This window comes from Primulina tabacum, chromosome 2, assembly GCF_025594145.1.
Source record: "Primulina tabacum isolate GXHZ01 chromosome 2, ASM2559414v2, whole genome shotgun sequence".
NCBI lineage: Eukaryota > Viridiplantae > Streptophyta > Magnoliopsida > Lamiales > Gesneriaceae > Primulina > Primulina tabacum.
The window spans coordinates 43651372-43723460 of NC_134551.1; the positions used below are offsets into that span (position 1 = coordinate 43651372).

At 36.7% G+C, this 72089-nt stretch overlaps 2 protein-coding genes and 1 long non-coding RNA gene across 7 annotated transcripts; 2 read left to right on the forward strand and 1 right to left on the reverse strand.

The window, feature by feature from the left end:
- The first annotated feature begins 22120 nt into the window (after window positions 1–22120).
- On the forward strand, window positions 22121–38180 carry LOC142532299 (proteasome activator subunit 4-like). Of its 3 annotated transcripts, XM_075638622.1 has the most exons (35): window positions 22121–22432; window positions 23471–23573; window positions 23674–23786; window positions 24277–24399; window positions 25352–25453; window positions 25544–25709; window positions 26233–26349; window positions 26442–26509; window positions 26607–26708; window positions 26781–26997; window positions 27175–27408; window positions 27485–27612; window positions 27750–27867; window positions 27953–28171; window positions 28250–28405; window positions 29267–29343; window positions 29458–29666; window positions 30043–30259; window positions 30356–30435; window positions 30521–30638; window positions 30709–30879; window positions 31132–31297; window positions 31381–31424; window positions 31516–31558; window positions 31687–31832; window positions 32052–32146; window positions 32317–33215; window positions 34206–34484; window positions 34585–34680; window positions 35333–35511; window positions 35967–36048; window positions 36198–36322; window positions 37066–37158; window positions 37718–37871; window positions 37971–38180. In XM_075638622.1, exons 1-35 carry the CDS (start codon window positions 22272–22274, stop codon window positions 38010–38012), a joined length of 5442 nt encoding a protein of 1813 aa, XP_075494737.1. In that variant the 5' UTR covers window positions 22121–22271; the 3' UTR covers window positions 38013–38180. The 3 variants fall into 3 exon arrangements, with proteins under 3 accessions (XP_075494737.1, XP_075494742.1, XP_075494746.1); XM_075638627.1 differs by lacking the exon at window positions 22121–22432 and having other exon boundaries at window positions 23679–23786; XM_075638631.1 differs by lacking the exons at window positions 22121–22432; window positions 23471–23573; window positions 23674–23786; window positions 24277–24399 and having other exon boundaries at window positions 25353–25453; window positions 25544–25648.
- A 15-nt stretch (window positions 38181–38195) lies between these two features.
- LOC142532314 (transcription factor MYB80-like) lies at window positions 38196–39411 on the reverse strand. The gene is made up of 3 exons (XM_075638636.1): window positions 39279–39411; window positions 39055–39184; window positions 38196–38911 (listed from the first exon to the last, which is right to left on the reverse strand). Exons 1-3 carry the CDS (start codon window positions 39409–39411, stop codon window positions 38206–38208), a joined length of 969 nt encoding a protein of 322 aa, XP_075494751.1. The 3' UTR covers window positions 38196–38205.
- Window positions 38410–49411, forward strand: LOC142532319 (uncharacterized). Of its 3 annotated transcripts, none has more exons than XR_012816546.1 (4): window positions 38410–38541; window positions 38637–38781; window positions 38890–39700; window positions 49319–49411. It is a non-coding gene; the product is annotated as an uncharacterized LOC142532319 (long non-coding RNA). The 3 variants fall into 3 exon arrangements; XR_012816547.1 differs by lacking the exon at window positions 49319–49411 and having other exon boundaries at window positions 38890–39417; window positions 39520–40119; XR_012816545.1 differs by lacking the exon at window positions 49319–49411 and having other exon boundaries at window positions 38890–40119.
- The last annotated feature ends 22678 nt before the right edge of the window (window positions 49412–72089 follow it).

A 72089-nucleotide genomic window follows, 5' to 3' on the forward strand; every position in this document is an offset into this window, starting at 1 on the left:
AAGACTTACTCAGATATTCAATAAGCTCAACTCTCTGTATATGTGAGTGATTGTGCGTGTGCGTGTGTGAAAACTGATATATAAATACAACACGAAATTATTCTCACACACTGAGAATTTTGCTTCTAGACTAATCAGTTGGCATGCCCTTTTTCTCTTTTTTTCTGTTCTTCACACACTTGTGTGTTTTTCCACACTCTTGTAATTGATGATCTTGGTCTGTTATTTATAAAGGCAATGAAACCATACACCAAGACTCGTCGAAAATGAACGTTGCAGTTTGAATCCATTCTTCGATATTTGTCTTGTAATTTCTGACAGCCATTCTGGAACGTTTTGGCTTCACGCACTGCTGCAACGTCTATTCTTGTCCTTTGACTGGACAAAATCTTTTCCTTAGTGCGCACAACTAGATTCTATTGAATAAACATGTCGTGTTCTGCAAACTGATTGATTCCTAACTGATGTTCTGAGCTGGTCAATTGAACTGATCTTGAACTGGTTCGGTGAAATCAGTTGGCTCATCAGGGGAACTGATTTCGCTGATTTAGTTGAACTGGTCAGCTGGACAGTTCATCAATTGAGCTCTTCATCAGCTGGCCGGACTTCTGAAGGTCTTCTACTGAACTGCGTATCAGCTAGACAGTCAGTTGAACTGGTCTTTGATATATCAGTTGAACTGATTCAGTTTGGATGATCAGTTGGCGCTTTCAGTTTGCATCTCGCTAGCTTCAGTTTTGGCTCAATAACTGATCAGTTCGAATCCTGATCAGTTCCAGTTTCTGCACACTTAGGTAAAATCACTAGAAACAAAATAACAAGTTTTGTGAACATCAAAATCAAGATTGTGAACATGAAATGTTCCAACAATAATATTATTTATTTTGATTTTTCATTTATTATTTTTATTTTTTATGATTTATTTTTCCTTTTCATTTAGTTTGAATGTTAGTTATTTACTAGTTGAATGTTAGTTATTGCGTTGACCTATTCTTTTGATATTGTGAAAGTCATCGTTATCAAGCGAAGGCATTGGAATAGATTGTCTCATTCTGAACTGTAGCATCACTCGATTGGAGCGATGAATCTCCACAATCTCGAAGGAGAACAAAGGTCGAACATATCACCAAGTATTATTATTGTATGAATCATTAATGGTTTTTACATAAATTTCATTTTTGTTGTACATGATCTAATTAAACCGCACAAAAGAAAAAAGTTAAAAATATTAAAAATAATACAAATTTTAAAGAAATTAATAATTAATAATTTTAGAAATACCTAATCATAGTTCATACAATCAAAACAATCTCTTATAATTCTTACAATATGCGTCGTTTCGTTGATTGGTGTAACTAAACTCAAATTTCCACATAATACATTAAAAAATATAATACATATTCGGATATTTTAAAAAGTTTATAATAACATCAATTTTCAAATATTATTGTTCATCTGTCAGAGCAACTGGAGATATCTGGGGGCCACCAGCAAGCGCAATAATAGATACACCTTGTCTATCATGGTTATCACATTTAATCATACTCGAGACCCATACCTGTCAATAATAATAAATAAAGTTTAAAAAAATCAAATGATGTAATAAATAGTCAAAATACTTTACATATATATGCAGGATATGTAAAGGCTCAGTTATAATCAAGGTTCTAAAAAGCGTGAAGCGTCCCGAAGCGCGGATGTCGAGCTCCAAGTTTTTCAAGCTTAAGCGAGATTAGTACATGCTTAAGCGTGAAAAAGCATTTTTTATTTTTAGTGTAATTGTAATTATCTCAAACCAATAAATAGATAAAATAATACATATATCTGATAAATTTAAGTCTGATGTATTAATTCTCATATTTATAAAAGCATAAAAATCTCTAATTTACAATTTTTATTTGTTTTTGCAACTAGATCACATTAAAAAAATGTTAAATATTTGTCAAATCATTATCAGACATGCTTAATCATAATTAAAACTAAAGAATAAACATCTAAATTATAAACATAATTTATTATTTTAAATTAAAAATACATACCTTCAAAATAAAAAAAATTAAAATAAATAGATGCGAGTAATTGTGCTTAAGTACACTTAATTAAACGTCTTAATTACGCTTAATTCAGTCAAACTACAGTTTAACCGCTTTTTTCTGTTTTTCTCCGAAGTGGGGCATTTTTGTCGAGCTTCAAGCTTAAGCGGGTTTTTAGAACCATGGTTATAATAAACTTTTCCTATATGTGTTACACTGCATAACACGCGCTATAGAAATGTTAAAATCGCACTCTCCAGTTGTAAGATTGCACTTAGTTGATATCCCGGAGTAAATGTGTAACGTCCCGAAAATTTGAAGGTGTGGGTAAACCACATGCATGCAAATTATTAAATTTCTTTTGTATTTTAATTAAATTATTTTAAATGCCTTTAATGCATGATTATTGCATGGATGAGTGTTATTTCATGGTTATTTTAAAGTTTCATCAATTAGGGTTTAAGTTGCATTTCGCACTCGAACGAAGAACGGAGACCGGTGATATTGAGGAAAAATATTTTTATTGAATAATTATTTTAAATTATTTAATATGAGGTGTTTTTAAGTATTATTTTTGAAAATGGGCCTTGGTTGGGTATTTTCATCTGTCGGGTTATATTTTTAGCCGGTACAAAAATATTAACGATTAGGAGGACTTTTTGAGGGTTCGGGCAATATTTTCAAAAATGTACCTAAACGAAATATTTTTCGGGAGTGTTACTGGGCTTGTTGGGTTTGTTTTATTGCATAATAGGCTCAAAATCCTTTTTTATCCCTTAATTTTTTGTTAGGGCTCATTCATTAGTGTTTAATTAAATTATTTAATTACCCTTGTTAGCAAACCCTAAACCTATCCCCCACATAGCAGCCACCCACTCTGAAACGACCTCAATTTTTTTTATTTTTTTCCTAATCAAAAATCATAAAATAAAAATACTAACTAAATAAAATAACTTAACATTTCTAACAATCATAATAATTAACATATGAAATCTCAAGTGCATAAAATAAATCCTAAATTATCAACTAACCAAAATTCCTAAATCAACATTTGAAAAGATCATTAACAATAAAACAAAGCATAAAAATATCTCTACTATATTATTAACATAAATCTTTAAATTATTAATCTATCTAGCTAGTGCGGAAACATAAACGGCCCTCGGGTGTGTACTGCTGCACTCGATCCATTCAATCGTCAGCACCTCTCATAAATCATCACATCATGCATCATACAAACCTAGTGAGTCTAATGACTCAGTACGTTCTAAACATGGATTGCAAATAATACATATACAATCACATGCATTAAAAATCATACCTTTATTTAAAATAACTTTTGAACATAAATAAATCGTTTAAAATCATTTAAGCATAATTAAATCATAAATCGTAAAATTATTTAAAACTAACTTTAAGCATAAATAAATCATTTAAAAATAGATTTAGATCGTAAGTAAATCATATATCATAAAATCTTTTTTATCGTAAAGCTTTCAATCATATATAATTTTGAGTGAAGTTTGATATTTGAAAGTGACTAGCTTTTATCATTCAGTCGACTGCAGTCTTAGCTCCACATGGTCCATGGTGGGCACTAGGCTCCACTATGAAAATACGATCGTCGGGGTCCTCCTGGGCCTTTTCCCATAGACAGGGTCCCTCTGGGGCCTTGGCCCGAATATGGGCTCCCTTTGGGGCCTTGGCTCTGACGCAATCTCCACAAAACATATATCATTTGTCACAGTCAATACACATCCCTCAACATAATTTTTCTTTTCTTTTAAAATGATAAATCATCATAACTTTCCAAAAATATCATTTTACACATTGAAAATTGCCCATCTTTTACCATAAATCATAAAATATCCATAAATCATAAAATATTGTATTTCCATAAAAATCATCATTTTAAATCATAAAATATCATTTAACATGCATTATGATCCTTCGGGATGCTGCCAAGCTTTTACGTATTTTTCAAGTATAAAATTACTGTTTTGCCCCTAGAGGTAAAAATTATCGATTTTATCTTTTTCTTACTTTTAATGACATGGGCTTATCCCAAATAATTATTTAAGCTAAAAAATAAATTTTCATAATTTTATTCGGCTTAATTTGAGACTTTTCAATTAATTATTTAATTAACGTTTCGTGAGGCGTTTAATTCCGAATAAATTCAAAACTCCATATTTTCTTCCCAAACTGTAAACATAGACTTTTTATTGCTTAATCTACCCATGTGAGCCATGAACCACACCCGTGGACCCATGGTTCCAATTTTCCTTACTAATTCGAAATAATTTCCCTTAACCGAACCCACCGAGCCATCTCCCTATTTACTCGAGCCATGGTCAAGCCACCTCAAGCCAAACACAAGACAAATCATCTAGGCACCCTACTGACCATCCCTAACCCATAGAACCTAACCCTAGTTCGCTCACCAACCCAGCAACCAAGCTGCAAAATTCTGTGCGTGACTCATCCTTTCCCAAGACTCCTAGCCAACTAGGACACCTCCAGCCATCTAACCATAGACCACCCATGGCCTTTACTGACCCTAGACCAGCCCCAGACTTGAGACACCCCCAGCACGAGCCCCCAAGCCATGCAGCAAGACACCACATCAAGCAGCGCCGCGGGAGCCCTTCTTGCATCCACCAGTTCCTTCGCGTGGGCTCTTGCTGGATCCACCACGAGCCCTGAATGCACCAGCCCATGTTCCGAACCATACCCCTCTACCCTGGACCCTACTTGACAATCTTGGCCCGTCGTTAGCCCCGCTGCACCCCTCTCCCGAAGCAAACCAGTGCACAACGCATGGGGGAGAGTCCTAGTTCACTAGGACTCTTCCCTAGCCACTCCCTTAACCCCTAGCCACCCTAGGACCCGACCCAGCCCTAGACCGAGATCAAACTTGACCCTGACCCTGACCCTAACCCAGCCCTAGCTGAGCCCCAACATCCCATGCACAGTAGTCGCCCCCTAAACCAAGCCATGAATGAAATTGCACCCAAAAACCCCTCGGTCCTCTCCTCTTGATAACCCACGGTTTCCAACCTGTTTTCTCTTCAATTTATCTTGTTTTGTTCATATTTCATCCGTGTTTAATCATATATTGGCAGCTTAACCCTCTGGAATCATGACGTTACATCAACAAGCGTAAAATCGCAAAAACGTTGAAAATACGTACCATACCATAAAATAATCGAACACCCATAACTTTTTCATGAATAATCAATTAAAACACACATATTATGATTTGTATGATATTTAAAAGAGTTTAGAAACGTGCCTTCGCGTTTATAATGCTTGAATATACGATTGTTGGCGAGGGTGCGACGTTGGACGACCGGACGACGAAGAACACAAGCCTTTTCTTTACTCCAAAATCTCGAAATAATGAAGTGTGTGTGTGGTGTGTTTCGTATGCTACTAGGTATAAATATTGTAAAGGGCCAAATACTCCTTGCTTGATAATTTGCGGAAAATTAAAAATTTTTCTTTTTAAAAGAACTTAAATGGCCTCATTCATAAAATCGACTGATGAATCAAGTTCAATGTTTAAAATAATAGCAGCGGAAGAAAATAAAGTTTTGCCAACAATAACAATTTAAAAATTATCCAACGACTGATAAAAATTGTTTGCGGAATAAAATAACAACTGCTGCACTGAGGTCCTCGGGTGCCACTACTGCCGACCCAAGCTGGCTCACTGGTCGCCGCCCTCGGCCCTGGCCTCATCAGTACCTACAACAATCAAGTCTAGTGAGCCTAAAGACTCAGCATGCATATATCGCATCTAACGAGTAAAAATCGGAATTAAAATATGCATGTGATAAAATATCATGTCCTGAGGCATGCTGAAAATAATCTGTACTGAGCAATTATAATACGTGCATAACTGAACTGATAATCACAGTAAAAATGTTTGCTCCTTGGAGCCTGTACTGAAATAACTGGTAAAATTTTCTGTTGAGATTATGTTTTACGCCTGTGGCCACTGCACTAAGCTGAACTGATCGGTAACTGGCTACCGGGGAGGATGAAACTGAACTGAGCTGGCCGGTCACTGGCGACCGGGTGGTACCATACTGAACTGATCGGTCACTGGCGACCGTATAAAATAACACTCCCACATAGTGAATGAACCACAAGCCATATCGCATAAATCTCAAAAATAATCATTTTCTATTTAATGCACGTAAAATAATTAACTGGCATAATGAAAATGTCCTGTAATTTTACCAACTGGATTGGATTGGATCGTCCCCAGGCTCGCTGCAACCTAACTGTGCCATGAAAAATATGCAATAGCTTAAACTTAACCAACTATGCAATTTACGTTCAAAAGATGCGACTATGACGCCTATTGACTTCGCATTTAATCATGACTCCGAGCCAACCTGAACCGACACCGAACCGACGTATAGTCATGATTAAAATACGCTGAAAAATCATAAAATAATGCTCCTAAAATGATAGGGTCGAAATCTAGGTGGAATGGAGGCCAAAACACGAAACGCTCTTTCGAGAGTCAATTTGGCACATCGCACCGTAAATTCTCGTACGACCTCAAAAATGATCCGAATCACGAACGGTCAAAAACATGATCTTCCCAACTCAATGAGGCACTGTCCAGTCCAAGGCCATGGGCTAAAAGCCAAACCAAGAACTCAAACGAGCCTTCTAAACGACACAACAACTTGCTGTAAATTTCCAGCAGCTGCATTCCCGTGTAACTTGTGTTGTTTTCGAGACTACCGGCCATTGGGGCGTGAACCACCGACCAGAGACTCTTACCAACATCCCAAGGAATGATTTGAACCATGGCTAAGGGCCCTAGGCCAGCCACAATCCGCATCACACCATAACTCAACCGAAGGGTCCAACCGAGAGCCAACGTGCATGCGTGTGTTGTGTTTTGCTTAGATCGATGTCTTGCGTCGTTCCAGTGGCCATTTGATTGACCATGGCACAATCTAGACATCTAGGAGCATGATATGAACTGTGGCTAAGGGTCATAGGCCAACCAAGATCCATACCAAGCAACCAAAAGAAACGAACCGAAAGCTGTCCAACCGAAGTAGCCGAAGGGGTATAGGGGCTGTTGTGATGTTTTTATTAAAAACTGATGAACCATGGACCAAGCCACAAAAAGGGCGACTTAGTCACGTCTTATACATGTTAGGGAAGTGATCCAACCATGGATAAGAGCCCTTAGGGCAGCCAAGATCAGATCCAACCCCTTGGCAACCAAACTGAAAATTTCGAACTCAAAAAGGGACACAAATGGTGTTGCTGTCATTTCTTGCTTTCCAGCAAACATGGGCTGAAACCGATGGACAAATGTAGTCCTAATGCATCCTATTACATGTATATAAGTCGCCTTGGGAGCCTGGAGTCGAACCAATCACCTGAAACTCACAAACCAAGAAAAACGTGAAGCTTGCCAAGGAAAAACGAAAATTCTGCATGTGTTGTTCCAAAATGTTTTGACATGTATCTCGGTTTTTGCTTGAATAAACATGATCATGTACTGAAATATAAATGATAATATGACTTGATTGAGGTTTGAAAGAAATCTAGACATGCCTGGTTTCGTTTCGAAAGAAAACGAACGAAACGACGACGACGCGGCACGGAGGAGATGGAGCGCTTCTCTTGTTCTTTCTAGTTCTCGATTTTTCTCCCTTTCTCCCTAGCTATTATTCACGTTTTTTCTACTGAAAAGGGGTCTGATTTCGGTGGGGAGGGAGTGTGATGGAGTGGTTATGAGGGGTGAGGAGGATGGTGCAAGATATAAGGATCATATCAAGACCAAGTCTTCATGCATTTGAATTTTGAATTTTGAATTGCTATCAAATGATCTCTTGGGTGATTCTAGAGTATAGTGGCCGATTTTATCATGCCAAACAAGGGTTAGGATAGTGGTCTAGTATTAATTAATTAAGGTGGAAAAATAGCTAAAAGAATTAGCATGCTAATCAACCAAGAATGGGTCAAAGGTGAGTTGGCAAGTCCTAGTTTGTTCTTCTAGGGGTGTGGCCGAAAATGCATGATAAATGGTAGGGGAAATTGATTATCTAGTAATTTAATAACCCTTAAAAGCCTTACTAATCCTTTTATTAATTTAGTGAGCTAACCCCTTAATTAAATAACTTAAATGAGTTCATTTCTTAATCACCACAAATAATTAAATTAAATCCTCAAACCTCCCTTACTAACTTAAATGAACTTACTTGCTAGCTAAATTAACTTCTGGAAATATTTTCTGGATCTTAAATTCTATCTCAAAACTCCAACTCCGGTCCGGCCTCACTGAAATAACTGAAATGCTAAGAAATCAAACTACTGAACTGAAATAATAAATAATTAACTTCAAACAAATGCATTTAAAATAATTATGCAATGAAGTCAATTAAATTTAAAAATCTAGAATTATGAATGGCTTATACGTCTACTGATTTACGGGTTCTACAATCATTCCCCCCTTAAAATAAATTTCGTCATCGAAATTAGAACTCATCGAATAACTCAGGGTATCGACTTCTCATCTCCGGCTCAGACTCCCACGTAGCTTCCTCCTCTGAATGGTTGAGCCATTTGACTTTGACTCGCTTAACAAGTTTGTTCCGAAGTTTCTTTTCCTGTCTGTCTAGGATCTGCACGGGTCTCTCCTCATAAGATAAGTTCGGAGTAAGCTGCAACGGCTCGAAATTCAGCACATGCGAAGGGTTCGCCATGTACTTTCTCAGCATGGAGACGTGGAACACATTGTGTACTCCGGCCAGATTCGGCGGAAGAGCCACACGATACGCTAGCGTCCCAATTCTGTCGAGGATCTCAAACGGTCCAATGAATCTCGGACTGAGCTTCCCTTTCTTCCCAAATCTCATGACACCCTTCATAGGTGCCACTTTCACGAAGACATGATCGCCCACTGCAAACTCTAACTCTCTCCTCCGCTGATCGGCATAACTCTTCTGTCGGCTCTGAGCAGTCCTCATCCTATCACGGATCTTGACTACTACATCTGCTGCCTGCTGAACAATCTCTGGACCCAACTCTGCTCTCTCTCCTACTTCATCCCAATGAACAGGAGATCTACACTTGCAGCCATACAGTGCTTCATACGGAGCCATACCTATAGACGACAGGAAACTGTTGTTATAGGTGAACTCTACCAATGGTAAGTTCGACTCCCAACTCCCTGAGAAATCGATGACGCAAGCGCGAAGAAGATCCTCCAAAATCTGAATAACTCGCTCCGACTACCCATCCGTCTGCGGATGGAAAGCTGTGCTAAACAGCAACTTCGTACCCATAGTCGAATGCAAACTCTTCCAAAACGAGGAAGTGAATCTGGGATCTCTGTCGGATACGATAGAAACTGGAATACCATGGAGTCGGACTATCTCTCGGATATACAGCTCTGCATACTGAACCATGGTGAAAGTTGTCTTAATAGGCAAGAAGTGCGCTGATTTGGTAAGACGATCTACAATCACCCAGATGGAATTCGATCCTCTGGCTGACCTCGGCAATCCGGTCACAAAGTCCATGGTAACATTCTCCTACTTCCACTCGGGAATAGGGAGAGGCTTGAGCAAACCTGCTGGTCTCTGATGCTCGGCCTTCACTAACTGGCAAGTCAGACACTCGGACACAAATCGCCTGATGTCCTTCTTCATCACTGGCCACCAATACAATAGCTGCAGATCCTTGTACATCTTCGTACTCCCAGGGTGAATGGAGTACGGGGACATGTGAGCCTCTGATAGAATATCTGCTCGGATAGAACCACTGCTAGGAACCCACATCCTGTCTCGGTATCTCACAATACCGTCGCTGACTGTATACAAGACACTGCCCTTGGCTTCATCTCTCTTCTTCCACTGTGCCAACTGCTCATCTGCTGACTGACCATTGCGAATACGATCAAGAAGGGAAGACTGAATGGTCAAGGTAGATAGACGAGGAACTCTACCTCGAGGATTAGTCTCAAGATCAAACCTCTGCATCTCAATCTGAAGAGGTTTCTGCATCGTCAAGTGAGCCATCACTGCGACTTTCCTGCTCAAAGCATCCGCAACTACATTAGCTTTACCCGGGTGGTAGCTAATGTCACAATCGTAATCTTTCACAAGCTCCAACCAACGCCTCTGACGCATGTTCAGCTCCTTCTGCGTAAAGAAATACTTGAGGCTCTTGTGGTCGGTAAAGATCTGGCACTTCTCCCCATACAAATAGTGCCTCCAAATCTTCAAGGCAAAAACTACTGCGGCCAACTCTAGATCATGGGCGGGGTAGTTCTTCTCGTGGATTTTCAGCTGTCGAGAAGCATACGCTATCACTCTCCCATGCTGCATCAAAACTGCACCTAAACCAAGCTTCGAAGCATCGGTATAAAGGACAAACTCACCGGATCCTGACGGTACAGCCAAAACGGGTGCTGAGATAAGAGCTTGCTTCAAAGTATCGAAGCTCTTCTGACACTCCTCGCTCCACACAAACTTCACATTTTTCTTTGTCAGTGCTGTGAGTGGAACGGCAATGGATGAGAATCCCTGAATGAACTTCCTGTAATATCCTGCTAGCCCAAGAAAACTGCGGATCTCGGATGCATTCTGAGGCACAACCCAATCTCTGACTGCAGCGACTTTCGCCGGGTCTACCTCAATGCCACTGCTAGAAAAAATGTGGCCCAAGAACGCCACCTTCTCTAACCAGAATTCGCACTTACTGAACTTTGCGAATAGTTTGTGCTTCTGCAATGTCTGCAACACTGTGGTCAGATGCCTGCTGTGCTCCTCCCGACTCTTGGAGTAGACAAGAATGTCATCTATGAACACTATCACAAACTGGTCGAGGTACGGTTGAAATACGCGATTCATTAGATCCATGAAGATCGCTGGCGCATTGGTCAAACCGAACGGCATCACAAGGAACTCGTAGTGGCCATAACGAGTCTCGAAAGCTGTCTTCGAGACATCAGCATCTCTCACCCTCAACTGGTGATAACCGGAACGCAGATCTATCTTGGAGAAAATCGAAGCTCCCTGCAACTAGTCAAACAGATCCTCAATCCTCGGCAGTGGGTATTTATTCTTCACTGTAACCCTGTTCAACTCCCGGTAGTCAATGCAAAGCCTCATCGAGCCATCCTTCTTTTTCACAAATAAGACCGGCGCGCCCCATGGAGAAAAGCTCGGGCGAATGAACTCCTTGTCGAGAAGTTCCTGAATCTGTTTCTTAAGCTCTGCCATCTCTGTCGGTGTTAGTCGGTACGGCGCTTGGATATCGGAGCCGTACCTGGCATAAGCTCAATGGAAAACTCCACCTCTCTCTCGGGTGGCATACCAGAGACGTCTTCGGGAAAAACGTCTAAGAAATCTCTGGCAATCGGAACATCTGAAGCTGCCTGGCTGGGTTCCTCGGGGACAGATAAAAAGGTCGCTAGAAATGCCCGACACCCTCTATGCATGAGCTTCCTAGCTTGAACATATGGAATAATGCGCGGTAAAGGAAAGTACCTGTCCGGCTCAAATAAGAACTGCTCCATTCCAGGCGGTCGGACAAGAACGGATCTCCGCTGGAAGTCTATCAACACTCTGTTCCTCAATAGCCAGTCCATCCCTAGGATGATGTCGAATTCCGGCATCGGTAGCACAATCAGATCCGCATAAACAAGATTACCGTGCAGCTCAAGGTCTATATCTCGGATAACATTGGTAGCTGCCATCTCCTCGCCTGACGACAACACTACTGAAAAGGCTGTATCTAGCCCAATGGTCTGGATCTTGAGAAAGTTTGCAAAGACCTCCGAAATAAACGAGTGTGTGGCCCCTGAATCTATCAAGGCCTTGGTAGCGGAACCAGATATAAAAATTCTCCCTGAAAGATCGGAACTCTAAGTTGAATCCCACTACAAGAACTAAACTTATAGACATGCAAAGGTCAAGGTTCTTCTAGCTTAATTCCCCTGAAATAAATCTGAGTAGAGCATGCAATCCTATAACAGTTCTAAGTTCAAAAATCTAAATCCCGATTCCCAAAATGCTGAAATTCGAATAATAACTTAAAGTTTAAAGGTACCTGTCAACAACATAGTCTCCGGGTTGGTTTCCGCGGCATGGAGAGCAAAAACTCTGCCATGGGTAGGCAGATTCCTCTGAGGGCACTGCAGCAACATGTGGTCTGGACTGCCACACTTAAAACACTTTCCTGAGCCAGCCATACATGCTCCAGGATGGCGACGTGAGCACCTGGGACAAACTGGGTGCTCCTGTGTCCTCGGGGCTGGGCGTCCCCGCTGCTGCTGCTGCTGGCCTCGGTTCCTGGGCGGTCCATGAAAAGGCCTCTTATTATGCTGCTGATGCTGATGAGGAGGAGGGTGGTGCGGTGCCTGGACTGGGCGCTTGCCCTGGCGATCCCTCTCGATATCCCGCAGATCCTGCTCTGCGGCTAAGTCCTTGGAGACGGCAATCTCATAAGTAGCAGGGTCAGATACCCTAACATCCCGGCGCAAGATCGGCTGTAAACCCACCAGGAAGTGCATCAGCTTGGCTCTGGCATCATTCGCGATCAGGGGCACAAAGTGATAGCCCCTCTCGAACTTACGGATAAACTCCGTAACCATCATATCCCCCTGTCTCAGGCTCATGAACTCGGTGGTCAGCCTGGTGCGAACCTCCTCAGCAAAATACTTGGAGTAGAAAACCTCCGTAAAGCGGGTCCAAGAAAGTGTAGTCAAGGTCAGGGCTACCGAAGCTCCTTCCCACCATAAGCGGGCGTCTCCAGTGAACAGGTAGGTGGCACACCGGACTCGATCTGCGTCTCCCAGCTCCATAAAATCGAAGATAACCTCAAGGGATTTGATCCATCCCTCGGCAACCATGGGGTCAGATGTCCCAGAGAATTCCTTCGGGCGCATCTTCACGAATCGCTCATAAACAGCCTCGGGCCCTGTCGGCCTGGCTGCGGCTGCGGCTACGGCTGCGGCATTGCCCCCCGCAAACTGTGCGAAGAACTGTGCCATCCCAGCTAACATCTGGGCACTCATGTCCGGTGGGGGCGGTGGAGGAGGTGGTAGGTCTCCCTCCGGTCTACGCTCCTCCCTGTCCTCTCGGCGAGGCTCCTCCTCTCTGTTGCGCTCTAAAATGCGTCTAGGGGGCATACTGTTCCAACATAACCCATACGTAACTAACATGCATAATTCCATAATTTATTTTAAATGAACCCTGAAATACTGAAAATCTGGAAGCATGCTGACAAAATAATTCATGCTTTAACTAAAATGCTGAACAAAATGCTGAACTGAAAAACTTACAGACCGAAGACGTGGCTTCGTGAGCTTCTCGCGGTCAGTAGTAGTGAAACCCTATACAGAACCACCGCTCTGATACCAACTGTAAAAGGGCCAAATACTCCTTGCTTGATAATTTGCGGAAAATTAAAAATTTTTCTTTTTAAAAGAACTTAAATGGCCTCATTCATAAAATCGACTGATGAATCAAGTTCAATGTTTAAAATAATAGCAGCGGAAGAAAATAAAGTTTTGCCAACAATAACAATTTAAAAATTATCCAACGACTGATAAAAATTGTTTGCGGAATAAAATAACAACTGCTGCACTGAGGTCCTCGGGTGCCACTACTGCCGACCCAAGCTGGCTCACTGGTCCCCGCCCTCGGCCCTGGCCTCATCAGTACCTACAACAATCAAGTCTAGTGAGCCTAAAGACTCAGCATGCATATATCGCATCTAACGAGTAAAAATCGGAATTAAAATATGCATGGGATAAAATATCATGTCCTGAGGCATGCTGAAAATAATCTGTACTGAGCAATTATAATACGTGCATAACTGAACTGATAATCACAGTAAAAATGTTTGCTCCTTGGAGCCTGTACTGAAATAACTGGTAAAATTTTCTGTTGAGATTATGTTTTACGCCTGTGGCCACTGCACTAAGCTGAACTGATCGGTAACTGGCTACCGGGGAGGATGAAACTGAACTGAGCTGGCCGGTCACTGGCGACCGGGTGGTACCATACTGAACTGATCGGTCACTGGCGACCGTATAAAACAACACTCCCACATAGTGAATGAACCACAAGCCATATCGCATAAATCTAAAAAATAATCATTTTCTATTTAATGCACGTAAAATAATTAACTGGCATAATGAAAATGTCCTGTAATTTTACCAACTGGATTGGATTGGATCGTCCCCAGGCTCGCTGCAACCTAAGTGTGCCATGAAAAATATGCAATAGCTTAAACTTGACAAACTATGCAATTTACGTTCAAAAGATGCGACTATGACGCCTATTGACTTCGCATTTAATCATGACTCCGAGCCAACCTGAACCGACACCGAACCGACGTATAGTCATGATTAAAATACGCTAAAAAATCATAAAATAATGCTCCTAAAATGATAGGGTCGAAATCTAGGTGGAATGGAGGCCAAAACACGAAACGCTCTTTCGAGAGTCAATTTGGCACATCGCACCGTAAATTCTCGTACGACCTCAAAAATGATCCGAATCACGAACGGTCGAAAACATGATCTTCATAACTCAATGAGGCACTGTCCAGTCCAAGTCCATGGGCTAAAAGCCAAACCAAGAACTCAAACGAGCCTTCTAAACGACACAACAACTTGCTGTAAATTTCCAGCAGCTGCATTCCCGTGTAACTTGTGTTGTTTTCGAGACTACCGGCCATTGGGGCGTGAACCACCGACCAGAGACTCTTACCAACATCCCAAGGAATGATTTGAACCATGGCTAAGGGCCCTAGGCCAGCCACAATCCGCATCACACCATAACTCAACCGAAGGGTCCAACCGAGAGCCAACGTGCATGCGTGTGTAGTGTTTCGCTTAGATCGATGTCTTGCGTCGTTCCAGTGGCCATTTGATTGACCATGGCACAATCTAGACATCTAGGAGCATGATATGAACTGTGGCTAAGGGCCATAGGCCAAGCAAGATCCATACCAAGCAACCAAAAGAAACGAACCGAAAACTGTCCAACCGAAGTAGCCGAAGGGGTATAGGGGCTGTTGTGATGTTTTTATTAAAAACCGATGAACCATGGACCAAGCCACCAAAAGGGCGACTTAGTCACGTCTTATACATGTTAGGGAAGTGATCCAACCATGGATAAGAGCCCTTAGGGCAGCCAAGATCAGATCCAACCCCTTGGCAACCAAACTGAAAATTTCGAACTCAAAAAGGGACACAAATGGTGTTGCTGTCATTTCTTGCTTTCCAGAGAACATGGGCTGAAAACGATGGACAAATGTGGTCCTAATGCATCCTATTACATGTATATAAGTCGCCTTGGGAGCCTGGAGTCGAACCAATCACCTGAAACTCACAAACCAAGAAAAACGTGAAGCTTGCCAAGGAAAAACGAAAATTCTGCATGTGTTGTTCCAAAATGTTTTGACATGTATCTCGGTTTTTGCTTGAATAAACATGATCATGTACTGAAATATAAATGATAATATGACTTGATTGAGGTTTGAAAGAAATCTAGACATGCCTGGTTTCGTTTCGAAAGAAAACGAACGAAACGACGACGACGCGGCACGGAGGAGATGGAGCGCTTCTCTTGTTCTTTCTAGTTCTCGATTTTTCTCCCTTTCTCCCTAGCTATTATTCACGTTTTTTCTACTGAAAAGGGGTCTGATTTCGGTGGGGAGGGAGTGTGATGGAGTGGTTATGAGGGGTGAGGAGGATGGTGCAAGATATAAGGATCATATCAAGACCAAGTCTTCATGCATTTGAATTTTGAATTTTGAATTGCTATCAAATGATCTCTTGGGTGATTCTAGAGTATAGTGGCCGATTTTATCATGCCAAACAAGGGTTAGGATAGTGGTCTAGTATTAATTAATTAAGGTGGAAAAATAGCTAAAAGAATTAGCATGCTAATCAACCAAGAATGGGTCAAAGGTGAGTTGGCAAGTCCTAGTTTGTTCTTCTAAGGGTGTGGCCGAAAATGCATGATAAATGGTAGGAGGAAATTGATTATCTAGTAATTTAATAACCCTTAAAAGCCTTACTAATCCTTTAATTAATTTAGTGAGCTAACCCCTTAATTAAATAACTTAAATGAGTTCATTTCTTAATCACCTCAAATAATTAAATTAAATCCTCAAACCTCCCTTACTAACTTAAATGAACTTACTTGCTAGCTAAATTAACTTCTGAAAATATTTTCTGGATCTTAAATTCTATCTCAAAACTCCAACTCCGGTCCGGCCTCACTGAAATAACTGAAATGCTAAGAAATCAAACTACTGAACTGAAATAATAAATAATTAACATCAAAAAAATGCATTTAAAATAATTATGCAATGAAGTCAATTAAATTTAAAAATCTAGAATTATGCATGGCTTATACGTCTACTGATTTACGGGTTCTACAAATATAGTGTTTAAAAGACCTAGGTAGCTTATTTATAGATTTACACAACATGCTAATGGGCTTTGGTTTTGAGCTTGCAAGCTTAATGACAATTGAGCCTACTTTAAATAATTAAATTGGACCCAAAAATATTTATTTATTTAAAACATAAAATTATATAAAATTAGTTTCTCAAAAATAATATTTTTGATCTTTTAAAACTCCTTGTTTGCCCAAAACCGGCTTCCCGTGAAAAATTGAGCTCAACTCGTAAAATAATTCGAACTCCAACATTTTTAGGAAAATTAAATCAATTTAAATCATATTAGGAAGCCTTGCAATTATTTAATGAAGAATAAATATTCTTGTCTTGGTCGTCTCCGGTCTCCTTTTCCCTACTTATTATCGAATATTCGGGTAAAATCTTTCAATTTCATGTAATCATGTCATATCATCATTTAATCATGGAATCATACATTTAATCATATAATAAATATCATGCTAGCATTTAAAATCAATCAATTAAAATAATTTGCATGCATGTGGTTTACGTAGGTTTCGTTTTTCGGACGTTATAAACTCCACCCAATGGCAGCATTCTCGCGTTATTTTCAGCAGCAAGCTTCACCATCCATTGGCCCCTTATTTTCTTCGAGAAAGCTCCTACCCCGCCTATCCGTTTCACGTCCCACGCGTGTATTTTCAAGCTTTTGATCATATAAACTCTAAGGCACACCATATATCTCATTTCTCATCATTTATACCATGATTATATGATGATGTTTACATTTTTGCATGAATTTTTGTTGGTCCCTCTTTTAGCATCGTTCTCGTAAAGGTTTGACACGTAAATGTGTTTATCTTGTGTGCAACTCACGTTTTCTTGATCTTGTGCGAGGGGCTGCCAATTCCAAGTTTCTAAGGACTGATAACGTCATGTACTAAGGTATCAAGGGACTGGAGTTGGCTAAGGGTCGAAATCATTGAGGGCGGGTCGATGCTTAGTGTATGAGGGCCCGGGTTTGGTGAGATCGGAGGTTTGGGGTTGCGTGGTTGTGCATGGCTTGTTTCCAGCCAAGGATCTGACCCTCTAGGGTCGTGACAAGGCTGGAAGGGGGCCAGGAATGGTTGGTCGTAGTCTAGGAGTCGGCCAAAGGGATTAGCTCGAGAGAGGGTTCGATAGCTTGTGCGGCGCTGCTTCTTGGGTAGTGCACAAGGCTGACGTTTTGGGTAGTAGGGTCAGCTAGGGTCGGTCCAGGGGAGTCTATTGGGTTCGAGGATGGTCCCAGTATAGCTGGTTAGGTGCTGGTCCTTGTGGTTTTGAGGCAGGATTGAAAGTATAGTACGTTTTGTGCACTAGGATCTTGAGTTAGCTCGTGCAGCGAAATTCCAGCAACGTTTCGAGGTAGTTTCGTGGTTTATAAGCAGGCTGGAATAAGTGATTTTTAGGCTGGACATGTAGGTTTAAGTCTTATTTCATGTTGGGAAAAGTTTGGTTGAAATTCGGGTTGATACGGGTTAAAACGGGACCCGTTCCGAGTTTTAAAACGAATCGATTAAGTTTTGAAACGGGCTCGAGGTTATGTGTAAGAAATACTTTTAATCATGTTTTGGAATGTTTTAAGGAGTCTAGTAAGTTTCGGGTCGAAATTTTGAGGTCTAGTGATAAAACAATCATTTTGGGTTTCTAGGGGAAAAATGATCATTTTGCATCCGAGTCGAATTAGAAGTCCTGGCAGTGCCCTAAACACGATTTTACATGTTTTTAAATGTTTATGATATCATGAATATGACCTTATTATGTAAATATGAAAATACATTGCATGCTTGATTTAAGAAAAAATTATGTATATGCGTGATTTTTATTAAGTGATGATATGATGACATGTTTTGAATGATGGGAGTTGGTTGTGACTAATAAGATGACACGATGATACGATGACATGTAAGGCAAAAGCTCAGGACGGGTAATGTGTCGCTGTTGTCTCCGCCGCCTGGTACCACGATTAAACGTAGATGGATCCATCGATTGACATGATAATACGAAAGTCACAACTGACGAAATGTATGTTGAATATGGTATTGTTCACTGCTGCATGATATGTATATGTATTTGATATCACGGTACAGGTGTGTTGAGTCTTTAGACTCACTAGGTGTGAATGATGCAGGTGAGCATGTCGATGAGGGGACATGAGGTGCCGAATTCTGAGTAGGCAGGGCTGGATGTGCGCACACGACCCGAGGACCACACCTTTCCGCACATCACGTTTTTATGAGTTTGAGTAGACGTGAACATTTTGATACGTTGATTTTGTTATGGTGATGATCATCAGGTTATTTACTTGAGTTATGTTTTTCGTACACATATTATGGCCGTGTCGGCAATTTTAAACTGCAGTATTTTTAGTTGTCAAAAAAATTTACGTTTATTTTTAAAAGGCATATTTTTTTAGTAGGGTTGTGTTGGAACTTTTCAAGTTCGCAATCTTGATTTTGATGTTAACAAAACTTGTTAATTTGTGTTACTAATAATCTACCTTAGTGTGCAGAAGTTAGGATCAGTCACGAGCTGTTTACATCGCAAACTGAGGACTCAACCGATCGCACAAACTAAATCAGTCTAACTATTACGTCAATGGAGCAGTCCAGCTGATTGTCCAGTTGATTAAAAGCTTTAAAAATTTTCAGTGTTTCTTAACGAAGGATTATTTCGAGTGTTTTTCGCTTGATTTTTATTTCAAACTCGATCTAATTCATCGGTGTAAACATTCTTAGAACACGAGCTATTGCAGCTCTTGGAGAATATTTTGTTTGAAGCATCACAAGGTGCTAGGCAGACGATCCTTCAATTGGTATCAGGGCGGGGTGTTCTAAGAAGGATATTTGAAAACTGATATTTTTAAAACATATTTTAAAATGCTATTTAAAATGGATTTCAAAATCCTCTTAAATATTTTATGCGTTTGTTATGAGAAGAGAGAAGGTTCTTAACTCTGGAACTAACATCGTAGCTGCTTCTCTCGACTCATTAACATTGTTGTTTTAAGTAACTTGCAGCATTTTGAGTTCAGTTAACAGCAGTTCACCTAAACTGCTCTTCAGACAAGATTTCAGTTGCAAATCTACCAGCTCAACTGATCACCAAAGGCCAGTGGGTTCGGGAAGAAATAGGGGGCTTAGCCCGCCCCGCCCGCCTACCAATCAAATAGGCTGAGAGTGAGTGTAACTGAAACTGATGAGTTAAGTGGAGCTTAATCATCATCAGCACCGCCGCTTAATTGCCATATCAGATCAAATATAGATGATCAATGCATTTCAGCACTAGTTGAGTCCAGTTTGAGTCAGCTCGACCAGTTAGACATCACAGAGATCAAGTCCAAAGGCAAATTAGCTGATCTTCTGGAAGAAGAAACTCACAATTTTTGCAACAGTCAAAGCATTCAAGGCGACCAATTGTTAGTATATTCAGTTATATTATGTGTAAACTAACTGATGTTTGATGTTATTTAAAGTCTGCTAGTGAAGTAGCAATTTCCCTTACATTGGTTGATATGCGCAGATGTATAATACAAGGGACACTTATTTGATTAAATAAACATCTTGTTCGTCCAGTTAGCCTTTACATAACTGAACTTCTATCTTAAGATTTGTTGCCTAAAGTGCTTGATTGATACTAAAACTTCATTAATCACGTAAATGATTATATTTTTAAAGGGAAGTTTTTCATTCAGTTTCTGAGGGGGAGTTTTGTTTAGAATTATCTCTCCAACTGAAAAACTATTTTCAAATTATTTCATTCAGTTGTTGAGGGGGAGCATTTCTTTCTGCTATTCCTCGAACTGAAAAACTTTTCTTTATTTCATTTATTCTCTTTTGGGTGAACTTTTTTTAGCTTTAATTGCTCAAGTTTTGTGATCATCAAAATGGAGAGATTGTTGGAACATTTCATGTTCACAATCTTAATTTTGATGTTAACAAAACTTGTTTGTTAGTTTTTAATAATCTACCTTAGTGCACAGATAGCTGAAACTGAAATAATCAGTTTGCGAGCCAAAACTGAAGCTGTCGAAGATGTCAACTGAAAGCATCAACTTATCAACCAAACTAGACCAGTTCAACTGATGTATCGTAAATGAGTTTAACTGATTGTTCAGTTGATAGGTAGTTCAGCAGAAGAACCTCAGAAGCCCGGCCAGTCGAAGGAGTGTTCAACTGATGAAGAGCCCAACTGAGATCAGTTCAACTGAACAAGAGTGAAATCAGTTCAACTAACGAGTCAACTGATTTCACCAGCCCAACTGAAGACCAGTTCAACTGATCAGTTCAGAACATCAGTTAGGAGCAATCAATTGCAGATCAAGACAAGCTGAACTAAGTGGAATACAGCTGTGCGCAAAGGTACAATAACTTTTGTCCAGTAAAAGGACAATAATAGACGTTGCATCAGAGCTTAAAGACAAAAGTGTTCCAGAAAGGACAAGGCAAATTTCGAGGAACATATTCAAAATGCAACGGATACAATAATTGATTCTCACTGTACGATCAAACTTCGTGCCTATATATAGAGGGTGAAGATCAGTGAAGATATATACAACACAAGAGAGAAAAGAGTAGGGCACGCTTCAAAGTCATATCAGCTTAAGAAATAAGCATTCAGCCAGTCGAGGGAACACTTCAACGTGTTATCAGCTTAGATTAGAAGCATATTTCCCTCAGTGTGTGAGAACACTTTCGGATAGTGTTCAGAGATCAGTTCTCACACACACACACACACACCACCACTCAAATACAGTCATGCAGAAAGACGTTAAACTTGTGTATGTGGTCTTTCTCACATAGCCATTAAAGAAGTGTTGACTGGAAGGTGCTGCCTTCAGTCCAGTCTAGGAGTTCAGTTTAGGCAGTAGTGTAAGTCTTATCTGGGTGGGTCTGTACAAAGTGTTGTATCGATCAAAGTCTTCTAGTGAATCCTACCCGAGGTGGTAGAAGAGGTGACGTAGGAGCAGTTGATGTCTCCGAACATCCATAAGCATATCTTGTGTACTTTAACTATTAACCCCTTGTTTTAAACTGACTTGATCAGTTCAAGTATCTATCAGTTCAGTTCTCACCATAACTGAACTGATACATGCGAGAACTGATCCCCCTTATCTTCAGTTAATCAGTTACACGAGATTAAAAGCTTTAAAACTTTTCAGTGTTTCTAAACGAAAGATTAGAAACTACTCACGGTGTCACCATTCAACAATCCCTTAAGATTTAAATACGTCACCACATGATTGTATATATTATTTTCAATATATAATACTCAGATAAGATTATTTCGTGCTGCACTCGTATAATATTATCAACATTTTCAAAAGAAACTACTGATGAGATATGCATCGCTTATAAATACAGGACACCGAAATCGACTTGAACCTCAATTTGCAGTCATCCTATGATTCAAATATTCAAATATGAAGTTTACGTAAATATTAGTAGTATGTTGCTGAATGTAAGTGAACAAAGGACCTGCATTGTTTACTGGTCGTGGACCATCTGCACCGTCAGGCACGAACCTGACATGTAAATTATTTATAAGAAAAACCAGTTCAAACCGCCATCCGGTCCGGTTGCTCGTTGTCTTCTCCTCATCCTTACATTTCATTTCTTGTGGGAAAAGAAATAAAAAAAGGAAGACCGACTGAAACAATCGCATATAAACACAAACTAACCCCGGGCTTAAGCAAGTTTCCATTCTTCACATCACCGCCCAGATTTTATCCCGATTCGGAATTTTATCGCAATAACGATTTAACTGCGGAGTATGCATCTCTACAATGCATGGTTGCCACCCCCGGTGGCTGAGGAATCGAAGCGAGAGAAGCTGGCTTTTGCTGGAATCGTTCAGTCTGTTAAGGAGTCATTCAATCCGGACGATCCAGAATCTGTTTATGCTTCTCTTAAATGGGTCTCCGTTCTTGACCTGTAAAGTATTATCACCCTTAATTCTTTATCTTTCTCAGCTTAACCGCATTTCAGTTAATAATTGTTTCTGTGATAGCTTGAATCTGCAATTTTGTGATGTATTGAGTTTTGGCACCCGTCCTCAATTTGGTATTCTGGCTTGAATTTCGGTAGAATTAATCATTTTGGTACTTTTGGCTTCCATTTTCCAGTAGACAAGTGTATTGTGGTCATCCCACTTCAGTTTTAGCATATGGTTCTTTGACTGGAACAGGAATCTTTTCCTGGGAACAATAGAGTTTTGGTTGAGATACTATCTACTGATATAACATACTAAGGTTCAACAAAAAAATTGAAGTGCTCAGTTTTGTTTAACAACACAGGTGAAAGACGAACTTTCTCAACGAAAGTTCTGGTGCGTTCTTCTTTGTTTAGCAACACAATAAAAAGACGAACAAGTTCTGACCCCATTTCTGCCTGTGCCACTTGGGATACATAATTAATAACATTCTCTTTCATTCACAAACTGGGGAAGTGGAGGGGAAATATTAGAATTTAAGGCCACTTTCGTAGTTTGTAGTGTAATAAGGTGTTGAGGAGAGAATGACAATGTGAATTGGCTTTGTATTTGCCGAGCAGAGTAAAAACTGTAAATTGGCCAGCCTTATGGACCCATGTGGTTATGCTTACAATCTATCAATGTCCACACAAATTGAAATGATAATGAACCAGGATGGATCAGCTTTGATTTGTTTACTGGGAGGCCTTAATTCAGAGACGTAGGTGCCTGGTGGCGGGATGCCTTGGGCCAAGGTTTTTGTCTTATGTTTTTATATTTTAAACATTGTTTCCTCTTTCACTCTCTGCCGCCCTCCCTCTTCTTATAGTTTTGTTTATTTGTCATGTTATTCCTATTTTTTATGCACTTTGTGTTAATTAGTTTATTTTTAGTTTTTCTTGATGGATCTCAAGGTTTTCTTTATCAGATGCAGATATTATCTTGTCGTGCACAGTATGTCTGTTTGATTGATCAAGTTTTACTCTTCATCCATTGAGCAGTTTTATAAAGGCCAAAAGTGAGCTATCTCTCGAAGATGTGTCTGCCATGGTAGAAATTGGAATGAAACTATTTCAAATATCAGAGAACAAGCTTCATAGTCAGGTTGAGGATTTATGTTATGCGGGTTCCTGCTGGAGGTCTTGTTCACATATTTTTAATACATGCTCTGATTTTTATTTTTTTTATATGATTTCTTTATTAGGTTAGATGGGGAAACCTTCTAGTAAGATTGTTGAACAAATACAGGAAAAAACTGTCCTTGAAAGTTCAGTGGAGGCCTCTATATGAAATTTTGGTTCACACACATTTCTCAAGGTGAGCTCATAATTGGGACAGCTATTTGGTGTTAGTGATTCTATGAAGACATGATTTCACTGGGTTGAATAAACATTTTTGTTACATTAGAACGTAACATTAAATTAAGCAGTTCTTTTATATACATACGAATTTCTTTTCATTCACTTAAGCACAGTGGTTTCTTTCCCTTGTTTGCCATGTTGCATGGACTGATCATGGTATGGTTGTGGGCACATTTATGCTATCAACCTCGGGGTTCATTTAACATTGTAAACCTTACATTGCACTTGTCTGAATGTCTAGTGTTGATAGAGGTACTTGAGCTTTACCAGATGATTCGTGTAAATAATTATTTTGTGGTTAAAATTTTTTTAGTTCTCTATAATTGTCGCATATATATTACAATCAAAAGGTTGTCAGAGTCCAGTGTTTTATGGTATTCTTTGGTGTCTTCTACTTTTGTTTGAAAATAGTACACATACAAATTAGGTCTCACTTTCTGATACAGGAATACTGGCCCAGAAGGATGGAGATTGAGACAACGACATTTTGAGACAGTAATTTCTCTTGTTCGATCTAGTCGGAGATTTTTTCCTTCAGGTTCCGCCTTAGAGATATGGTCTGAATTCAGGTATTTTTGTCGTTTATCTTCTTTGAAATTTATTTTTTAATGTCTGAAATATAAATCACGAGTTTTGCCTTATCAATATCAGGAGGATAATGAGTTGAAGTAATCTGTATCATTAAAAATGTATACATTTCTTGCATACTTAAAATTGTGCGACTCATTTGACCAGATCATGGGATGTGTGACACATAGATTATAGTGTGTGTGTGGGGTGGGGGACAATTTTAGTGACTCAACTTCTGATTACTTGACGAAAAACAAGATGAGCTATGCCACTATCAGATAAAAAGAAGATTTTATATAACAGGGCCGAGTTATTTTTTGCTTAGATGCAGCGTCTCACACAAATATGATATAGGATTTTTTGTGTCTTGAGTTATGCTCACGAATTTTTTTTCAGGGAAGGATGCTATTACCTCTGTAGTATTTCCTGGTGTATTATATCATATACTCTCTAAGAATGGGAATCTATAGCATCATAACAAGTTACCTTATTACATACTCAGTGGAGATTACTTCTCAGATTTATTTGCTGTTTTTTATTTGTTTTCTTTCTTCTTCGAATGGCTGTAGGTGAAATAGTTAGTTAAGTTTTTTGATTTCTTGCTTCATCATTACTCATTTTGACTTTAGTTACCTATTTATTGTGTTATTTCTTACGAGTGCATGCAACTTTTTAAATTTTGGTTTGACATGACTTCAAGAAACTGCATCTTTTAATTTATAGCCAATTGTTCATGTCTTCTGTTGATTTGACTGTTCAATATTTTTTTCTTTATTTTAGTCCTGACTTGTGGTTCTGATCTAGTGAATCGTTGTTATTCATTGTTTGATATTATTTCTTGGAAAAAAGAGCAACTTTTGCCTATCAATTACATTCTTCCGATGTGTTCAGTGATTTTTATCTCAAATGTTAATTTTAACGCATGCTTTATTGGATGGAATACATTTTCAGATCTCTAATGGAAAATCCATGGCATAATGCTTCTTTTGAAGGTGCTGGATTTTTGCGTCTTTTCCTCCCTACAAACTTTGAAAATAAGGATTTCTTTCTGCGGTAAACGACTACTTTGTTCTTGTAAATTATTTTCTGATGACTTAGACGTTACTTCATCATCATCTTGATTTTTTTCCCCTTTCATTACAGGGAATGGGTGGGAATATGTTTAGATAATTGGGGTTCAATACCAAACTGCCAATTTTGGAATAGCCAATGGGCCTCTGTGACAGCTCGTGTCATAAAGAGCTACAGGTTCATTAACTGGGAGGATTTCACACCAGTTTTATTCAATATATATTTGAATATGTTTGAGGTAGAATTTGTTTAGTTAACAGTTTTAGCTGGTGTATTGTCATTTTTTAACTGTTAATAATAATATATACGTTACTGGGGATTTTCTACTTCATTAATGGTTACCACAAGAATCATCAATAAGTCCCCTGAGAACTAGGTGCTGCCATAGAAGTCAGCTGAGCCCCAGTTAGTATGTGCTCGGTAGGTTTTAGCAGGAAGTTTGGCAGACTGGCTTGACCTCTAGAGTTCAGATTTGTTTATACTTATTTAATATACATTTGATGCTATGTTCGTTAATTGAGATTCAACTCATACTTTGCTTTCTATCTCTTATTTTCCTAAGATCTGTTTCGAGTTTTGAGGAATAGCGAGTATTTCATTTGTCAGATTGTATTCTTCATTTACAAACCAGTCATTCATTTGGTATAAAAGAATCAAAGAATCATTTATGGTTGAGTATACTGTTGGAATCAATACAAAATCATGAAACATTTGTCCAAGAAACTTATGTTCTGAAATGTGTGCATGCATGATATGTGTAGGTGCCTGTGGCAAATGGGAGTGGTTCATGTCCTTTTTCTGTAGATGTTCCCAGGAACACGATATTTCTATTTGCAAATCGAACTGGCATACCATCAAAGGCAGTTGCTAAATCAATTGTAAGGCTTGTGTTTACTACCTAAGCAATCTAGCAATGCTCCACTGAACTCGAAGTAATGGTTTTAATTACTTTATCTGATTGCTAATGCAGGTGTATCTGTTGAAACCTGGTAGCTTGGCACAAAAGCACTTTGACGATTTAGTCAACCTTTTAGAGCAGTTTGTTTTCTAGAATTTTATTTACATTTTTTTCTTTTTATAAAAAATCTTGGTTTTACACGTCGTAATTTATGTGTTTTGTTTTTCGATTTTTTAGATATTACCATCCTTCAAATGGTGGTCGTTGGACTTATTCATTAGAACGGTTTTTGTTTCATTTGGTGAATTTATTCCAGAAGCGGTTGCATCAGGAGCAATTGTAAGTTTTATTCAATACAAGAATACTATTATGCAATGTGTTGGTATACTTTTTGATAAGTCATTGTTCCAGGAGTAAAGATGCCGGTGAGAAATCTGAACTATTCATCACCCAGGTTGATAAGGTTTCTTTTGTTAACACCGTGCTGAAGTTGATCGACCGGGGTCAGTATAGCAAAAACGAGCAGCTTTCTGAAACAGTTTCCACCGCAACTTCTATTTTGTCATACATAGAGCCATCATTGGTTCTGCCGTTTTTGGTGTCTAGGTTTCACATGGCTTTGGAAACTGTAAGTTGCATATATGAGTTAACAGTTCCACATTTTGGAAAGATAACTGATTTTGCTCTATTTCTTCACTTCTAAATTTCAAATCAATATATGTCGGTGACAGCAGCATAAAGTTAACCTACTTTTTTGTAGTCATGCTGACAACTTTATTCATTATCAATTTAATGGTATTATCAGATGACAGCCACCCACCAGTTGAAGAGTGCCGTGACATCTATAGCTTTTGCCGGGCGGGCACTGTTTTTAAATGCTTTATCTCCCTTGGATGTGAATTCAACTAGTGTCAATGGACCTGATCCATATGCTGATCTGCTGATGGTTGCTTTGTCCAACGCATTACTTGGAATGGATGCCAATGATCCTCCTAAAACCCTAGCAACCATGCAACTGATCGGTTCCTTATTTTCCAGCGTGAGGGATCTTTTCACTACACATATCCTTAAAGCATGAGCTGTTCGGACTGAGCTCGATCATCTTTTGTTTGCAGATGTCTACCTTGGAAGATAATATGAATGGAGCTTCAGTAATTCCTTCAATTCGCTTCTCGGAGTGGCTTGATGAGTTCTTATGTCGACTATTTTCCTTACTTCAACACTTGGAACCTAGTGGTGTCCTGTAAGTAATTATATGAAATCTTGCTTTTTTATCTAGTTGCCTATACACTCGTTTACATATGCACGTACAGTCTGTAGCAATATGTAACAGCTTCTCTCAGACATTGCCGTCGGTCTAAGTAGCCATTCTTGCTGCAGGAATGAAGGCATTTATTCACCAGCAAGTTCAGGGACTTTCCTGGTTGAGGATGGTCCCTACTACTTTTGCATGCTTGAAATAATGCTTGGGAGGCTCTCAGATTCGCTCTACAAGCAGGTGATTTCGATATCAATACGAGTTTCTTTGTATTTCAATTTTTGTTTGAAAATATTGTTGTGAAATTGTACGTAATATCCAACAGGCACTTAAAAAAATTTCCAAGTTTGTTGCTACAAATATTCTTCCTGGAGCAATTGCAGAGGTTGGACTGCTTTGTTGTGCTTGTATTCATTCAAATCCACAAGAAGCTGTTGTTCAACTCGTTAAACCAATTTTAGAGTCAGTTATGTCCTCATTGAAGGCAACACCAGGCACTGGTTTTGGAAGTGGCGCAACTTCAAAAGCGTCATCATCTAGCAAGGTTATTCTTCTCTAAATGACTCCGATAAGTTTAACTCCCACCAGGATATTTTATCAGCTTATACTTGTGTTTCTTTAGGTAAGAGGCACTCTGTCACCAGCTCTTGAGACATCAATTGTTTATCAGTTGAAAGTTCTGTCAGCTGCAATATGTTATGGTGGTCCGGTGCTTCTACATTATGGGAAACAATTCAAAGAAGTTATTGTTTCTGCATTTGATTCAACATCTTGGAAGGTTTTTCTTCTATCTTATTGACATAAATCTTAGAGAGTTCTGCACACACATCTGGTCTAAGTAGTTTGTTTAACACTTGAAAGGTAGTTGAGGGAAACTTTCAAGCATGAATTTTAGAGGCTAACGGGATTCATTAATTACATATTTCTCTAGTATCCGGAATCTCCAATGCTATGCCCCTGAGTTCTACACGTTTAAATGAGTTAATGATTTAATTTTGAAAAGAGACATGCAACTATTTCTGAAGGTGTGGTAGAAATGATTGTTCCCAATATTATGTTACTCTTGATCCAAGGCACAAAGATATTAGATCACCTGTGTATTCTTGTTGTTTGAAAATGCTAGATTTATTTTTGCCCATCATGATGGATCACAAGCTGATTTGAATAGCATTTTTTTTATTGTAGTAGTTTTTTATGGTTAATTTGAGGTTGGTTTCTTGCTAACTATACAATATGGAGTAACACAGTTGGAATCTACTGAGTGGAGAAAGTGTGTCATCTGTTTGACAGCACACATGAAGTCCTATTCTTATTCTGGTTAATTGTGACTTCATGCATTTGGTATCCATGCTAACTGTATTTGTATGCCTTAGTCGAGTCACGGAAATGTTATTAGAAAGTGTATGATATGGAACTTAACTCAAGCAGAATTTAGTGGGCGAAGAAAATATTCGTTTGTTTATGATTAGACACAAGTATTAAGCCTTATTCTTATCTAGATGTATAATTCCTTCATTCACTTGGGATGGTAATTGGATTAGTATGCCTTGGTGGAGTTGTGGGCATGTTATCTATTCTTTTGGGTAACTGTTCTTGGAATTCGAAATTGAATGTTTATAAAGTTTTGAATAAATTGCAGGTCAATGGGGCTGGTGATCACGTCCTCCGTTCTCTTCTAGGGAGCCTTGTTCACTATTATCCCATGGATCAGTACAAGTATGCCAACTCTTGTCACATTTGGTTCAGATACTTTATGCGACATTTGGGCAAGCTATATGTCAATTTAGCACGCTTGTTTTTGACTTGTGTTGTAATATCATGTCTTTTTAGGTGTGTTTCGTCTTACTCTTTTGCTACTACACTGGAAGAATGGATTGATGCAAAAGATTTTTCCCTTGATAAGCCACTGAAGTCACCAAAGTGGCATGTACCTACTAAGGAAGAAATTCAATTTGCAAATGAGCTACTGAAAATGCACTTTGAAAATGCCATGGATGACCTGTTAACAATATGTCAGACCAAAATCCACTCCGATGCAGGTAGTACCTGGTTGCTCATCTTAAATAAGTTTATCTGAGCATGTAGCTTCCATAAATGTTCTTTTACCAGACTGCTTGGTACTGCTGTGGAGCTTTATACCATAAAGTTATATATACGACAATTTAGTGAGATACACACGCGTGCATAATTGTGTTTATGAGTGTGATCTAAGGCTCTATTGATGGCTGTAAGTTGTCATTGTGGAATGTATTTCGGAAATGATTTCGTGACAACCTTGATATCTAGTTTGCATTTATGTACCAAGAAGATAAACACAAGTTTTCTTTCTTTTTTCCTGTCCTAGAATCATCAGTAAAAGATTCTATAGTTTCTTTGCTATCTTATTGACTGACTATTATGTACTTTAACTGCCAGGAGAAGAGAAAGATCACTTGAAAGTGATGCTTCTGCGTGTTGACTCTTCGTTGCAAGGTGTTCTATCATGTTTGCCTGATTTCGCACCATCGTATCGGAATGGAATGGGCAATGATGCAAGCTCTGTTCAGTTTTTGATTGCTGGAGCCACAGGTTCATGTATTGGTAGCTCAGAATTACGACAAAAAGCTGCTGATGTCATCCACGAAACTTGCACGTATGTTATGTTCCTTTCTTTCTCTGCTAGTGTTGTCTCCTTGCAATCACGTTGATGCTAACTTATCTGAAACTCATCATTGTTGCAATCTTGCAGATATTTGCTGAAGGAGAAGTCTGATGATAGCATTTTATTTCTACTTGTCATTCGTATAATGGACACATTAGGAAATTATGGTTGGGAGACCTCTTAGACAGTTCTCATTTTTGTTTATTCTTGGTGTTTGATATCATGCGAATTATTTGTTGGTAAATCCTCCAGGAAGTGCTGAATATGAGGAGTGGTCGAATCACAAGCAAACCTGGAAACTGGAATCAACTGCCATTGTAGAACCACCAATCAATTTTATTTTGTCATCTCACTCTAAAGGAAAAAGAAGGTAATGAATCCACTGTTATATCCTGTTGCTATGTCAAGGTATGTGTATTTTGATTCTGTGTGTTATATAGGCCTCGGTGGGCAATTATAGACAAAGCTTATATGCACAACACGTGGAGATCATCGCAGTCATCATATCATTTATACCGGGCTTCTGGAAACATCTTTCCATCAGACCATTTGACTCTGCTAATGGACGATCTTCTTAAGCTCGCTTTGCACAATTACGAAACAGTTAGAGGGTAAGTGTATTACTTCTTTTTTTTTGCCTTTGTTTTTCTGCTTGAATGATATGGGAATTGAGAGATTAAGAAGGTTATCCTTTAATTTCGTTGTGTACTATTATATGTGGAATTCTAGTTTCAGCATTTTTGAGTGGTAGTCAAACTCTCTCCTCTCTCGTCATGTCAATGTACATGTAATTCCAACCAAAAGTTCTCCACTTCCTTTTCATTTATTATTATTTATTTCTAAATTTTTTGTAATGTCCTCAGAATGGCAACAAAGTGTGTCCTCAAAATGATGAAAAGATGGCCATCAACAATTTCAAATTGTGTGCTCACTCTTTCTGAAAACTTGAGAAATCCTACCTCGCCTGAAAATGCGGTCTTAGGCTCTTGTGCAATACTGTCATCCCAAACGGTTCTCAAGCGTTTGATGGTACCACTTTTTTTTAGGTAATTTACGTCAAACACTGTAAAGTAACTACTGCTAATTCTTCTCTTCTTCTCCCTTAAATCCAGGACATAAAGGCTCTTTCTTCATTTCTTTGCGGAATTTTGTTCAGGTAACATTTTATGATGTTTACATAGTTTTATCCCAAAAAATCGCTTTTCAATGAATGACAAGTATTTTATTTAACATCTTGTTGCTTGTAGTTCCCACCATGAATCACTGAAGGCTCAGAAAGCAATTACTGAGGTGAGATTGTTTGATTCATCCCACCTTTCCCTGTGTTTAAGCCGGTTTAAATTTTCAAGATTACTCCTCAAGGAGTTCTTAGATAACCATATCCTATATGTGAATAACATTAGATGTGATGATAACAGCTTTTCGTCAAGTATAATATTCATTTTTCTGGAGTATCAAGAAGCTTTTCCCGGGCAACTGGCAGTCATGCGGATGGGACTGATTTTACAGATCTCATTACTGAGATTGGTTCTATGAGTTTTGAAAGCTCCAACTTGCATTGGCGGTACATATTGTTCTCGCTATGTTTATTGGAATTACTGTTACTTCTATTTTCTTGAATGGGTTATTGATACTGTTGCTGCAATATCGCCAGCCTTAGGTTATAGAATGTACAATGTCAGGCATTATGCATATCCGCTGCTGTGACTTCCAGATGTGGTTACTTTCCTTTTGTGGTGTGCATACCTACAAATTTGATTAAATTATTTTGTTTTAATTTCAGGTATAATTTAATGGCTAACAGAGTTCTGCTGTTGCTGGCTATGGCTTCTAGAAATGATCCAAATTCATCTAGAGAAGTTTTGAGTGAAATTGCTGGTTTGTAATTAATATCTTTTGATGCCTTCTATATCTGAGTGTGCTTAGCTGAAGATTGGTTTCTTATTGTTTGATTGCTTTATTATCCATTGCATTTTCTATCCAATGTTTAATTAGTAAAATTCAAAATTTTCTCTGATTCTATAATGTTCAAATCCTACCCATTTCAGGTCACTTTTTGAAGAATCTGAAAAGTCAACTGCCACAAACCCGGATACTGGCAATTTCTGCTCTAAACACGCTTTTGAAAGAGTCACCGTACAAGCTTCCTGAACAGAGTTTAAATGTTAGCAGTGAATTGCAGAGAGATGCCAAGTCATCCCTTGAAGGAGCTTTGACTGATATTTTTCAGGAAGAAGGATTTTTTAACGAGACTTTGAATAGCCTTTCTCATGTTCATATTTTCACAGATGCAGATGGTGTCAGTTCTAGAGGGCATCATGGGATCACTTCCTTGCAAAGTTTTGCTGACAAGTCAATAACTCGTTTCTACTTTGATTTTTCTGCTTCCTGGCCTCGTACCCCTAGTTGGATTTCTTTATTCGGAAGTGATACCTTTTACTCAAGCTTTGCACGAATTTTTAAACGGCTTATTCAAGAATGTGGCATGCCTGTTTTACTTGAACTAAAAAGTTCGTTAGTGGATTTTGCGGATGCTAAGGAGAGGTCAAAGCAATGTGTTGCTGCTGAGGCTTTTGCTGGAGTTTTGCATGCTGATGTTTCTGGCGTCTTAGAAGCATGGGATAGCTGGATGGAAGTCAAATTGAAGAACATTATCCATGCGCCCTCTCTGGAATCTATTCCAGAGTGGGCGGCTAGTATTCGCTATGCAGTCACTGGGAAGGGAAAATCTGGAACCAGGGTTCCTCATTTGAGGCATCAAGTGATTGGCTGTCTGATGAAACCTTTACCTCAGATAGTTGCTACTTCTGTAGTCGCCAAACGCTATACTTTTCTTTCAGCAGCTTTCATTGAAGTATCTCCACCACGAATGCCTGAACTTGAAATTCAGATGCATTATGAACTTGTAAATGAACTGCTGAGTAATATGAGTCACTCATCTGCACAAGTAAGCAAAATTATTCCCTTTACACATCCTTAAGAGTGTGTGATGTTGATTTCTACTTGTCGAACTAAGTGCTTTATTATCTTCCAGGCCTATGGTTATTGGTTTTTTCTGAAACTAGAATTTTTTAAAAATGGATTATTCTTTTATTAATTTCCATAAGCAATTATCTTCTACTTGGGGATTACAAATAGGGTTTTGGTATGACTGTGTCTTTCCGTCTAGGCTTGAAAATTGATGGCCAGAGATTGTTGTGATTTACTTGTGCTTTAAAGCTGTGCTTGTGGGGAAGAGATATATATTCGGATGGTAGGTGTTATTCCAGCAACCTAGAAAGGAAATTTAGTCAAACCCTGAGCGGAAGCAAATTTTTACAGTTCTCTAGTCTTCGTCGTATATTGTGCTCATGTGTTCGACCATCCGGTCAATTATTTTATTTTCGCAATTTTTTAATACTTTTAGAGAATTATTTTGATTGTATAATAACAATCAGGAATTGAGAATCCAGCCACAGTAATCTCACATTTCGATTTGAACCTGTTTGCTACTTTGTTTCCATAATTTTAAGTTTCCTTTTCTCTTTTTTTTTCCCTATATAATTGAAGTTCTTCTCTTCCCTTCTATTTTTAAGTTATTGATGGTCTTCATCTTTCTTGCGATCCATTTTCTCTTGCTTCTGGACTTGCGTAAAATTCTGCTTCAAATCTTCTTGGAATACCGTTGGCTTATATATGTAATGTTTTTGATGGGATGTTTCTTCTTGTCGTCTTTGGCAAGCGCTTTGAAATGATACGAGTGATTCCAATACTTGTAGTTTCAGCACTGGTAGATCATAAATTTGTCCTATTCATACTATCTGTTGTGCTGTCTTAATCTACACTATGCGAGTGCTCTTAGCAGAAACCAATTTCTCATTCCCATGTGGAAAATATTACTTCTAACACTCAAATTTACTGCTATCTTCTGTCAAGTTTATTAGTCTTGTCTGTACAGGTCAGAGAATCTGTTGGTGTTACGCTTGCTATCTTATGCTCAAACCTTCGGCTTCACGCTACTTTTGGTAATGGTCACTTGCATAATGTGGGTGCCACATGTGCGGATTTAGGGGTTGCAGAATCCTGGGATCAATTTTTAGTAAAGCGCGCATCTGGACTGGTAGCTAATATACAAAACCTTAATGCATTGGAATCTTTGGTGATTCCAACCGGAAAAATATCTGAGAATGGGATCTCAGATGACCATTCTAAAGATGATATAAAATGGATGGAAACGGTATTTGTGCTATTAAATTGTCATATTTATCTTATGGGTTTGTTGGTTGGTTGGTTGTCATTTAGTAAACAACTAACACAATTCTTTGCGACGTGGGCAGTTGTTTCATTTTATGATTTCATCTTTGAAGTCTGGAAGATCCTCGGTTTTGCTGGATGTTATTGTGCAACTCATGTTCCCTGTTATATCTTTACAGGTAAATTTATCCAGTCGCCTTTTGGGGTTCTGCAGTGATTTTTTTCCCATTTTTATTTCCGAAAATGAATGTGATGCAGCGCAAGTTTAATGATTTTCCTATTTATATATATATATATATATATATATATATATATATTTTTTTTTTTTTTGTATCTGGTTGTTTTTTAGATTTATTTTTAAAATCACCTAATAGCAGTAAAACTAGAAATCTAATCAATCATCTGAAAGTGAAGGTCTGGATTAATGTGTGTTGCTGCGAATGAATATTTTTCTCTTCACAGAAAAGTAGATGAAACACAAACAATTCAAACTAAAGTAGCTTTAATATTTTAAAAATTGGATCATTTATTCATGAATTGTTTACATGTTGCATAGTTCAACTAACAGGTGTTTGGATATATGACCATCTCTCAGTTGCCCATGTATTATTCTAACGATTACACACTGTTAACCCTGATTTCTATCATTAGTTTGTTAATTGTAGTTTTAAGCTATCATTCGAATTAGAAAGTACTGCGCTGTAATTTACTACATTGCAAAAAGAAAAGGTTAAGTTGGCCTGAAAATTTATCTTTATATATCTATTTACAATGCTGTGATTTTTGTTGTGCCCTAAGTTTACAATTAAGCTTGATTGTTGTTCCTGATAGGAAACATCAAATAAAGATCTATCGAATTTGGCGAAGGCAGCATTTGAATTATTAAAATGGAGGGTGTTTGGGGAACCCCATCTACGCAAAGCTGTGCTCATTATTCTTTCTTTAGCCGAAGATCCCAATTGGAGAACTCGATCTGCAACTTTGACATTTCTGCGAAGTTTCATGTACAGGTATCATAGCTGATTTTGGATTGGTATATCTTTGTGTAAGGCACAGTAAGGCACAGGCAAGATTATGTAACATGCTCTCATGTTTGTCATAATTCACGTAACCATATTTTGAATTTCTTACACCTTTGATTGATTTTCCAACACTGGCTATTAGATGTGTAGTTTTTAGTATCTAATGAGAGACTTGGTTTTCTCACATGTCCAACTATCTAAATTATTTTTGATTGTTTCTTAAGTATGCATTTTATCATATCTCCCTGCATTAAATATTTGTAAGTTATGATAATTGTACTAATCTTGCTTTTAGTCATGAATGATACGTTGTTAGTGAGCTCCAAAGCAGCCCTACCTCTGTTTCGCAAGTGGGAAACTAATATAGCTGTTAGTTTTAGCATGCCATTGCTACTCTGTGATTTCCTAACAATGTTTAATATTACTTCGTCATCCTGCTACAGGCACACTTTTATTCTCACCAACGTGGACAAACAGCAGATATGGCAGACCGTAGAGAAGCTGCTGACAGACAATCAAGTTGAGGCAAGTTTCTCATCTGATACATTTCTTGTTTAGACAATTTACAAATTTAGCTAGTGGTATCAGTTTACAAATCAAATGTGGCGTAATTAATTATCAGTCACATCTCACTATATGAGTCTGGCAAGTATAATCATCACAAACTTGTTCAGGTTAGGGAGCATGCTGCGGCAGTTTTAGCAGGGTTAATGAAGGGTGGGGATGAAGACGTAGTTGATGATTTTCGCCGTAGGGCTTATGGGAAAGCAAATCTTCTACTTAACAAGAGGAGGCTGAGGTTGTTTTCTTGCTTGGACTTTACATATGCCATGCTCTTTATTGACCTCCTCCCACCCCCGGCACTGCCTACCATTACTTCCGAAGATTGACTTTAACCCCTTTCCATATGAAATTTTTCAGTCTTTGGTTTATTTTTTTGTAATTTATATGTGCTTGTTCTTGTAGTGAAATGCGTATACAATATGGTAGCTTTTTATATCTATTGTTTACTGAGCTATGAGTAATTTGTAGAGCACTGCTACATGGTTCTTTTATGGAATATTTTAAATAGCATTCAAATAGATATAGCCCTAGAACCTAAAGAAATTTGAACAATTTGCTAGATCTAAACCTATTTTGTATGCTGCCCTCGCAAATCATGAACTTGTACTATCTTTTTTTGAAAATGTTAAAACATATTAACTTTTTAGCTCGCAATTTTTTCGGATTGACCATTTAACAGGGAAATTCCTTTACTGAATTGTTGTAGTTTTGCTCAAATTCAAGAGTGGTTATCATTCTATCCTTTATGGCATTTCCATGTCCATAATGTGGTAATTATTGTTGATCAGTGGTATCGGTGGTCAATGTATGGTTATTTTACTAGCGTGTAATTATCTATTTCGTAATTTCTTGCATGTGCATAGCTGGTACACACATTATCTATGAGAGGAGAGGCAGCTTGAATGTGCCACAGTTTTATATGCACTCCATGAATCAGTGTCTCTGTCCTGACCCTTGATCACTCCTTCACTCTTACAGAAGTAAGGTTTCTGCAGTGCCTATGGCATCTATACATGGTTCCATACTTGCTTTGGCAGCTTGCGTGTTGTCGGTTCCTTATGATATGCCCAGGTATGTTCGATTCTGGACATATTTATCTCGCACCAAGATAGTCAGGAAAGAGCATATAAAATGAATATAAAATGAATTGTAGGCGTTATTCTCTTGCACACCACAATTTACTTTACTCATGTTCGAATAATCTAATATCAAGCTTGTATTTCACAGATTACTCTGTATGATGTTCTGTTATTTTTCTGAGGTTATCCTGCTTGGTATTTTTGTGTGTGAAATGAATTTCCCTATTAAGATATATGTGAATTAGTCTTAACCTCTGTTTTGAAGATGCAATTTTGTTGAAACTTTCAAACTATTGCTAGTAATTCCATTTGTTAGCTTCGGTTTTTCTACAGGAACCAGGTTCTAAATATGAATGTTGGAGTAATATTTTAAAACCTTGTTCATTTCTTAACATGAAAATTGGAAGATGTTTAGATCGGTTTTTTAATATATTTTACCATAATCAATTTTTTTTTTCTTTTTACCATAATCAGTGTTCTAGACACTTTATTTTTTGCTCAAGTGATATTTCTTTATCTGCAATAGTAAACGATCTAAAATTATGTCCCAGTTGGTTACCTGACCATGTCACCTTACTGGCTCGTTTTGTATCGGAGCCATCACCCCTGAAGTCTACTGTTACAAAAGCAATTGCAGAATTCCGCCGCACCCATGCTGACACGTGGAATATACAAAAAGATTCATTCACTGAAGAGCAACTTGAGGTATAGCCATACAAGTGATTTCCTTTTCTGCTGAACAGTTGTCTAGCATGAGTCAAACATGAGCTCTTTAATTAATGAGTTTATCGTCCATGCTTGCAGGTTCTGGCTGATACATCGACTTCGTCGTCATACTTTGCTTGATGTACATTGTATTTTAAAACACCTCTCCCCTCACCCAAGGCAAATAGACAAAAAAGGAATAGAAACACAGATACATTATTTGATATCTTTGTAGTGATGTAATCAGATAATTATTTATAAGGTTTTCTTTACATTTTTCTTATCTATAAGTTCGCTATATTTTTATCTGGAATATATTCTTGCCCCATTTTTCCTAACTCATAGAATTAATCAAATCATCGGATGGTAAATCCCACAAGGAGCAGTCTGAGTTGAAAATACTGGATCCAATTCTTGTTTCTTTTCTACTTCCAGAGTTCTCCCCTTGTTCATCCTCGAGGTTTTCATGCAAATGACCATGCTGGTCCCCTGCAGTGCACGTGCTCCCAGTGCACAAGCTCTGGCTCCATGGAGATACATCCCCATTATCTCCAAAAAACGCTAGTTCATAGCGAAATTCAGAATCTGATCCTGAATGAGTTTTGAAAATTCTATCGAGATTCACGGAAGTTGTTCCAATAGGGTCCCAAGGCTTATTTAGTGGAAACGAGTCTGGCTCATTTATGGCCTTAGACAACCCAAATTTGATCTTTTCAATTGTATCATCTTTATTATCCTCGGGTTTAATGCAAATATTGTGGTTAGATGAAGCTGTTCCACATTGCTGCATCTGGAGGTCGATACGTCTCTTTGTGAGGAGATGAAGCATTTCATCTTTGAAGCACCCTAGGGCTGCTTCGGCCAAATTCGGAGCCTGTTGTGGTGGAAGCGTGGCTATCTCTGTTATGAGGTGAGAAAATGGCTTGTGTGTAACGGGATCAATTCCCATACCGGAAAGCTTCTTCTTGAGTTTGGTGTTCCAATGATTTTTAACATCATTGTCTGTGCGTCCCTGCAGCTGGGCAGCAATTACAGACCATCTGTTTGATACAAGGTAATCAATTCCTACCGTCAGAGAACTTTTCAGGTACTCTAATCTAACCATATAAAAATCGATGAATAGAAAACGAAAATTTAATTGTATGAATCGTTGAAGAACTCTATTTTCTGAGTTCGATGTTACCGGTTTCCGAGGACCGAGTGAAGGGTTATGATAGTCTGCTCTTCTGCCTCTGAGAATTGCCCGTGTTTGAGGTCAGGACGGAGGTAATTAGTCCATCGCAATCTACAGCTCTTCCCACATCTCTGAAGGCCTGGAAATTAATATGAATCAACGAATCATCCAGCATGACAAATTTCTTTGAAGAATAGTAATGTTATTCTGATCAAATCAAGATCGAGGAAAACCAGCGTGCTTGGGAATGAGACGCCAGTTCCTAGTTCCATTTTGAGCAATGTAGGACGACAGTTTCTGGTCTTCCTCCGGAGTCCATTGCCCTCTTTTGACATTCTCCTTTTCACAGCATGGAATTCTACCCATTTCCCAGTATGAGTTCAACTACTTTATATGATTTTCAGACAGGAACTTTTTAATATAGTCGGATGTATATTCTATTCTAAAGAGATGAAATACTAAACATGGCGTCAGTTGGTGATTCTTGGTGTTATATCACACGGTGGACTGGACGTGTAGTAGTAGTTAAATAGAAAGAACGTATGCACGGTGGTGGAGTTGCAAATGCACAAAAACTGAATGATTTTATTAAAGAATTCAACTTCCCCATTGCTCGTGTGAAGAAGAGGCTGGTAGCTCACCTGCAAGACGCCTGGTCAACTCTCTCTCTCTCTCTCTCTCTCTCTCTCTCTCTGTTTAATGTGTGTATCTGTTTCGGGGTTGACTGAGGTAACAATAACATGAGGCAAGGAAAGGTGGGTTGGGTGGTTTACAGATTAGATCATACAAAACAACAGGGATTTTTACAGATTTTTCGAAAACCAAGGTTGCTGTTGCTTCATGTTTCTTGCAAAAAAAATCACGGTTGTCTCTCTTTGATAAAATAATCATGTTTTCCTTAGCATTGCAAAGGTTTCCTGCAAGAATGTTGTTAAGTACTGAAATACATTTCTACTTTGTACTAATTTGGAAACACGTTTATTAGTTTTATTCTCCATGAACTGTATAAAAGGCTGTAAGCCATGGTTAAAACAAATATATAAAATAAGATTTCAGTTAGCTCAGTGAGCTAAATTCTTCCCTTTCAATTCTTGACATGATATCAGAGCTATAGGTTTCAATCCTAGGGCTTCTTTTTCAATTCAATTGCTCGATCAAAGAGCTGTAATAGCAAATCTGCAGTAATTTCTTCAAGCGAGTTGATGGCAAACAATTGCAGTTTCAATGATCCTCTATATATTCATCCGTCCGATACACCAGGCTTAAATTTGGTCAATGATCAGCTGATTGGAGTAGAAAACTATGGTATATGGAGCAGAGCTATGTTGATCGCACTTCGAGCAAAGAACAAAATCGCGTTGATAGATGGAAGTTGTTGCAGACCTCCGGTTGATAGCCAAACTTCACTTCAATGGGAAAGATGCAATGCACTTGTGCTGTCGTGGATAATGAACACGGTATCAAAGGAGATTTTCGGTGGAATTATCTATGCATTAGATGCTTCTTCGGTATGGACCGATCTGAAGGAGCGATTTGACAAGATCAATGAATCGAGAATTTTCTCGATCCATAGAGAAATTGGACGGCTGATCCAAGGTAATAGTACTATCTCTACATATTATTGCAAGCTTAAGCAACTTTGGGATGAGTATTCAGCTCTTGTCATCTTGCCTTCGTGTGAGTGTGACACTGCTAGGAAATATTTGGAGCATGAGCAGCAGCAGAGGCTGCTTCAGTTCCTGATGGGACTCAATGATAGTTACATGAATATAAGGAGCCAAATCTTGATGATGAGTCCATTACCCACGGTTGGACAGGCTTTTTCACTACTGTCTCAGGAGGAATCTCATAGAGCATTGCCCTCGGTTGAAGCTCCAGTAGCAGCTTTCTACACTAGCCAGACCAGAGTAGGTAGCTCCATGAAGGAAAGAGTGAACTTGTTTTGTGATCATTGTAGTTGGAATGGACATACCAAGGAGAATTGTTACAAACTTGTTGGTTATCCTCCATGGCATAAGCTCTATAGAGCACCAAATAAGGGACTAAACAAAAAGGTGTACAAAGATAATGTGAACCACAGGAGAATGTCAGCAGATGCTAACTTTGTGGAAGAAAACAATACTGATCAACCAAAAGTAGCACCGAAAGTAGCAACTGGAGCTCCGTCTTTCTTCACTCCTGGCCAATATGCTGAAATCCTGAAACTTCTGGGCAGCAATAACATACAGAATGATTGTGCACCAGTAGTGAATATGGCAGGTACTGCCTCACAAACCTTTGGTACTGAATGGATTATCGATACTGGAGCTAATGAGCATATGATTGGTGATATCTCACTATTACAAGGTTCTAAATCTCTGGTAGACTCCATTGGCACAGTAAGATTGCCAAATGATAGTAAAGCCAATGTTAATAAGATTGGTTCAGCCCCTTTAACAAATTCCATCCAGCTTGAACATGTCTTGTACATACCTCACTTTCAATTCAATTTTTTATCCGTGTCCAAATTCACAAAAGATCATGGCTGTTTTATCACGTTTTACCCACATTTTTGTGTCTTTTAGGACCTCAGGACTGGGAGAGTAATGGGGATTGGTAAGGAAAGGCATGGGCTCTACCACTTCACATCAAAGGCAGTTCCAAAGTCACTTCCAAAGTCACTTCCCAAGGATAGTTCCACTTTTCCTTCTTTTATGTCTAGTTTCGATAGGATGTATTCCTGTTCAGTTACTGATATTTGTAAGGATGTTAGTATTGATACTTGGCATAAGAGGTTAGGACATATGTCTATATCAATAATGCAATTGTTACCCTTTATACAAAGAAATGATTCATTGTCTCATTGCTCTGTGTGTCCTATATCCAAACAGTGTAGGTTAGTGTTTCCACAAATCAGTATGACCAAATCTTCTTGTGCATTTCAGTTAATTCATATGGACATTTGGGGTCCATTTCATACCCCCACCTACAATGGTGAAAGGTACTTTCTTACCATTGTTGATGACTTTACAAAGGGAACATGGACCTACCTCATGCAATCTAAGATGGATGTGCTTAGGCTAGTTAGACTATTCTTTGCTATGGTGAGCAACCAATTTTCTAAGAAAATTCGAGCTATAAGAACAGACAATGTCACTGACTTCTTCAAAAGTGAGTGCCAGCTTTTTTTTCATCCTTGGGGGTGATACATCATAGCTCTTGTCCCTACACACCACAACAAAATGGTGTAGTGGAAAGAAAACATAGACATATACTTGATGTAGCACGAGCACTTCGATTTCAATCATCCATACCACTCAAATATTGGGGAGATTGTGTATTGACAGCTGTGTACTTAATCAATAGAGCTCCTACACCACTGCTGAAAAATAAATCGCATTTTGAATTGTTATTTCATCAGCACCCTTCCTTCATTCATCCTCAGAACCTTTGGGTGTTTATCTTATGTTTCGGCTCTACCTATAAGTCACAAATTTTCACCACGGGCCGTGCCTTGTGTGTTTATAGGATACTCAAGTGTACAAAAAGGGTACAGGGTCCTTAATCTGCAATCAAGAAAGATATCAATTTCCAGAGATGTGGTTTTTCATGAACACATCTTTCCATTTGTTGTCACTAGCCAATCCCTTCTTGTTTTTAATTCATCATCTACTACGGTGGATCCCTTACTGGTCAGTGAAGAGCCAGCAATGGCCTTTCCTTTAAATGAACCATATGCAACCAGTCCTGCACCATCAGACATTCCACTACGCAGATCCACTAGAACCATAGTTCCTCCCATCTGGACACATGATTATTCTTGTTCCCTCATTCCCAAACATAATTCTAACACTTGTGCACATCCCATAGCCAACCACCTTACATATGGTCATTTCTCCAAATCATACCAGTCCTTTTTAGCAGCCATATCATCAGTCAAAGAGCCCCAATTCTATCATGAGGAAGTCACTGATGCAAAGTGGCGTGCTGCTATGGATGAAGAACTTAATGCTCTAGAGAGAAATCATATTGGGATGTTGTGGATTTACCATCAAAAGTGAAACCCATTGGATGCAAGTGGGTGTACAAAATTAAATATAAATCCGATGGCAGTGTAGAAAGATTTAAGGCCCGCCTAGTGGCGAAGGGATACACACAACAACCAGGTATTGACTTCCATGACACTTTCTCTCCCACCGCAAAAATTGTGACAATTCGATGCCTCCTTAATACAGCCGTGATCCATAATTGGCCCCTATTTCAAATGGATGTGACCAATGCGTTTCTACAAGGGGATTTGGATGAGGATATCTACATGAATCTTCCGCAGGGCTACAAAATTGATGGGGAGAGAAAGTTCTGCAAGTTGACAAAATCATTATACGGTCTAAAACAGGTTTCACGTCAATTGAATGCAAAGTTCTCATCTGTCATGGTTGAATGTGGCTACTGTCAGTCACAGCATGATCACTCCTTGTTCTATAAAAGAGATCATGCTTCAATTACTTTGCTTGTAGTGTATGTTGATGATATTGTCATCACAGGGAGCAGTGCGACAGAAATACAAAATCTGAAAACGTTCCTTCACTCCAAGTTGCAGCTTAAAGACCTTGGGCATCTCAAATATTTCTTGGGCATCGAAGTTGCTCGTTCCAAAGAAGGTATTTACCTTAATCAACGAAAGTATGCGTTGGAGCTCATTGCTGACACAGGTATGGCAGGGGCAAGGCCATTTGATACTCCTATGGAACAGAACAGGAAATTCACTAGCCATGAACTCGATTCTAGTCTGCAGCAAACTCAGAGGAATGTTCCAGCAGATGCTTTGCTACTTGACCCAAATGAATACCAGCGCTTGGTTGGTAGATTAATATACTTGACTATAACTCGACCTGACATTTGTTATGCGGTCCAATCTCTCTGCCAGTTCATGCAAGCTCCGAAGGCATCACACCTGGATGCTGTCATTCGAGTTGTCAAATACATTAAAAGAAATCCAGGCCAAGGCATCTTGTTAAAGCCTTCTGATTCCTTGTCCCTTACAGCATATTGTGATTCGGATTGGGCTGCTTGCCCCATGACTCGTCGTTCAGTTACTGGCTATTGTATTAAACTAGGGGCATCACTCTTATCTTGGAAGTCGAAGAAGCAAAATACTGTTTCACGATCATCTGCGGAGGCAGAATATCGTGCCATGGCAACCACCACCTGTGAGATCACTTGGATTGTTGGCCTTTTGCATGACATGGGGGTTCTGATTCGTAGCCCAGCGACGTTATTTTGTGACAATATGGCTGCCATTCACATTGGTGCCAATCCAGTGTATCACGAACGAACGAAGCATATAGAGATCGATTGTCATTTGGTTCGTGAGAAGATCAAAGATGGCCTTATTTGCACTAAATACATTCCTACACACCAACTCCTCGGTGACATCTTCACGAAGAGTTTGGGGAAGGACTCAACATGCCTACTTGCTTGGGTTTCTAGGTGTCTATGATCTGCATCAACCTTGAAGAACGTACAGGTTCAAGCTTGTTGTTCCTAATCACACCAAGCTTGAGGGAAGAGTGTTAAGTACTGAAATACGTTTCTACTTTGTATTAATTTGGAAACACGTTTATTAGTTTTCTTCTCCCATGAACTGTATAAAAGGCTGTAAGCCATGGTTAAAACAAATATATGAAATAAGATTTCAGTTAGCTCAGTGAGCTCAATTCTTCCCTTTCAATTCTTGACAGATGTATGGTCGGGTTTTATTTCCCTCTGTAGACCGAATGTGTGCGCCGTTTTGTTTTGGACTTGCGAATTGCAAAGGTTTTCTTTTCAACCGCTAATTATGTTCACACTAAGCAACTGTCTTGTTAGGAGGAACTAAAAGTCGATTTATTTAGGAGATGAAGAATTGAACTTACAATCGAACCCATTGGATAAAATTAAGCAGATCTTATAAAATGGGTTGGGATCGAATTTGAAGGTTTTTTTTAATAAAAATATATTTTTAACGAATATATTATGATCCTACTATAATATTTTAAAAACAATGTCACATTTCTTTTTATTTTTTTGAAAAAAAATGAAGTTTCATATATGCGTGATGTATATGTGTTTGTTTGATAATAATACACATTTCTCGATTTTTCTCATATTTTGAATTATTTCACGAAATCGCCTTGATTTTACAATTAAATTTATTTAAAAAACAACTCATTATTACCATTAAAATTATTTTTTTTAAAAGATTTTGATAAGAAGAAATATGACGATGTGATACTTTATTCCACATGGTGTGAATATTGTTATTTTAAATGGTTTTATAATGAGATACCACGAAGTTCTCAGCAATTTGATTTAGCTGTTTTCATAAAATATAGGTAAATATGAAGTAGTTACATGAACTTAAAGCAGGCGTCTTAACATGGGCTCACGACGTGTCGGTGTCGGTGTCGGTGTCGGTGTCGGTGGCTCAGATGATGCATGTAATTAAATGATACATAAAATAAAATAATATTGATAAAAAAATAACAATTTTTTTTATAGTCTGGACATTGTCTTTTACAATCGGAAGAGGGAAATGTTTAAATATTGACAGTTATTTTTATACTATTATTAAATTCGAGGAACAATTTTTTCAGATTATTATACATTTTTAAAAGTCTCGTGTTTTGTTATAGTTTTGTAATTATTATTTTTTATATAACATTTTCTTGTTGACTGTTTTTTTAAAAAAAAAACCTTAAATAAAAGTAATAATATTTTGGAATAGAAAATTTTGCAGTAATACAAGTTTGAGATGCGAACTCAAAACTAATTAATCTAATTTTAGATTAAGCTTAAAATCGTTATGGGGTATCACAATTCATCTTTCTCTGAACAAGTAAGCAAATGCAGCTCAAGATAGTCCCAAAAGTAAGAAAGCATAAGAATATTTAGGGATGTAAATGAACCAAACCGTTTGTGAGCTATTCGAAGCTCGGTTCGATAAAAAGCTCGTTTGAGTTCGTTTGTTAATCATATACAGCAAAGTTCAAGCTCGATTTTGAGCTCGAAAATATAATCAAACCAAGCTCAAACCTAAAGATATTCGACTCGTGAGCTCGCAAACATGTTTGATAATAGGTTCGCGAGCTCGAGCTCGGCTCGTTTAGGTGGCTCGTAAGCTTGAGCTTGACAAATAAAAATATTAGTACTAATGTCAATGGAAGGAATTGAACACAAGACAAATAAAAATATTAGTACTAATGTTATTATGAACTTTGCAGGATACTTGACTAATTGTTATTGGAGATGATTTTGTAATCCCTGATTTTAATAGATTCTCACCAGACTTAGTTGAAGTATTAAAGGGGTGAAATTATTTCATTGTTATTTATATGGTGATATCAGTGTATGATGAATATTCTAGATGTATTATTTTGAAATGTTCAATAATATAATCATTAATTTTTTTTAGCTCTTATTTGTATCGTTTTGGTTATTTATGAATGAATTTACATTTTTATGTCTGATTTAAAATTAGTTTATAGATATATTTAATTTTTAACAAGCTCGAGTCAAACTCAAACTCAAGCTCAATTCTATTCTTTACGAGCTCGAAAACGAGCCGAGCTCAAGCCATACTTGTTAAACATGCTAAACAAGCTATTAATGAATCAAGCTCGATCCTGACTTGATTAACATGCTAAACGAGCTTTTAACGAGCCGAGCTCGAGCTTTTCCCGAGCTTGGTAATTTCAAGACAAACCAAGATCGAGCCTGATAATAAAATCTCGAATCGAGCTCGAGCCTCAAACAATCTTAAACGAGCCAAGCTCAAGCATAATACTGTTTGATTTGGTTTGGATCGTTTACATACTAAGAATATTATATCCACGGTGTAGCATCTTGTTAACCTTCAGTTGTATTTGATGTATTTGTCCATTATATCGTGGCTCTTTGTTACCGCAATTCTTATCGAAAAATACAATTACAGTTAAAAGTTGGAAGCACTTGGAAACTAAACGTTCAAGAACCATAAACGTAACAGCACTCTTGGAATTTTAAAATACTAAAAGGATAGAAATTAAAAACTAAATGAGAATCAATTTCAAGTCCGTGTGTAGATTCACATGAGAATCAATTTCAATTTTAAAATGTTAAAATTCTAATGCAAGTTATATGAAGTTCAGTGGATAAAGTTATTGTTTCTTGAGATTTAGGTTATAGGTTCAATTATCACTGAGGTCATTTTTTTATTATTTTATTTTTTAATTTATATATCAAAATTACAGTGTAGTCTATCGCTATTTTTATAATTATATTTTGATCCTCATTTAAATATAAATCAAATTAATTATAAAAAATATTATACAAACACGTAACGCATGTGTCGATATATTAATATAGATTATGTTTGTGTCTGGATTATCCGGGCAAATTGGGGGGAGGTATGTGAGGCCAAAAAGTGAGATACCTTGGGTTAAAAAAAAATGACATAGAATAATGGGCTAATAATATAAATGGGTTTGTTAATTAAATCCATTTAATATAAAAAGAAAATGGCACTCGATAGCCATGAATAATGCTTACGTAGGCGTTGACTGACTGTAGCATGGACATTGACCTACACCGGCTGCAGTGCCAGCGGCTCATTGGTTTCATGGGCCAGCCCAATAGCATGTGGTTCCTCTCCAATTCAAAATTTGGCTCTATTTTTTTTCCCCTGTGGGATGGATTCTTTTCATCTCTGTTTTTCCCAATAAAGCACGTTACTCCATGTATTAAATTTTCATTTATTTTATAGTGATTTATAAAGTTAAATGTGTTATGATAAGGCCAAATCTTGCAAATATTTTAGGGATTTAATTTTATAATATTTGTCCTTATCTAGAATTTTTATCCCTAATTATGTGATTATTTGAATTAATAATTTTAGATTTGAATAAAAGTGAAAAAGTGTTTAAATTAAGAGATTAAATAAATTTACTAGATTTCAAAGGAAACAAAATATCAAAAGAAGGGGAATAAAATATTTTTATTCCTTGATGATATTGAAATCTTGAAAAATCTATGTAAATCTTGATAAATATCTTATCTATACTTTCTTTACTTGACATGAGCTTAGAAGGAAAGAAAGAAGGATGCCCATTGAGTAAGGATAAAAGGAGAAGAGGCAGAGACGTGAAAGCGAGGGGCAAACAGAGAAAAAAAATCAGCGCGGAAGTGAACAGCAAAGAAGGAAAAAAAGAGGAAGAGAAGGAGGCAAAGAAGAAGTACAGAGAAGGAGAGAGAAGAGAAAAAAAGACAGAACGTACAAGAAGAAAGAAGCGCAGAAGACCGCGGAAGAAAGGAACAGAAGCTACAGTGAAGTAGTATCACCGCGGAAGAAGAACATAAGGGAGGAAGAGTGAAGGCAGAAGCAGGAGGAATTCCGCACACACGCTACAAATCATTGAGAATTCTTTTCCTTCTTTCTTAACTATGTTTTCTTCATTGAATTTAAACACTGATTTTGACTTTTATTTTAAGTTTATGGAGTAGATTTTTATAGACTAAGGCCATGATAGGGGCCGAGACATATTATTTTTTGATGTTTTGAGTTTAATTCAATTAGAATATTTATTTGATTCATTGATTGATGTCGTTTATCACGTGTTCTTTTAATCTGGCCAATTAAATTGAATATTTGTTGGTTAATCTAAAACCGGAAGGCGATAGATTAATATTTGCTTCACACATCAATCAACACATGGTTAAATTGACTAGAAATAGTATTCGATTTCAGTGTGCGACTTTAGGTTGAAAAACTGAAATTTCACAGCGATCTAATGCGGTTAAATCTAATTAAATTCAGTTAGGAATAATTGGACTGTTAGATTTAATTAGGTTTATTAATTCGAGGAATCGTTTAATAAATAATTTTGGGAATTCCGTCGTGAATTAAATAATTAATTTAATGAATATGAATTTGACACGTAGATTATAAGTTGTCTCGGTACCGTTGTGCGCCTCAGTCGTTTTTAAATAATTTGAATTTTCGTCTAATTTAATAATTTGGATTTTTTTGCTTTAGTTAATTTATTTAAATTGTTTAATTTAGTTTTGATTAATCTATCTCCCATCATTTGAACTTTATTAGCCTAAATTAGGAAAAATAATTCATATTCTAGTAATTAAACATCGATCTCTGTGGGTACGATACCTGGACTCATCTCCAAATACTATTACTTGACCTAGTCCGCTTGCTAGATTTATTCCCAACCGAAATCGTCGGTCATGTTATAATCTACTAATTTAATTTTGAATTTTTGTGCAGTTGACATATATAAACTCCCCCAAATTTTGTAGCCGACGGTTCAAGTTTATTGTATCCAAACTAACATGTCTATGTTTGGTTGAGCAATCGAAAAATGATGATTGCGCTGCTGTACGATTTAAAAGATTTAAGTTGTATTTTTACTATCAGTTATAATTTTTTATACAATGACAAGCATTTGGTCCTACATAACGGCACAACTATATTAACACGATAGGATTATGTTAAATTCTAGTTGCCATTTTTAATTGTTAAAATCAAACCATTGAAGAGGGAGAAGGATGGTCTTGCAAATGAATAATTGTTATGGTTCGACATTTACCATCTTTGACGTAAACCATGTCAACTCCCAAGTTTGTCGGTGATCATGAGGCCTATCACCCACTTGCTCTGCTTTAATATAATGGAAACTTATTTAAAAATACTCAACCCTTTTTTCAACTTTCTTTTTAATATTTTTTGTGAAAAAGTAAAAATTTATGGTAAAAAGTAAAAATTTATGGTAAAAAGTAAAAATCTCAAACTCTCATAATTTACCAAACTACACACTTTATAATATTTTTCTCTCTACTCAATTGTGATTTTCTTCACAAATGAGAGATCTATTTATAGGAAATCTTTACAAATAATCCAAAAATAAAATACATCATTACCTACATCATCACACACTAATTTTCAATATTTACAACTCTTATTTTCAACATTCAAATATTCAACATTCAAATATTCAATACACACATTTTAAATATATTTTTCAACACTCCCCCTTGTGATGATGATCATAATGATTGTCTTCATTACGTGTTTTTATACTACCTCGTTAAAAACCTTACTAGGAAAAACACATTGGGATAAAAACCATATCAAGGGAAAAAGAGTGCAGTCACGTAAACTCCCCCTCATGTTGACACGAACAATTCTTCACAAATTTCGTAGATTGCGCATCCCAATATTATATATGTGCTTTCTGAATATTGACGTAGGAAGTGCCTTTGTGAAGAGATCTGATGAGTTTTCACTTGATTGAATGTGACGAACATCGATACATTTATTCTTCTCTAGCTCCTTGGTGAATGCGAAGAACTTAGGAGGAATATGTTTAGTTCTGTTGCTTTTTATGTATCCCTTTTTCATTTGAGCAACACATGCAGCATTATCTTCATATAGTATCACAGGCTTCTCGTCGAATGATAATCCACATGAGATTTGGATATGTTGGGTCATTGATTTTTACCACACACATTCGCGACTTGCTTCATGTAGTGCAATAATCTCGGCATGATTTGATGAAGTTGTTACGAGCATTTGTTTCTGTGAACGCCAAGAAATTGCAGTGCCTCCACGAGTATATACAAATCCAGTTTGGGAACGTGCCTTGTGGGGATCAGATAAGTATCCAGCATCGGCATAACCAATTATACTTGGATTAGCATCTTTTGAATACAAAAGTCCCAAGTCTGTCGTTCCTCGTAGTTAACGGAATATATGTTTAATTCCGTTCCAGTGTCTCTTTGTTGGATATGTGCTAAATCTTGCCAACAAATTTACGGCAAAAGATATATCAGGCCTTGTACAATTTGTAAGATACATAAGGGCACCGATAGCACTTAGATATGGCACTTCTGGACCAAGAATAGCTTCATCATCTTCACATGGACGGAATAGATCCTTTTCTATGTTTAATTATCTAACAACCATTGGAGTACTTAAAGGATTTGATTTATCCATATTAAAACGTTTAAGGATCTTTTCTGTATAATTTGTCTGGTGAACAAACATTCCACATTCTTTTTGTTCAATTTGTAAACCCAGACAATACTTGGTTTTTCCAAGATCCTTCATTTCAAATTCTTCCTTCAGGTATGACACAACTTCTTGAATTTCCTTATTCGTTCCAATGATGTTTAAATCATCAACATTTACAACAATAATTACACATCCGGATGTTGTTTTCTTAATGAAAACACAAGGGCATATTGAATTATTTACATATCTCTTTTTCATCAAGTGATCACTTAGTCGATTATACCACATTCGATCGGATTGTTTTAACCCATATAATGATCTTTGTAATTTCACAGAATAACATTCTCTGGGTTTTGAACTTTGTGCTTCAGGCATCTTAAATCCTTCAGGGATTTTCATATATATATTACTATCAAGTGATCCATATAAGTAAGTTGTAACAACATCCATAAGACGCATTTTTAAATTTTCAGATACCGCCAAGCTAATCAAATACCGAAACGTAATTGCATCCATCACGGGAGAATACGTTTCTTCATAATCAATTCCAGGCCTTTGAGAAAAATCTTGTGCAACAAGTCGAGCTTTATATCTTACTATTTCATTTTTCTCATTTCGCTTTCAAATAAAAACCAATTTGTATCCAACAGGTTTTACACCTTCAGGTGTAAGGACTATAGGTCCAAAAACATTACGTTTATTTAGCGAATCCAATTCAACCTGGATGGCTTCTTTCCATTTTATCCAATCCTGCCGATTTTTACATTCACCAAAAGATTTTGGTTCATGATCTTCATTATCATTTATGATGTCGATTGCCACATTATAAGAAAATATATCATCAATTTCTTCTATATCTTTTCGGTTCCATATTTTCCAGTATTAATATAATTGATAGAGATTTCATGATTCTCGTCAGTTTGTGGTTCTGACAGAACATTTTCATCATCATGTGTTTCTTCAGGAACACCATTCTCTATTTTGTGATTATCATGTGTTTCTTCAGGAACATCATTTTCTCTTTTGTGATCATCGTGTTTCTCTATGAATTTTCTTTTTCGAGGATTTGTATCCTTGGAACCGACTGGCCTTCCACGCTTCAGGCGTTTAATGACATCATGAGTATCTTCAATTTGTTTCTTCGGAATTTCAATTCGAGCAGGAGCATTTGCAGCATGTATATATGATTTAGTTACCCCTTTTGTGTCTGCAAATGCATCTGGTATTTGATTTGCTATTCTTTGCAAGTGTACAATTTGCTGTACATCATTTTCACATTGTTTTGTTCTTGGATCCAGATGTAACAATGATGATACATACCATGTAATTTCCTTTTCGGTATGTTTATGTTCTCCCCCTAACATTGGTAAGATTTCCTCATTAAAATGACAATCAGCAAAACGTGCTGTGAACACGTCGCTTGTCTGAGGTTCAAGATATCGAATGATTGATGGACTATCATAACCGATATAAATTCCAACCTTTCTTTGAGGTCCCATTTTCTTTCGTTGCGGTGGTGCAATAGGCACATACACCATACATCCAAAAATTCTCAGATGAGAAATGTCTGGTTCTTTACCAAATACAAGCTGCAATGGGGAGTATTTATGATATGCACTTGGTCTGATGCGAATTAATGAAGCAGCATGTAAAATTGCATGTCCCCATATAGAAATAGGGAGCTTTGTTTTCATAATCATTGGTCTAGCAATCATTTGCAGACGTTTAATCAATGATTCAGCCAATCCATTCTGTGTGTGTACATGAGCAACAGGATGCTCAACAATGATTCCCATAGACATACAATAATCATTGAAAGTCTGGGAAGTAAATTCACCAGCATTATCAAGTCTAATTTTCTTGATTGTATAATCGGGAAATTGATTCCTCAATTTTATTATTTGAGCAAGTAATCTTGCAAATGCAACATTTCGAGTTGACAATAAACATACATGTGACCATCTGCTGGAGGCATCAATCAATACCATAAATATCTGAATGGTCCACATGGTGGATGGATTGGTCCACAAATATCACCCTGAATACGTTCAAGAAACATTGGTGATTCAGTTTGGATTTTGGCTGGTGATGGTCTTATAATAAGTTTTCCAAGAGAACATGCTTTACATTGAAACTTATTATTCTGAAAGATCTTCTGGTCTTTCAGCGGATGACCATGTGTATTTTCTATAATTCTTCGCATTATTGTTGAACCAGGATGTCCCAATCGATCATGCCAATTGGTTAATATTGAAGAATTATCAACTACCATGTTTGATTCAATCGGACTTATATGTGTATAATGCAATCCAGTAGGGAGCATTAGTAGTTTTTCAATCACATATTTCTTTCCTGATTTATATGTGATAAGACACATATATTTCTCATTCCCTTCATTCATTGTTTGAGTATCATACCCATGGGAATATATATCATTAAAACTCAACAAATTTTTTTTCGATTGTGGTGAATATAAAGCATCATTGATCAAAAATTTTGTACCATTAGGTAACAAAATTGTGCTTTACCACATCCTTTAATCAAGTCTACAGGACCTGATATTGTATTCACCGTTGTTTTTGTTGGTTTTAGTTCCAAGAAATATCTTTTATCTCGGAGGATAGTGTGCGTTGTACCACTATCGGGTATGCAAACTTCAGCTTTGCTCATAGCATTTTCCATTTTTTTGAATTTCAAAAAAATATGCAATGAAATAAAATTACTGGCAATATATATAACACATATCATAATTATACAATAAAACATTATTATATGAATACATGAAAAATAAATTATTGTACATTTATATTCTACCACTATATTGTTCATTTTCAGAGAAATCATTGAGAAAATCTGCAGCATCAATATTGTTCATTTCTATCTCACCAACATATTGATCATTTCCAGAGAAATCATTCATAAAATCACCAGCATCAAAATGAGTTGAATCACTCAAACGGTCACTGCGTTCAGTGAAGTTGGTCTCCTTTTCTTTCCCCTTTAATGATTCTTTATAAAGTTTACAAAGATGCTTAGGGGCTCGACAAATACGGGACCAATGTCCTGGAGTACCACATCTGAAACAATAACTTTCATATCTTTTTGAGTGATTCTCATTAACACTTGTATTTTCATGATGCCTTTTCTGTGGATGGTTTGGGACGCTCTTTTGAGATGAGTTATAAAAATAACTATCTCTATTGTTTTCAAAACCACGGCCTCGACCACGACCACGGCCAATTCCACGTCCACGTCCACGTCCACGACCTCGACCTCGACCTCGACCAAAATCTTGTCTTTGAATTTGATTTTGGTTTCGAGGTTTAAATTCATTTTTACTTACAGCATTTACTTCTGGAAATGCTGTTGATCCAGTGGGTCGGGACTGATGATTTCTCATTAATAGCTCGTTGTTCTTTTTCGCCACAAGAAGACAGACGATGAGTTCAGAATATCTCGCAAATCCACGTACTCTATATTGTTGCTGTAGAGTAATATTTGATGCATGAAACGTGGAAAATGTTTTTTCAAGCATTTCAGATTCTGTGACCTCATGTCCACAAAATTTTAGCTGCGAGATTATTCGATATATCGCTGAATTGTAATCACTGACTTTCTTAAAATCTTGGAATCTTAACATATTCCATTCATCACGGGCGGTCGGAAGTATAACTTCCCTTATATGTTCAAATCTTTCTTTCAATCCTTTCCAAAAAGCCATGGATCTTTTTCAATTAAATATTCACATTTCAATCCCTCGTCGAGATGTCGACGCAAAAATATAATGGCTTTTTCCTTTTCTTGTGATGTCGATATGCCATTTTCTTTTATTGTCTCACTTAGACCCAATGACTCAAGATGCATTTCTACATCGAGAGTCCATGACATATAATTTTTTCCCGTGATGTCGAGCGCAACAAATTCGAGCTTTGTCAAATTTGACATGGTGGTACTAAAAAATTACGATGCATTTTATTAGTTAATGAATATTGCAATACAAAGTAATGGATAAACAACAAGTACAAGCATTTGTAAAAATAAAGAAAACACACGAGGAGGATATTCTCCGATAAATAAAAGACTCGTGAGTATGATAACCAAAATAATTAAAAATAACCTTGAGAAAGCCATCTTCTTTTTTCTTCGAAAAATTTAATGAAGAATAATTTTTAGAGAAGAAGAGAAAGTTGGAGTGATTGAATGTGTTTATGAGATGATATTTATAGGGCAAAAACTAGCCGTTTGTTACCGTTTATGACCGTTGGTGTACAAAAAAATAAATGTATGTATTTGTATAATTTTATGGTAATAATATGGTGTATATAATATTAGTCATGTTTAAATAATTATGTATATCATATCACATTATTGTAATAGGGTGTCATAAGGTATTTTGTTTAAAAACCTTATAGGCTTTTATACTTGTCGTATCCCTTACCGGGAGTGTGAGATGTCGTCTTAACATCCTCCCAGAATTTATAACAAGTTTTTGAAAAATTTATTTTTATTATTTCTAATAATAACATTATATTATATATTAAATATATCCACATTAAATAAATAACAGTAAAATAAATATTAATACTTTTTTACCTTTTTCTTCTGTTTGGAGCTTGGAAAAGTATGGAGGACTTTTAGAGCTTCGTGCTGATAACGTGTTGTGAAAAAGTAAAAATTTATGGTAAAAAGTAAAAATCTCAAACTCTCAAAATTTACCAAACTACACACTTTATAATATTTTTCTCTCTACTCAATTGTGATTTTCTTCACAAATGAGAGATCTATTTATAGGAAATCTTTACAAATAATCCAAAAATAAAATACATCATTACCTACATCATCACACACTAATTTTCAATATTTACAACTCTTATTTTCAACATTCAAATATTCAACATTCAAATATTCAATACACACATTTTAAATATATTTTTCAACAATACTCATACATCTAAAACTTAGTTTTAACTATCCCAAATTTTCAAAATTCCAAGAATACCCTTATTCCTTCAATTATGGTACGTGGCATTGTTAGACATATCGAGCCTGTTCTTAGAGACATATAGCCCCAAGACATGCAGCTTCGCAAGATTTCCAGCCTATATACCATACTCAAATGATCGATTTTTTTTTTTATAAAAGGTCCATCATGCTACCGTATAATAAATTGAACATTTTACCTTTTTGACCAGAATGCCGCTGGGTTATATCCACTGAATTTTACAGACTGCTCCTCACAGTCCAACCACACAATCGCAACCGATGGTTTCTGATGCAGATTCCTTCATCTAGGGGTGTCAACTTGGGTGGGTTGGGTCGGGTTGAGCAATAGTACTATTCAAAAATTGCTCAACCCGAACCCGAGCCAACCCGAAAACTCTCAACCCGAACCTGAATCCGAATCAACCGGATCAACCCAATCAACCCGTATAACCCGATCTTGAATTTTTTTAAAAAAATTAAATAAAATTCAAAATAACAATAATAATATTTTAATTTAAACACATAATAACAAAATGTCAATCATATATATGATTTAAATTTGAAAGTCTAATTGTAGAAAAATAAAGTATACTTACTAAATCAAATAAATAATTATTTAAAAAATAAAAAATGTTCAAAATTTAATATTAAATTATGAAAATTTATGATATAAATATACAATAAATATTTTTTCAAACATACAATATATAAAAATGTATGCAATATTTATTAATTAAATTTAAAAAAAATTTATAACTTTTGGGTCAACCCGGGTTGACCCGAACCCAACCCAACCCGGACATTTTTTTTGGGTCAGCCTATCGGGTCCAACCTGATCTGACCCGAACCCGAAAACCCCAAACCCAAACCTGAATTTTTTCGGGTTGAACCGTGTTGGGTTGGTGGGTCGTGTCTGATTTTGACACCCCTACCTTCAGCAACACTTAGCACAACCATGTTTCATTTCTTACCTTGGAGTGTTTAATAAAAAGCTCAATTTGAAAATAATAAATGAGAGGGGCAAAAGCCTTGGTTCTTTTATTCAAACATACGAACTATTATTACATAGTAACCTTCTGTAGAGGAGGAAAAACTTGTTTAGCTACTAATAGTATCTGAACTTACAACACACATAAACTTTGAAAGAGAAAATATTACAAATTGTTTTAAAGAAAAACAAAGAGGTTGAGTGATGCCTTCATCTTCCTTCTGCCTTATTATTTATAGAAGCCCTCTGCGAATTTGATTCACGGACTTCATTTCTTGCCATAACTTTTCTTTATTGCCAACCAGCTGTGTTTGGCATTTTCTCTTGAGTGGGTTGAGTAGATGGTTGAATGGTCCATCTACCTTTTCTTGGTTTGTCCCTTTCTAGATCATTAATCTAGCAATGACCTGTTCTTCTGATTTTATCTCCTGGCATAACTAATTGATATGCGTCTGTATTATATCAGCTGAGATCTCATTCTTTTCTTCTTTTAATAGTTTGTAGAGATCTTTAAAATATTTCAGCTGCTTTCTTATTTATTTAGTCCGTCTTTCGGAAACCTAAAGATATGTAGCATACATTTTTCTTTGGTTTCAAATTTCGGTTTAACTCTTGTGTGAATTTTCTTGTTCCCATTTACTCTTTATTTATAGTCATTTGGGTCTAAGTTTTCCTGGTCATTTAGTGGGTTTATCACATGCCCACTACTTCCTGTCGTGGAATATTTTGGCTTTTGTTATCCCCAAGAAAAAAATGATGGTAGTCATATGTCCACTTATTTTGTCGAGGAATCTTAAACTTTTGGCTTCCCCGAGAAAAACATGGTTGTGGTCCTTCACCACTTGGTCCTGTCTCTGCAAGATGCTTTTTGTCTGATTGAGGTTTGAAGCCCTTGCCAAATTTTGGCTCCTTTTGATTTGGGCATTCTGGGCAGATCTGTTCTGACTATCTTCTCACATGAGCCATATTGTAGAATTTCCGACGAGTTTCTTTACTCTCCGGTAGCTTGCTATTCCACAGAAGATTTCTTTTATTTTCGAATAGATCTTCTGCAAAACTTGTGGTTCATGTCATAGTATTTAACATGAATGATCCGTTTTTCCGAATTATGGTAAAATTTAAACGGAAACTTGACTTTGTCCATCTCAGTAAGACAGACCCAAAGACCCCATGCTCTTCTGGTGGAAATGTCATCTTTAGTTATTGAAGCCACAAGGGGTTTTTCTTCTGAAGGAGGATCCTTGATAAATTTTTGGATATTTGTATCTGACATCCTTAGCTTGATGAAATGAAAGGCTTCGTGTGAGCCTTTTCCTGTTGGTTCTGGGGCTATACTGAAAAAGTATAATTCCAGAATGTCTCATCTGGACAAATAGTAATTATTTGCCCACGTCTCATGAACAGGTTCTTGAATCCATTTGGGTAATCCTGAAATTTCTGGGAAGCTTGGCGATGTGGTATAAACTGAGGCAAGAGCCCCGAATTCATACCAAGCTTTGACCTTCTTTGGATATGAATTTGGTTTCATCCATACCCTAGGATATTTTCCTGAAACATCAACCATGTTAGTGGTTGGGTTAATGCCTACTCTTGTTTTTAATTTCTCCCAGTTTTGTTGGTAAACCTGAAATGGAGAAATTGCAGCTTCATTAGTATCAACCTTAGATTTACCCTTGTCAGTATTAGGTCTAAGGATTGATCTTTCCCTCTTCAATCCCCGAGGTGAAGGGTTGACTTGAGGACTCGAGGTAAGGATCTGGAGTCTCAATTTTTGTTTCAGCCGACTCATCTAGAGATGATCCCGACTTAACACTTGTGCTAGGGGTATTTGAATTCCCTACTCCAGGTATAGAGTCCTGTACTCGAAAAATCTCCATTTGGGAAACCAGTGGCTTTTCAATATCTTGGAGGATCGGCCTTTGCATTACAGATCATAACTGAGTATAAGCCTGTAAACATCATGTGATTCAATCAGAGATAATTCTCTTATCGGCTTGTTGTAGCCTTCCCGCAACTTCTGCATTTAAGGCTAGCTTGTTAAACTCGTTTTGAAGCATTTCAATGTGTTCCCTCAAATGTCTCTGCATCTTGATGATGGCATCGATATCACCGCTGTCCATCTCTTGTTAAAAAATCTGTAAGAATATTTTAATGAGATTTAATTATCACAATATCAAAAATATAATTCTGACATAATGCTTGCCATCTCAATAATCTAGCATTCTTAGGTTTAGACTTAATTCTATTCCTTAAGAAAGCTTTCACATGTGTATTATCAACTTTCAAAGTGAATTTCTTTGCAAGTAGAAATAATGGCCAATTTTCAAAAGCCCTTTTTACTGCATAAAATTCTTTTTCATTGATATGTCATCTTATGGTTTCTGCATCCGAGAAAAGTCCACTGCAATATCTGCATGGCTGTTCTCCTTCTAGAGTGAGATTTGTTAAAACTACCGCCCACCAATGATCACTGTCGTCTGTATATAATATTAGTTCATCTTCATCCTGAGGAATAGCCATTTTCGGAAGATTTTTACAAATCCCTTTAAATAGACAAGTCCTTCTGTGTTCTTTTGTCCATATAAATCTTGCATCTTTATTTAATAATGGACTAAACACTTTCCTGTGTTTTTCTAGGTTTTTATAAACATCCCAGCAAAATTAATAACTCCCATAAAACTTTGAAGTTGTTTCTTTTCTTTTAACTCATTTGGAAAATTTTGCATCTTTTCTACTATATGATCTTGCAAAATTATTCCAGATGACTGCTTTCTTTTCTGATAGAACCAGTCCTTCCTTTTTACAGACATCAGAGAAAACCTCTAGATGCTTAATATGTTCTTCCACATTTTTAGATGCAATCAACACATCGTCAATATAGATAAACATAAATTTGAAATAATATTTAAATAGATTATCCATTTTCTTTTGAAATATCTGTGGTGAATTAGCCAATCTCATCGGTAATACCTCCCAGACATAGTGTCCTTGTGGTGTTGAGAAAGCTTTGAATTTCTTGCTTTCTTCCTGCATCCGAATCTGATAAAAACTAAACTTACAATCAAACTTAGAGAATATCTTTGCATTGCATATGCAACTGATTAGATGTTCTCTACTTGGTATAAAATAACCATCAAACTCTAGAATCTTATTAATTTCTTGATAATTAATAACTAATATGAGTTTGTTCCTTTTTATTTCACCATGATTTATTACCAGGAATTATGGGCTGCTGTATGGTGAAATTCCTGCTTTGATCAAATCAAGGTTCAAATGTTCCTTGATTATAATTTGCATATCCCTTTGATCAATTATATTCATTGGGGTAGGCTTATAACAGACAAATTCATACTCTTTGTCTTCCTTGATTTTAAAGCAATCTTTGAGTTGATTTTTGTCCCACCATGCCAATGGATTTTCATTGTAATTTTCTTTGATCATTTTCTTGACATCTTCCAATGATACCTTAGATTCAAACTCTACCTCATTCTTATGTAGATTTATCTTAAGGCATTCTATTTCTTCTGGTTGGAGTTCTTTATCTGCTCTTAGTTGGAGCATTGTTTCTCCAAACCGTTTAGAATCCTTCATTTTTTAGTTCAAAATTTTTCCCTCATCACCACGCTTGCTGCGAAACTGTATTGGAAATTTTCGATAAAATGCCTCTCTTAGTCTCTAGACTACAATTTTGTGAACACAAGGTGTTGTGAACACTAATCTGCTAGTCTCATTTTCTTGCGTATAGGACTTAAATATTTGTAGGAAATTGTTTCCTAGTAAAATGTCAGCTCCTGTATCATGAAATAAATTGGTGGTGTTTTTACCTTGTACTAAAGTGTTTGTCCAGCACCTGCCAATTACGATTTCAGTCATCTTAATCCCTTTGCATAAGATTAAGATTCTTCTGGAAAAATCTCTTCCAGCAATCTTTGGTAATTCTTCTTCCAAATTATTTGGAAAAACTCTTCGTTTTGCTGTACAGATTCCAGCACCTGAATCAATATAAGCAGCAAAATACTCTGCCTTATATTGTTCATATAACATTCCTACTAGAATGTATATCGAGAATGGGCTTGTGGTCATTGAATTTTCCACATTATATCATCTGCCATAAACTCCATTCCATACTCTAGACGTTTCCAAGGTTTGTCTTCCTCGAGAAACTTTAGTCCAAGAACGAATCGATCTGATTCTTTCCCTGGAATCCCTTTGATATGAACTTTCAATTCTTCGATATTGATCATTCTTTGGTAGGTTCCTATCATAGATTGTTCCAAATAATATGTGGTATTACAAGGAAATTGATTCCTTTGTTTCGTAATATCAAATACTATTTCTACTTACTTCCACCCTTCTGGGCATCTAAGCTTTCTTATGGTAGAAAAGATTTTTGGTTCCTGTTGGGTTTCTCGGACAGGCTCTTTTTCCCCCTGTAACTTGTAATTATATCTCTTTGAAAAGATAGTCTCCTTGATTCCAATCTAGAACTTTGATTTTTTAGTAGAATCAGTTTGTCTTGTATTTGGTTATCTGTTTCCTGTATTAAAGGAAACTCAACTCTTTCTGGATAAATTGTCTGGACAACTTTTCCAAATATCTCGGGTATTTCAATGAACTCATTTCTAATAAACAATTCTGAATTATGTGTATTAGATAGAGCATATGAAATTTGATATGTAATAGAATATGGTCTATTACCTTCTTTCATCAGTCTTTTTTCCTTGAAATTCTGATGTAATGTCAAGGCTCGACTAAAATCTCGATCTGCTAAGTTGTAGGCAATTCTTGGATAAATTACTCCTACAATCTTTCCTGCGCAGAGATTTCCTAAGATAGTTCCAAGTACTGAATCTTGAAGGTTCCCCATTCTTTTATCGCATATAGCAATATCAATGGGTGAATCTATTCCTTCTTTGAAAGTAGCTTTTATCATAATTTGGATTAATCCAATATGAATCCAGGACATAGTTCTTGCTACTTCTATCTTGATTTTTTGTAATTCCTCCTTAATTTCTTCAGAAGGAATTAATTGCATCTCCATTCTATTTCATGTAAGTTCCATCGGGATTGTCAGTTCCCTTCTAGAAACTTTATAGATTAGATGATGCTTTCTGTTTCTTAGACCAAGATTTCCTAAGAACTTTTCTATCTGTCCTGTAGAGAATCTTTGATATCTCTGTAGACTAGGATTTTCTCTCATGATTCTTTGAACCATGTTATTAGATATTGTTGTCTGACTGAAAAAACCAGACAAATCTTCATGTGTTTCTTGTCGAAACACCTCGTCTTCAGTCAGATTTCGATTCAGATCCATCTGATTCTCCTTGACTAAAGACTTCTTATTCTTCATATATACTTTCATCTGAGACAATATCCTCGAATCGGTATACCTGAATAAGATCTTGGTAATAAACTGCTTCTTCAATATCCGGGGTTGGATCGAAGCATTTAATACCTCATTTTTCATTTTCTGGACAGTTGGTCGAAATATGACCTCTTGCTCCTCATGTCCAGCAATTACAATCCTGAAAACTTTCATTAGCTCGAGTGTGAGCTCTTCTGAAAGTTTTCTTCGTTGGTGTTCTTCCTGTGATTCGAGATGTACTCGAGCCTTGGAATGATATCCTACTTTTTGATAGGTCCACTTTTTTGTCCAGATTTATAAGATCCGAAAGTTTTCCTCTTATGCTTCTGTGGTTTACTTCGAGCATAAGGATGAGTCCTAAAACTTTTCCTCTTATGCTTCTGTGGTTTACTTCCAATGATTGTTGGAAGATAATTTTCCTTACAACACAAAGAAGTTCTTTTGTTAATACCCCTTAATCATTTGTAATTCTTTTGTAATACTGTCATATGACATCATTCTGCCAATTTTTCTTTAAGAAAAGAGGCACTTCGTGCAGACATATCTGGATTTCCAGGGAAATATTCCCTTATAAGCATTTCTCTCCAGGGGCTTGGCATTTTAGCGAAGAAAAGCTGCATAGATATATTTTCTTCGACCCCTGAATTCCATCTATATATAGTGAATAACATAATATATTTATCCACCAAACATATGTCATATAATTCAAGACTATACAGAGCTTGAGTATAATTCTTCCTCTTCTCTGTATCTTGACTGTTAAATAGTCTATCCCTATAAACTGTGCTTTAAATAGGGTAGCCATTTTTCCAGATATCTCACTAAGAGATTCTCCAGCTAGGACTGACTCTTTAGTTTCTAATGAAGTCATGTCCCAAGCAATTTTAACTGATCCTATAAGACTCATTTCTAGGAGTTTAATGAATCATTCTCTGTTGAGATCAAGTGTTCCTGCAACGATTCTCATAGTAGATTTCCAGTCATCTATGAGATCTTCTCTGTTTTTGAAATCTAGTACATCAAGGTTAAGCATAACCTCATAAGGATGTATAGGTTCTAAAACAGTTTTCCCATAGGGTGTTTGGTGCAAGGGAATTTTATTTCTCCTTGTCCTTGTTCCCGCTGGGTGTGATTCTCCACAGTATGGAAATCGGGTTGAGATTCTCTCATATTTATATTCTGAGATCCCACATTTTACCTTGGTGGTTCCTGAGAAGATGACCATGTTATAGAAGGTGGTTCACCTCCCGGTGTGTTCATCTTTAGATCTACAACTTTGAGATTTGCGAAAGATTCCGCAAGCTCCTGTGGATCCTCTAGACCAATCCTTTCTAAAGTTGTCGATTAATTTCTTTTCTGAGACAGATTTAATTAGATTGATCATTTTTTCTTCTTCAGTCAAAGTTTTTAGCATTACTTTGGCTTTCCCTTGTTGATGTAACAGGGGTTCAATACCAAAGGATGATGATAACCTTCCTTCTGAAGTTCTATTACTAGAACTTGGTTGTTGTTCTAGGTTTTGAATTCTTGTTCGAATATCCTTTAATATTCCAAGAATTTCTTCTTGGTTTTCAAGGATTTTCTCCACATTTTGTGGTACATAATACATCATATTATCATAATTTTATATCGTCTTTTGAATTTCTCTAAGATCTCCCGAGAGTTTAGAGGAATCCAGTACTATTTCTAAGAACCTGTTATTTTGAATCATAAGTTTACCTTAGGACTTTGATAAGTTCCTATATTTTCTTGATATCTAACATTGGTTAGATCTTCTTGTTTCAAATATTCCAGAGTTCTGGAATAAATCCTGTAAATAAACAATCTCGAACCTGGGTTCGGATTCATGTTATTTGAGAAAAATTCTCCTCCTCAAACATTTAATTACTCTATAATAATGAATTTATATGTTTGAAATAATTTAACATCGGCTCTGTTATCATTTACAGCCCAGATAATCAACCATTTGAGTTTTATAACATATAAACAATCATAAGGGTATTTATGTCTTTTTAACTTCATTTTAGGTACTAAAATCAAAGTTTTTTAGTGTGGGTATCAAATTTAAATTTTTGTTGGGTTTGAGTATTTTTCACCAATTTATCCTTAATATAATACATGTATTTTTGTTTGGGCTTTTTTTAAAATATTATAAATTAAAATAATCATTACAAAAATATTGCAAATTGAAAATTTTTATAAAACTAGTATAAATCCGCAAATAACTGTCACAGATTCATAATTAATTTAAAAAAATTAAAAAAAATAAAATAAAAAGAGAATGTCACGGATTCAGAATCCGTGGCAGAAGGTCACAGGATTCATTGTCCGTGAACCCCGCCCGTGACTCCTCTCCCTCTATTTATTTGCGCAATTCCTTCCATTGGGTATCCCATTTTTTATTTACGTCCCTTCCATTCGGTATCCATTTTCATTTTCCATTCAGTTATCCTATTTTCAATTCTTCTGTACCATTCGGTAATTTAATTCGGCGATTTGTTGGTTGTCCTCGAATTTCAATTTGTTGGGTCATCGGTGACATATTCTTCCGTCTTTGGTATTATTATTTGCGCAACATCAATATTTATGTTTGTTGGTAATAATTCTCGTCGGTGTGTTATGCTCATAATTTTTTTGTTATCAAGACTTGTGCACTATTATTTTATTTTATTATTGTTGAATTAAAATTTTTTTCTTGTATTTTTTGTAAGAATGTTTAACATTGACAGATTATTATATTGTTCGTTGATTAATCATTTATATCATAAGAGCAAACCTTAAGAGGTAACATTTTTTTTTGTTCATTATATTTATTTTGTTCGTTTATTGACCGAACTAAATTTGATTGACTGAATTTACTTGTTGCAACAATTTATATTATTGAAATTACTTTAATATAATAATAATATCAAAATTTAAATTTTTTTATAAAATACTTATTATTAGTTGAATAATATTCTTTAAGATTATTTTCATATAATTTTTTTCAAGTAAAGGTATTTGACCTACGAATTTTTCATATAAGTTGAATAATAAATGTATTATCATATAAGTTGAATAATATTCTTTAATATTATATGTTACTGTTATTTAGTAAATGTATTTGAAACCTCCATTTTTTTGTATAATATTTTTGATATTTTTTGTAATTTATTGAAGATATTAAACATCGTTTGCTGATTCAATTATAAATTCCGTACAACAACATTTGAAAAGGTAATTAACTAATTTCTTATATTTTAATTGTATTATCTATATTTTATTAATGTAATTATAATTTTGCTCAGTTGCATTATACTATTAATTGTAATTTTGTTCATTTGCATTATACTATTAATAATAAATTTGTTCGGAGCAGACATGGATACTGTGAGGGCCTTACTTTACGTAGGTGGCTACGTCATTATTGAAGATGGTAGGGTTGGATATAGTATCCCGGCGACCAGGCCCATTAAGATCCCTCGGTCTACTACATTTTCCCAATTGGTGAATTATGTGCATCGCAATTTGGAGATCGACCAATCAAAATTCTGCATCAAATTGTCAACGAAATATTGCTATGGCTCGTTGTCTCGTTACATTGAAGAGCATGTCTATATCACAGATGAGGATAGTCTACAATTTATGTTTGCGTTGCCGACACTGGATTGCATGTACTTCTATGTTGATTCATCGCCAGTGTTACAGAACGTAAGTGATTACGATTTTGATGCAGACATGCCGGTAATAACGCAAGGTTTGGGAACAGTTAGCTTAAATGAAGCGGGACCTTCTATGTATCACGTTGATGAACAGTCAGCTCAGACATACTTTGGGATCGACACTGGTCCTTGGGATCACCATATCACGGGTCACACTGAAGAAGACTATGCATGGGGAATGAACAAAACAAGAGAATGGGATTTTACTTCAGGGGGTTGGGATCATCATATCACGGTTCCATCAGGAGTTGATGTCGCATGGGGTTCTAGTAGAACATGGCAATTGGATTTGAATTCATGTGCTGATGAAGAAAATATCACAAGTGTCAGACATTTTGATAGTTCTGCTGGGGCTGCTAATATTCCCGCCCCAATTACAGAACACATGGATGAGGAAAATGATTTATTTGGGGACAGTTCGCATCATGTCATGAATAGCGATGATGATTTGTATACTACATCAATTGACGGAGAAGATGATGATGATGTTGACAATCCAAATGAAGGGACATCGGCGCGTGTGTTAATGTCTGGACCAACAATGATCGAGAACATTCCTATTGCACAGGGGCAAAATTTACGTGAAATTCCCCAAGTCGGAATAGATCACCACAACCTTAATGTAAACATGATAGCTAGTACACTTTTGGGAATCGTGCGATGTGATCCTGCATACGAGATCAAATATGTGCGAGAAAGTATTAAAGAAAAATATGGGTATGATATATCGTATGCTAAGGCATGGCAGAGTTTGAAACGCGCGGTGGAGGTAGTCTATGGCACATGAGAAAGCTCTGTAACTTTGCTTCCTAAATATGTGGGAGCTTTGTCGAAGTACAATCCAGGAACTTTTGTAGAATGGAAACATCTTCGACCGTATGACCATCCACATAAAGTTTTGAACTTTGTGTTTTGGGCCTTCAAACAATGTATAGATGGTTTTCGACATTGTCGCAACGTAATCAGTGTAGACGGTACCCATATGTACATCAAATATAAGCACAAACTACTCATAGCAGTAACATTGGATGCCAATAACAAGGTTTTGCCGCTAGCATTTGCGCTTGTTGATGATGAAAATTATGAGTCTTGGCATTGGTTCCTTGGTAATGTTGCACGACATGTTACCAGAGGGTGTAGTGGTGTGTGCCTTATATATGATAGACATGCGGTATAACAAGTGCAGTGCAAGATCTCCCTGACTTCAAGCCTCCTCGTGGTGTTCATCGTTTCTGTTTGAGGCATGTTTGCTCTAATTTCAATAGCAAGTTCAAAAATATTCATTTAAAAGACTTATGTTGGGAAGCAGGAATACAACACCAAGTAGCAAAATTTAATGCGACAATGGAGGCAATTAGAACAAATAATGCAGCAGCTTTCACGTATTTGTCAAACATTCCAAAAAAAAATGGTCATTGCCTCATGATGGTGGATGGAGATGAAGGATAATGACGACGAACATGTCTGAGTGTACTAATGGTGTGTTGAAAGGGGTGCGACGTCTTCCAATAACTGCAATAGTTGAGATGACCTTACAATGAAGCGTGCACTATTTCATACAACGGCGAGCGCGGAGTGATAAGATGATGGAAAAAAATCAACCATGGGCCGACTACGCATACTCTAAATTTGATATGTGGTCAAAAAAGTCAATTGAACATTGAGTAGTAAGATTTGACCAAAGGGATAAAACAGCATCCGTCACGACATGAGGAAGATCAGGTCGTCAACATCACGTACAAGCTGTCAACATTTCTACGCGTGATTGCACATGTGATAAATTCACAATATTTGGAATTCCTTGTTCACATGTTATATGTGCAACAAAATGGTTTGGTTTGAATCCCGCACAGCTTGTACAACCATGGTTTACACTGAGCGAATACGTGAACACATACGATGGAAGATTCTACCCTATTCATGATGAACAATATTGGGATGAATCTACATTCCAATTACAACACAATAGTGTTCGTCGACAAAGGAGGCAGGCTGGTAGAGATCGCAGGACACGCATAAGAAACGAGATGGATCAGCCATCATCGAGGGAGAGACAACGTGGGAGGTAAAAGATCTACAATAATGTATTGTACCTTATTTTTAAACCATAACATGTGAATTTATTAATGTAATTGCAAAATTGTGTATTAAAATTTTATATTTATTAATAATTCATGTTAATTGCAGGTAAGTGCAGGTGAGAAGATCGAGTTATGGTGCCTAATACTTATGTTTGTGACGCAGATTTTACAAAACAGTATTGTATTGTTATGACAATTTAGTGTTGTATTGTTATGAAGTTGTTTTAATATCAAGTGTGTTTACTTATTTGACTTGATTTAGCAATTATACTTATGTTCTTTCATTACTATAACTTTATCCGTAAATTTATTAGTAAAAGAATAATAAATCATAATCAATACATTCCAAAATTTTAAATAGTCAATAATACAATAATTGTATAAGAATGTTGAAAAAATATGTTGCAGCAACAACTTCTAATTAAAATAAAGAGTTAATGATTATGGTAACGATGCCCCCCAGTGCCACACGGTGGTCTTCTGATTACTCTACGTCCACGACCTAACATCTGTTCAGTATCTCCATGCGTACTTGTTTGGGCTGCAGATGTACTGGTATCGGCAATGTTCCCACCAACCTCATACCTTTCTGTATCAGAATATTGTTCAAATGGTATGGGCGACGTGTTAAATGTAGGGCGACTCTCATTCATACCTGGTCGAAAGTCACTTTGTAAAAATTGTGTAAAACTACCAGCAAATGGAGTGTAGTAACCATCGTCATACGATGGAAAGATTGAAACCACTGGCGGAGTAGTGTATGCCATATTTGAAGATGAGGTCCAGGTTCAAACTCATTTCCTGTCCACATCGGTGGATATTGCACATGAGCTGGGCGTGTCTGTGACATAGATGCATATGTTATGTAACATATGTTTAATACAATAAATCATATTTACGTACATATATAGATAAATTGAACATGTCTTACGATAAATTGTCGGTAGTTTGCATCAACAGGATGTTAGCCCATGATGTTTGAAGGTACCACTGGCGGCGAGAGCACTATTTGTTAAATGCGATGATACCAACCAACATAGTCCACTGTGATGGCAGGTGTACCAGGTATGACATAATCCCCACCAATCAAAAAATTATATATGTCATTCCACATTTCTACAAAATCTTTGTGATATGTCGCCCAATCAAAGTTGTTCCGGCCTTGTCGCGTCAGTTTATGGAAATTGTCGAAGTTAGTAGCAGGTGGCGGAATACCCTAACGCATTCCAAACTGTCGGAGACACCGCTCTGGTCTATGCATCTCAACTATATGAAAATTAATCAATGCGCATGCCGACCGACATATATGAATTCTATTTCCATCAAGAATTCCACCAACCTCCGGGGACTCCATATCATAAACTGTCCATAGAAATTGAAGCAAATAAAATGAAAAAAAGATTATCAAGTTGATAATATATAATTCAGATTGAATTTGTAAAAAATTTCAAACTATAAACAACTAATTCAGATATATCTACCTGCCCTTCTACCATCCTGTCAAGCATATCTCTCATTATACGGACCGAATGATGGGCCATGTGTGTCCAAGAGAATCCGCATCTCCAACTGCAATTTATAAAAGTACACAATAGTTTCATTAAAACTAAATAACAAAATAATAATAATAAATGTTAATTATTTCTTATTAGTACCGTGCGTCGTATGGTGGGAATGGTAGACACTGAAGCACATCCGCAAGCCTGCTCTTCTGAAATAGATACCTGTTGCGCTCTATCAGGGCAAAGAAGAGTAATTCTAGACCACACCCAAATCTGCAATAACATACAACAGAAATAGTCAAATCATAAGAAAAATTAAGTACAACAAATATAGTAACCGTAGAAGTGTAAATATACATGCAATATCTTAACGGGGCCACACAAATCGACCTTTAATCTCATTGATGTGTCGCACAACTCTCTATAAAGATATGCCAACACAACAGAACCCCAGCTAAATGTATTCACTATTTCTATGTCCTCAAGAAACTGCAAATACATTAGTTTCACAGCAGCATCTTCCGAGTCCGGAACATACATCCACCAATGATCATTAAGGCAACACAACGGGAATATTGTGCCACGTCTTCTTCAGTGCTTTGATCATTAATCATATTATTTAGGCAATGGTCTAGCAAAACGGTCAGATAAAGATGTGCACCTTTAATCTGAGAAGATGTAGGTGTAAAACCCAACCAAGTAGTGCAGCGCTGTTGTAAAGTATGTTTGTTGTACGCGGTATCTACACCAGTGATGGGCATGCCATCAATATTCAACCCCCAAATAAGGACAACGTCCTGTAGGGTGATTATTACCTCGCCCACGGTAAGGTTAAATCTGTGTGTCTCACGACGCCATCTCTCAACAATGGCTGTAAGCAAATGATTATCATAATATTTAATAGGACCACACTGAATGACACCATAGAAGCCCATGCGTGCAAGACATAGGCGGACACAGAGGTGAATCCCAGCATTAAGCAATCTCCAAAGACATTTGTCAGACCGGCGTGGCGGAATTATTGCATCCATGTTTTCAGCGTTGATATTATTTGATATGTGTCTACCCCGCAAATACAACACATTATCCGTATTTTCATCCATCTTGCAAACAAAAAATCATTAGTTAACAAATATTATATTTTATATCAACAAAATTTAACTACATATTTTATAGTAAACGAAATTTATTTGCAATTTTCGGCTCGAAAAAATAAAACGTATATGTTGATGACAAATTGGTAATAAAACTAATTACTGTAAATTAAATAATTTCTTTTAAAAAACAATAATACTTCATAAAACGTAACATGTAATTATAATAAATACATTAGTAATAGTTATTATTAAGTATAGTAATAGTTATAAAACGTATACATTAGTAATAGTTATTTATTATAACATGTAATTATTAAGTATAGTAATTGTTATAAAACATTTACATTAGTAACTGTTATTTATTAGTAATAGTTATTTGTTCTAAAATGTATACATTAGCAATAGTTATTTATTATAAAAAGTATAACATGTAATTACAATAAATAAATTAGTAATAATTATTTATTATAATAAATACATTATTAATAGTTATAAAATGTATACATTTATTATAATTAAATTAAGTATAGTTATTATTATACAATTAATATTATAATTATTTCAATAATAAAATTACTATTATAATTATTACGTGATGCGTTCATTATTATACAATTATACAATTAATATTATAATTATTTCAATATTATAATTATATAGTTATTATTTATGCAATTAATATTATAATTATTCCAATAATACAATTTATATTACAACTAATTCCAATAATACAATTAATATTATAATTTTTGTAATTAAATTAAGTATAGTTATTATTATTAATTAAAACTACTATGATACGGTCATAAAGTGCTCGGTAATGCAAAAATTCTAAATTATAGTATTATAATTCTAATAATACAATTAATATTATAACTATTGTGATTACTTAAAACTACTATAATTAACGAACAAGAATAAATATAATAAACAAAAATAATATCGTTACCTCTTAATATTTTGGAAAAATGCCGAAGACTTAAGCTAATGAATAAATGGAAAATTCTGAAGATCGGTGCTGGAAAGAGACGTGCTCGGTGCTCGTCGCTCAGTGATCGAAAGAAAAATAAGGAAAAAGAAGAACTCGCTGATTGAAAATGAGAAGGGAGGAGGTGCGCAACTCATTTTAAAGAAGGGGAGCTCACGGATTCTTAGAATCCGTGGCTATGCGTTAATTTTTTTAAAAAATTTAATTGAATCCGGGATTTTGATTTCCGAATTGTAATATTTTTATAAGCCCCTTAATTTTGTTATATTCTAATATATACTTTTTAAAATAATATTATTTTTTTTAAAAAAACCCTTTCT

What these genes read in the sequence shown, in the direction of transcription:
- LOC142532299 (XM_075638622.1), top strand. Translation starts at nt 22,272, where the DNA reads ATGCATCTCTACAATGCATGGTTGCCACCCCCGGTGGCTGAGGAATCG. An exon ending in AAGCGTCATCATCTAGCAAG is followed by an intron (nt 28,172 to 28,249) that starts GTTATTCTTCTC and finishes GTGTTTCTTTAG; the next exon opens with GTAAGAGGCACTCTGTCACC. An exon ending in TGAGTCACTCATCTGCACAA is followed by an intron (nt 33,216 to 34,205) that starts GTAAGCAAAATT and finishes TTGTCTGTACAG; the next exon opens with GTCAGAGAATCTGTTGGTGT.
- LOC142532314 (XM_075638636.1), bottom strand. Translation starts at nt 39,411, where the DNA reads ATGGGTAGAATTCCATGCTGTGAAAAGGAGAATGTCAAAAGAGGGCAA. An exon ending in TCTCATTCCCAAGCACGCTG is followed by an intron (nt 39,185 to 39,278) that starts GTTTTCCTCGAT and finishes ATTAATTTCCAG; the next exon opens with GCCTTCAGAGATGTGGGAAG. An exon ending in CACTCGGTCCTCGGAAACCG is followed by an intron (nt 38,912 to 39,054) that starts GTAACATCGAAC and finishes TGTATCAAACAG; the next exon opens with ATGGTCTGTAATTGCTGCCC.